Here is a 72,089-nt window from a genome sequence, read left to right as displayed (position 1 = left end):
TGGCTATGAGTTGGTAATTATGTGGGTAATAAGTCCTTAAAAGGGCACCCTCTGATTTCCACTCTAACTTGGTCAATTGTCGGGTCAAACTTAATATTAAAAAGTCAACAGAAGCTATTTTTGCAAATAAATTCATAATTAGTAATGTAGAAGCTAGAAAACCTGTTTTAACACTAAAATAACTTGGTAAATAATGTAAGAACATGTCTAAGCATGTTCAACCCGACACTTCTGAGTTTAGGCTCGGTTCGGAACCGAAAGTCGCAAAAGAAGACTTTTACTTTGACTTTCAGTTCTGAATAGATTTAGCTTGTTTTAGATATGCCTTAAGGTTTCTTTAGGACCATATTATAAGTTAGTAAAACCCTCTGAGGTTATAGTACATGGTTCCTTAATTATCCGATTCATTTGCATGTTTCCGTTAATTGCTTAAATATTGACCGTTATGCCCTTTTGACCTTAAAATGAGATTTTTGAAAATGTGAGAGGACAAAAACCTTTATTACTGATTTATAAACTTGTCCTAAAAAAGTTGACATCAGTTTGAGGTCTAAATTAGGAGTTATGCTTAATATCGTAATTTGAAAGCTTTTTATTAATTAAACGGCATATTTAGCATAAAGCCTATTTAAACCCGAATTTTGACACCAAACCTTTTACCCACTGATGTAATATAATATTTTGAGATTTTTGAAGATTTTTATTAATTTTTAAACTGATCATATCATGGGGTTCTTGTTTTGATTCTGTAATTGTCGGTTATACCCTTTTTGCTAATAAAATGAGTTTTACATAACATTTTGATACCAAACATTTGCTACTGATTTTACATGTTAAATAAAATATTTTAAGCCTTGGACTGATAAAAATCTCAGCTTTCCTTATATAACCTGAAAATCGCCTAAAACCGACTTTTTACGCGTTTTAAACGCATAGTATGGGTTAAAACTATTTTTAACACAAAAGACTTATTACCTACTGATGTTTTTAGTAAATTTTTATACATTAATAGTAAGTAAAAGTTTTGAACTCAGATTTCCAGATTTGACCTTTAAAGCTTATGTGAAATGACCAAAATGACCCTACGGCGCATAGTTTGGTTCTAAATAATAAATTTCACATTTATGCAATACCCTACTGATATGACCTGCAAAATAAATATTTTTACTGATCATTTAAGACCAGAACCTTAGATTAATATTTAGTCTCTTTTATAACCTTTAAAATGACCAAAATACCCCTACGGGGCTTAAATTGAGTTTAAATTCGTTTTGGGCATAATGGAAGGTATCCTACTGATATCACAACATATTTAAGGCATATTAACTTGTGAAACCTATAGATGACTCATTTGGTTACCCGTTATGCATTTTTCGCGTTCGGTGCGGTTTATGTGACTAGTTTGCATAAATTGACCGAAACGGGTCAAACCTTACCATTTTTACCTCAAAATCCAGAATGTGTTTAGTTTACCCATATTATACAAGTCTTCAAACTTGTCGGGTCTAAATCACATCCTAATCCGGTCTTCGCATAATCTTGCGTTTTGAACCATATGTCTTCCTTTGAAACTAACCGGTCTAAGTTTAAACTTAAGTAAGACCCGTTAGGAATCTAATAGGATATTAAAACCTTTGTTCCAGATTTAGGAGCCCAGTAAAAGATATTTGCACTTGCTGATTGTATACGGCTGGGATAAATTTGTATAATTTGCTCAGATAAATACTTTTAACTTATTTTCCCTTATACGGGCTTGGGGTACGGTATATAAAATACCTGTGACAATCCGGACTTTCAAGATTTGCATTACTCGATTCCTTGACCATTAGCTCGTATAATTACGTCTCATTTTTTTTCATTACATGTTCTAACCAAAAGTACACTACGCTAATCATGGGTTAATCATATAAGAATTTTATTTACTTGTATAACATAGGTTATTATATGATAAATAATGGTCCTATAAACTCTGTCGTACACCCCCATCGAGTCGCACACAGCTTAAAGAAACGCACACCCTTCTTCCTAGTGAGTGGTCCTCGGCCCAGCTTCCTTGAGTCAAAATGAAGCCCAAACAGGCCCGGATCGCATCACTTGAAAGGCCTCGCTTACATCAGTTGAGCCCAAACACATACATGAGGTTGGGAACGGTTTTATGGTTTTAAAAGGATGAGATAACAAGAACCCTAACACCCTTTCCTCTCCTCTTGATGTCGACGGCTTCCTCATTTAATTTGGCAATTACTTTACACTTGTTCGGTTAGTATACTCATCTCCGATTTGATTTACATTCTGTGTTTTATGTGATGTAGTAGTACGGTTAGAATAGGTGAGAACTGGCAATGGTTTAGGGTTATATGATAGTAGAAACCTTTATGAATATTTATGGAAACAAACTGTTATGGTAGATTTAAAAGTGTATTGATTAGTCATGCATGAATCATCGATGGAATTGACTTAAGGTTGTTATTGCTTGAAGGAATACGTGGAACTAGGGTTTAATATTGATGTAACGAATAGTATGAATTACAAGATTGAATAATGGTGGTGTTTCGTCACGGACGGTCTCGACGAAAGTAGTTAGTCGTCGCTTGGTATTTCGTCGCGGGAATAAACAGGCGGGCCCAGTAAACAGTGGGGTCTTGAATAGTTCAGGACTCACAAAAGGTAATTGGACCACACAATCCTTTTACTCTTAATTGGGACACAAAACCGACCGACACTAGTGATATGATCTGACCTCAAAACACTTTATGTTTTATTGTGCCATGCATACTTTTGTCAACACAAAATCTCTAGTCATATTAAGATATATCGAACTTTATTATAATGATTATCTTCACATGCAATCTGACTTAACCACATAAAACTGTCTTTCAATTGGACCTCAAAACCAACATCATGTGATGACCCTGTCAAGTTATCGAAATATAAGAATTCAAAGTGCAATCAAAATGCATATGAAGTGACAATTGATGATCTGATCATGTGATCATCTTAGTGGGTGGCGCACATGTTATGTAGGGTCCCCACATGCTTTCTTTTATACAGCCACATAGTAAGTCTATTATATGCATGAAACAAGTCTATTATATGCTTTCTGTTATACAAAGGTTTGGTGTGGCATATTTACTTGGGCTGTAAATGATAACTGGGCCGTATATGGGTAGGATCAATGGAATGGGTTGTGAAATTGTTATTGACATATTGACCAATGTTAGGAATAGTGTGTGGCTCAGACGTTTACTATGTGTTACATGATCTTTTGTTGCAACTTGCATATTGGTATGTGTATTACGGGTACTCTACATGTGTAACGTGCTTAAAGACTATGTGATTACATGTTTACAAGCTAATTATTTTTGGTAACCACGGTAGGGCTTGGTTGGCCAACTTGGAACGGGTAAATTAACATAACATACCGAGCAAACCAAAGGTGAGTTCATCTATTGAGCATGCGTACCGGTGGTTGGGACAGTTAGTGGGTATCCCGGGGAGGGATACGTCTTTTTTGGGTAAAACTGGGACGTTGGATAATATTCTCACCCTATCATTCTTAAGTCCCATATTTTGTTACCGGGGAGGTAGCGGGGTATTAGTTGGTAGTGCTACTTAGGTTTGGCACCCTCACACCGTACCGGGGAGGACGGTTGTGAACTAATGACCCAGTCATGCCCAGTGTTTTGATAGGAGCACTAGGGAACGGGCAAAACATACATCAGGAGCCGTCTTGTTCAGTAACGAGATATTATCAACATTAATTTCGAAATTAAATTCAATGGATTAACTAAACACTTGGTAACCAACGTTTTCGTAAAACGATGAACTCACCAGTGTTGTCTGATACACTTGTTGCACGCTCGCAGGTCATTAGATTATATGGATTTGGAACTTGTTGTCTGAAGTAGCTGGAGTGGTCATGGGTCGTGCTAATTGGATATGAATGATGGACTTATTGATTACATACCTTTGATTTGAAACAGTTAAACTATGATTTCTTCTATTTGCTTCCGCTGAACATGTTGGTTTTCATTTAAACTTATTGATGGAACTTTTCATTAATAGTTGATGATTTTATTTAACAACTTGTGATTGGTTCAATATGATTAGTGGCTCGTTATTAGTTTGTCACACGCCTAGCAGGGTTTTCCGTGGGTGGTATTTTTGGGGGTGTGACAATACCGCTTGGTCGGGTATTGAATTTTTAATCATATGAAGGTTAAATCATTGAGATAACTCGTTTAATCTGTTTTGTTTGTTTTAAGCCTTTAGGGGGTTAATGACCATGTCCTGGATATCCTCGGCTCATTCATTGAAATGGCCACGACTTAAGCACGGGGTGTAGGCATACACCTTCCGGTGCGTATGTAAAATAATATACCCGCTTGTTCGAGAATAACTCTCCATGGGTTTATTTATGTGGTGTGTCTATTAATCTTTAACCCGGTATTCAGGCTGGGCTACTGAACGTATAACAAACATATAATTTTTTTACAAGATTATTTTAAAATAATTATCCCAAGTTATAAAAGATTATTTGTGCCTTGTGCATTTAAATCAATTTTCTTAAAACATTTTCAAAAGTGTCAGTGTAAACTGACGTATTTTCCAAAAGGTTAAGTGCAGGTACTAGGCGGAATAGGCTGGTTTCTCCTGATTGACTTAAATAAAGAATTATGCAAGCTTTATCACTTGAAAATCTGTTGAACATTATCTCTTTTGTTTTGATCCGCCTGTGGATCTTATACATTCCGTTTGTAATACTTTGTTACTTTCAATTCGGTCTGTAATATTTTACTTTTAGACTTCCGGTGTGCATTAAACTGTGATTATTGACTATGATGATATTAACTACGTCACGATACTCCCCACCGGGCCCACCAGTAATACGTGGAAATATCGGGGTGTGACAGGGTGGGTTTGAAGTTAAATGTTTCAGCAAGTTTTTTGACTTTCCGCCTATGGCGACCCGAATCATCCGGGTCCATAGCGCATAGTTTTGACTCGAAAGTTTCAGGTTGATTTGTAAATTATCGGATAGTTTCGGGCTTTTTGGTTGGGAATTTTTTAGCAGATTTGCAAGTTGTAAGGTGAGGTCATTAGCCGAGTTAACTTTGTCCGTCATGGCGACTCGGTTATGACTGATTGTGATGTGGGTAGATGATGAGCAGATTAAAAACCATGCTCTGATACCATCTTATCAAGAGAGAATTAAGAACAAGGAAATTGTATTGAAAGGAAATTGTATTGCTCGATGATTTTACAAGAGAATAATAGCCTCTATTTATACTATTGTACAATGGATCAAAAAAGGAAAACAAGCTGTCAGTTGACTGTAGTTATCGATCAAAAGGAAACCATATATTTGGGCCTTTAAACTTAGGATATGATGAGACAAGAGATAATCTTGCTGATCCCTTGATTGTAAAATATTTTTATTTCTTTATTTCAACACTAACCAGATGCTGAAGGAATAGTGACTCATTTTTTATGAGTAATTTGTAAGGTTTTAAGAGCATTCACATCCACATCTGGGAATCAAAATTTGTGTGTGGGTTTTTTAAAATATAAATAGTATAAAAAGTGGTTGTGAATGGAGGAGAGAGAAAATGTTACTGTTCATCTGTATATTTGGGGGGACATTGTTCACCCACTATAATTTTTTAATATATATTGAAAGTGGTTGTGAGTGAAAGAGAGAGAAAAATGTAATGTTAAAGGTATAAAAATATTATTTAATTGAAAATGAGAGAGAAAAAATATTTATTTTTAGTGTAAATATATTGATATAGGAGTTGTTTTTTAGTGGAATGTATGTATATTTTTAGTGAGCTGGATGTGAATGCTCTAAGTTTGGCCTTTTGGTTTGTTCAGGATACGTGTGCTTCATCACTGAATCGGCTTCTTCACTTAATCTTGTGTATATGCACTTAAACTTTTTGGGTTGTTTGACAAATGTGGCGCGGGCTAAAATTTAGTTTTGTTTAATTTCTAGTTTAATGACCTAAGTTTGATATTTAGAAGAAAAAAAATCAAAATCACTACATTGAGTAAAATGTCAAATTGTCCCTGAGTTTAGATCATTTTTACCATATCAGTTCAAAAATAAAAGTTTTTGTATCGGGTCCCAGAATTTTTGCTGTCATTTCCATATAAAGGGCAAGCTGGGTTATAAATTTATGTTAACCTCTTCTCTATTTATCATTTTCCCCATTTAAATGAAGGGTATATTGGTCATTTTAACTCAGATTTTATTTTAATTAAAAACCCCAAAAAAACAAAATCAAATTTATTAAAAACTCAAAAACTTTGTGAAAGATATAAACATAATAGTTAATTGCAAAAATTAGCAACTAATTTTGTTTTAATTTTTAAGTTTGATATTTAGAAAAAAAAAATCAAAATCACTTCTTTAAATATATTACCATGAAAAACTTGATTAAACGTCTAAGTATTTTTCCTTAACAAATTTATAATTTCTGAGGACCAAATTATAATATCTATACTATATAATAAAAGAAACCATGGGACACTTGTCATCATATTAGGTCATCTCTTACAGATAATTATTCTTTTAATTTAATATTTTCTAATTAATTATAAATAACTCTCCTACTAAATATTATTTAATTTAATATCTTATATTATAGATAACTCTCCTACTAAATATTATTAGTCTAATATCTTATGGATAATTATTATTTAGTTTAATCTCCTTCTCATTTATAATATCATTTATTTGAATTAATTATATTTGAATGTTTTTTTTAGTTTGGTATCAAATAAATTTTACGAAACTTAAAATAAAATTAACTAATATTATTTATCATTTATACATTTACGGAGTTTTAAATAAAGGGTTAAATTTATTGATAATTCGTTAATAAATTTTGCAACAACAGAATAATATATTTTTATCACGAAAACCCAAACTTTGTATTAATATATTAATTATTTTTATTTTCACTATACAAACTACATTTACTCGACCCATGTAACACATGAGGTTTTTTAAGATATAACTTTTTATTATTTGATATATAAAATTAGATTTATTCAATTCGTCCAATACACGGGGTTTTTTAAGGATATATATTTTTTTATTATTTAGTACAGAAAATTACATTTATTCAAACCGTGTAATGCGCATATTTTTAAAGATGTAATTTTTTTTTATTGTTTGGTATATATAATTACATTCAACTCGTGTAATAAATGAGGTTTTTTAAAGATGTATTATTTTATTATTTGGTAAACAATATTACATTTATTCAACCCATGTAATACACGTGGTTTTAAAGATATAACTTTTTTATTTGGTATATAAAATTACATTTATTCAATATGTACAATATGGTTCTTATAGATATAACTTTTTATTATTTAATATATAAAATTATATTTATTCAATCCGTACAATAAAATGGGGGTTTAAAGATATATTGTTTTATTATTTAGTATATAAAATTTATTTATTCAACCCCGTGTAATACACGGGGTTATAACCTAGTAAAAAAATATTCTAAAGATATTAGGTTACTTTAAAAAAAATGCTTTAATAATATTGTATCGTAGAAGGAAAGAAGAAAAGAAAAAGGGTGAAATGTGTGGTATGTACACATCCATGAGAATGCTTAGAGACAAAGCTCCAACCAACCAATTATTTTTCTCACCTTCGTGATCAAATAAGAGGTCCCCTCTATCAATCCTTAGATTTTTAGATGGTTTTTATAAAACCAGTAAACTTTAAGAATATGATGATACATTTTTTTTTATTTCTCCCACTACATAAATTATCTTTCATAACATACGTGCAAGTGTTCCGTAGTGATCTTATATTTTGATACCACACTAAACACGTCCATGATACATGTGTTTTAAATGTGATACATTGAAACATTTTTTTTTCTCTCTTTCTCACTACACATGATTATCTATGACCTTCCATGTCATGTTGGTTTTTGATGTGTGTCGAGTCTTTATGGTCATTCAACATTGGAACCACGATATCGGCGGTGTTGATGTTGGTCTTTTGATTCCACATGCCATAGTCGGTTTTGAGTGGTGGTTTCACGATGGCACATCGGATCGACAATGAGATAATTGTTAAAATTTGATCTTTTGCTTGTTACGTTGAATTATTTGGCAATTAACTTTTATCTTTAGATTTTTAAAATCATAAAATAAATGTATAATAGACATGTTACCAAAGATTACTTTTGCATAGTTATAACGATGACAAATATAAGTGGCATTTAACCTTTGTAATATTCAACTCTTGTTTAACATTTCAAAATTAAATTTGCAATAATTGATATGATGTAGGGAAGTACAATAAATCAAGAACAATAGTACTCATATTGGGACCTATATCATACGATACATTTGTATACATTATCTTTGGATCTATCAGGTAAACTTTGAAAAATGGCTAGACCTTTTAGAATTATATGATTTTGGATTTCTTAGTTATCTATAAAATTGTCTAAAGAGTTGTTAAGTTTAATAAATAAAATAAATATATACATTATACATGAATGGTGATGCTGATAAAGATATAAAAGTGTTGCTTATGGGATGACATTTTAGTTCTTTATAAAAGCAAAAGTAAAGAGAAAAATGCCCGGATAGTCCCTGTGGTTTCGCCTTTTTTCACCTATAGTCCCCAACTTTCTAAAACTACCTGAATAGTCCCCAAGTTTTCATTTTTTGTTCCCGGATAGTCCCTGGGTCTAACTTCAGTTTGTTTTCTCTGTTAAGGATGGTGTGAAATGACAAAAATACCCTTTCCTTAAAAGGCCAAACCATAGGGACTATCCGGGCATCTTCTTCATATTTATTTATAACTTATGTGGGACCCACCACCCACCCTACCCACTTCATCTTCCTTAAAATGCCCGAATAGTCCCTGTGGTTTCGCCTTTTTATTTATAACTTACGAAGAACTCACATATCCATTAATCATACTTTTAAATTTTAAATATACACCCTAGAAGCCATTTGATGGACAAAAGATACACAAAAAATAAAAATAGACTACACAATTCATTAAAACAAAGCTATAATACAAAATTAAACTACTTATTATTACAATGGTTATAAGGTTATAATATATTAGTTGTATATAGTACTTAGTTTTAAATAAACCAATTAAAAATTATATATATATATATATAGGGTGGGGATCCTAAGAGAAGTCCACCCTATATGAGAAACTTGGGAAGCATTCTGGACCACACATTTTTCTAAGCCTTTCGTAATATACACATATGTATAGTTTAAAATTGACTATATACATATGTGTATAACTCAATATACATATATGTATATAGTCAATTTTAAACTATACATATATGTATATTACGAAAGGCTTAGAAAAATGTGTGGTCCAGAATGCTTCCCAAGTTTCTCATATAGGGTGGACTTCTCTTAGGATCCCCACCCTATATATATATATAAAATTTTTAATTGGTTTATTTAAAACTAAGTACTATATACAACTAATATATTATAACCTTATAACCATTGTAATAATAAGTAGTTTAATTTTGTATTATAGCTTTGTTTTAATGAATTGTGTAGTCTATTTTTATTTTTTGTGTATCTTTTGTCCATCAAATATTCTAGGGTGTATATTTAAAATTTAAAAGTATGATTAATGGATATGTGAGTTCTTCGTTCAAAAGAATGTATGTGTTGCATGCCCAGTATATTATTGATTTTTTGTATAAATAACTGAACTTTTTAAGAAATGTAATTAACAATTATATAAAGTACTTACAATTTTGTAATGATCTAAACTATAAACTTAACAAACAAATAGATAACTAAAATGATCAAATAAAGTTCACACAAGAATTATAATTCATCACCCCATAATCATAATCTAACAAAACTTCATTACAATGAAGAACGTAGAGAACTCAAACCATACATATAATGAATAATAATCACACGTGCCACAATCATGAAAAATAGAAATAAGAATGCCATACAAAAAATTCTATCTCTACCTCACTCTATACGTAAATAATATTAACAACAACCATGATCGAACACCTTTCATCAAAAACTAATTAAAAGATCAATGTGAAAACAAATGCCGATAGAGCTGTGACCGCGGTAGGGACGAAGAGGGTGGTTGCAGCTGACATAGGAGCCGGAGTAGGAGGATCCGCGGCAGAGTGATATGTACCAATCAGTTGATAGATAATCCGTTGAGTGGATCAAACTCAAGAAATTAGCAAGAAGTAGACTTTGAGATAAACTCTTTTAATTTTTCATTGATTACTTAAACAATAACAATACTTGCCCTTTTATAGGCTTAACCATGAAAAGGAATACATAACCCACTAAAACCACTAATCTACTAAACTAACTCCACGAAACTAATTGAGGAAACAAAAGACAATTAACACATGTGCAGAAGTAAACAACGTGGGTATCAACAAATACTTCATTAAATAAAAACATGGGTGAAGCATGATTTCCTCTTGGTACGGCAACGTGGGTGGTCATGGACCCAAAGATTGGCACATAACAGTCTCACCCCCTCGAAACATCCTTGTCCTCAAGGATGAACCCGGATGGAACTTCGTGTTGCGCCATGGCGGCCGCCACTCGACGCGTCCAATGGTATTCGGAGATGTTGGAACGGAGTGCCATGGTGGACGCCACTCGCGCCTCACGGTTGCATGTATGAAGGTTGTCGTTTTCTTTTTAGTCTTCGTTGAAATCACGTCTGTCTTCAACATGGTTGCCATTGTGATTGGAGTAGTGGCCTTGACTGTGGCTCTTCCTGTCATCACTAGGGATGGTGGTGAGATGGGTGATGGTGTCCGTTTGAATGGTGGTGCAACACGGGTTAAGGACTCGGTGTTGTGTGTTGATGATTTGGTGTTGGTGGGGATTGATGCCGATGGTTTAGGGTCCGGGTTGGGTTGTAAGGTAACGATTTTGGCAGCGGGTTCGGGTTGGTGTTCCGGTGTGGATTGTATGTTAACAATGGTGGAGGTGGAGATGCTTGCGGCCATTTTTGGTGGTGGTGAGTCGGTAGCGGGTGACAGTAGCGGCGTAGAAAAAATGGGTGAAGTTGCCCATCTCCGGGATTCGTTTTTGAGAAGATCGATCATCTCAGCAATCGTTGATATGATTCGATCCAACGACTCGTTCCATTCGTGAGCGTCCATGAGGGGATCAAGACCGCTCTGATACCAATTGATATGTACCAATCAGTTGATAGATAATCCGTTGAGTGGATCAAACTCAAGAAATTAGCAAGAAGTAGACTTTGAGATAAACTCTTTTAATTTTTCATTGATTACTTAAACAATAACAATACTTGCCCTTTTATAGGCTTAACCATGAAAAGGAATACATAACCCACTAAAACCACTAATCTACTAAACTAACTCCACGAAACTAATTGAGGAAACAAAAGACAATTAACACATGTGCAGAAGTAAACAACGTGGGTATCAACAAATACTTCATTAAATAAAAACATGGGTGAAGCATGATTTCCTCTTGGTACGGCAACGTGGGTGGTCATGGACCCAAAGATTGGCACATAACACAGAGACGGATGAAACGGCCACCATCATGACCACGGTTATGGCGAAAAGCTTCATCGTCATCTTCATTGACTCCATGATTAATGGTTTGGGATTGCTTTGAGTTTGAAGATGGTGGAGTGAAGTAGTGTTTAGGGTTGTATGGATTTTATAGAAGAGAATATTATGTGTGTGATTAATAACGGGCAGTGGTGGGAAAAGATTGTGACTGCCCGTTGCCCGTAATGTGGAAAATCCTTTTTGAGGGTGTGGTGTCGGTATTACACAGCTGTCGTTAGGTGGGTGGGGTGTTTTAGAGTTAATTGTCATTTTATTCTCTTTGCTTTGTATAAATACGTTAGTTGAGTCCAAATTTCAAATTTCTATTATTTTCATCCTTCACATTCTTGAAAGATTACAATTCCGTCCAAAAAAACATGAGTTAGTTGTCATTTTCGTCTGTGTATTTTGTCCAATTATTCGATTCAACCTTAATTTTTTGGACGAAACTGGCATGTTTCAAGAATGTCAGGGACGAATATTGTACAAATTTGAAATTTGGACTCAAGTGGCAAAAGTGGGCAAACTATAGGGACGAAAACGACACTTAACTCTTTTTTTATATTTAGAACTGTTTTATACGAATTATTATGTTTTATCAAGTTTTTTTATCTTTAGAACTTTTTTATACGAATTATTATGTTTTATCAAATTTTATTATTGTAACACACCAACACCCTAAACAAATTTTATATTGCACGTATACAAGAGTAATACAAGAGTAATGTTGTGTTAAATGTTCATAATAATTTTTCCACTAAAATATTATCGATGTGTTTTGGATGTATTCATTGTGTATGAGAGGAGACCTCTGTTGATGCTTAATTGAGAGCATAGAGTGACATTTTGAAAACCTCGGGGGGAAAAAGTTAATGCGTAATCTTCATTAGTCATTTAGTTGACATGTGGAGTGAAATATCAAGTATGTTTTTTTTTTTGTCGTCTCTGAAGAAACACGGACTTACCAGAGGAGGGGTTTGAACCGTTTTCTACAAGAGGCCGAGAGTCATACTTTTATTCTTCCTCTCAAACCTAAATTTGTAATGAAGAAGAGAGAAAAAGTGGGGATGTAGAAACGGCCAGTACTGAAAGAATTCCCTTTTTCCAGCTAACAAAGTGTGTTTGCCCCATATCTTTTCATCTAATAATGAGGTAAAGACCTTCTTATACAGGAGATATAGGCAACCCCAACTTCAATAGACCAGGCTAGGGGTGCAAACGAGTCGAGCGGCTCACGAGCTACTCGAGAAAAAGCTCGAAACGAGCCGAGCCTTATCGAGCCCGGGCCGAGCTTGAGCCTAAAACAAAGCTCGTTTGTTTATCGAGCCCGAGCTCAGCCTCGCATGTGAAGCTCGTTAGGCTTGTCAAACCTTATCGAGCCTTAGTGTAAACGAGCCGAGTCGAGCTGAACTTATTTAAACTTGTTTACAAGTCGACCTTGAACCTAAAAATAAGCTTATTTAGTAAACGAGTCCGAGCTTCACTTATTGAGCTCGCGAACCTAAAAAGTCTATTATTTATATTATTTTTATTTAATATACTAACTAATAGATAATAAACGAGCCGAGCTCGAGCTTGAGAAAATACAAACGAGCCGAGCTCGAGCTTTGAAAGCAAAGCTCGAATCGAGCCAAGCTCGAGCCCGAGCTCTCATAAGTTAATCGAGCTCAAGCTCGAGCCTGGTCGAGCTCGGGCTTGGCTCGTTTGCACCCCTAGGCTAGGCCCAATTAGGGGCTGTCTCTACAAGCCCACAACCTAGTGTAGTGTAAACTACAACGCGGATTAGTATGCAATAATAAATAACATAATAAAATGCGATAATGGAAATGACCGATCGTTTAAGTCGGGTCCAATACAATACCTCTAGAGTCTCTACGACTCAAGTTCAGAAATATCTTGAATATAAAATTTTCAATTGTTCAACGTACGAAAGATGTGTTAAAGAACAAAATTCAAATTTATGCTAACTAAAATATTTAGTAAAGGGTACTTTTCGACATTTATTAGTCTTATTATTCGATTAGTCATTTTATTATATTTATAATGAAGCAAAAAGATCACTAGTTTTATTATAATTACAATGGTGTATAACCATGGGCGAAGCTTTTAAAGGGCGGGAGGGGGCGGCCGACCCCCCGAATTTTTCGCTCAGTAGTGGAGAGTACGTAGTTTTTGTATAAAAATTTTTGGGTATATACGTTTTCGACCCCCCGGTTTTATAGAAAATTTTAGGTCCGGTTACTTCCGCCCCCTCGATCGGAAATCTCAAGCTTCGCCACAGTAATAACGAATTGAAGTGTGTATAAAAAATATAAGGATGAGGTGGGTTAACACAAGAGAAATTTATAAAACATGATTTCAAGTTTAAGAATATTAAAGTTTTTGGGTGTGTGTTAAGGTTGTCTAGTAGTTAATCTGGAATTTTAAAATAGTGTTTTGATTTATATTATGTTTGTTTTCACGATTAAATGAAGTTTTTAATTCTTTATTTGAACTATAAAACTTATATTATGCTATACCAACTTGTACATTAATTGCTGTTATATCCATCCTGAGAGTTACCTACCAATATTAACTTTTAGTCTTTTGCTATTTTTTTTTAAATTTAATAATATTTTGTCTTCACAGTCTTTTGCTATATTTTTTAATAATATTTTTTACTTCACAGTCTTCTGCTATAATTTTTTAATTTTGCTATAATTTTTTAATAATATTTTTACTTCACAGTCTTTTGCTATAATTTTTTAATAAAGAGAGTTACCTACCAATATTAATTTTAATAATATTTTTACTTCACAGTCTTTTGCTATAATTTTTTTAAAAAAGAGAGTTACCTACCAATATTAACTTTTAGTCTTTTGCTATATTTTTTTAATAATATTTTTACTTCACAGTCTTTTGCTATAATTTTTTAATAAATTTTTTACTTCACAATTTGGGTTAGTCGGGCCTTTTAAAAGGCTGTTACTTGTTGGTTTGTTTCGGTTAGAAATGATAATAAATTAATAATACCTACAAAAAGGCTCTTACTTGTTGGTTTGTTTCGGTTAGAAATGATAATAAATTAATAATACCTACAAACATGCGCCATACAAATGGGTTAGGACAGATGACCTACTCCGGCCCATTACTGGCCCATTACAGTACGGGCTACCTTTGGGTAACAACTAACTAACCCATATTAGCTATCATTTAGAATCATATGCAAGGACCAAACAACCAACGGAACAAACGAGTGGTTAAGTACTGATGACTCCCGGTTACTGATCATCTATGTCCTCTTTGCGGCTTGGAATCGGAAACTGTGAATCACATTTTCATTGCGTGCTACCTGGCCACGGTCCTTTGGCAGAAGATAAGTTTGTGGTGCAATCAGTGGCGGACCCAGGAATTTTTCCATGGGGGTGCGGACCATTTTTAAAAATTTTAGGCCCCAAGGTATAAGTAAAAAATCGGTTCGTATCGGGTCGGGTCGGGTCATGTAAAACAAAAGAACATCGAACTAAATTTATATAATCATCAAAAATATGTCAAAGTCAAAGTCAAACCATGTTACAAACATAATTAAAACGTCACCTTACGGGTTTTTATTTTTTGAAATCTATCCAAAACATGGCTCCATAACATATTACATAATATATCAACTATTCAAGCCCTAGAAATCATAATGTAAATAACCCTAAAAATCATCTAAACAACATATACACCATAAAAAGAAAAAGCCAAACATTCTTCTCTAACAAATATAACCCACCAGATCTACTGTATGGTGTATGCGGCTATAAAAAAAGGCAAAATATCATCACTAACAAAATATAACCCACCATATAACATAATGAAAAACAAAACGAAGCACGTGTCTACTGTCATGGTTAGTATGCGGCTAATATCAACCAAAAAATCAACCAAAATTCATCAAAAATAACAAAGAAATTTACCCGTATTCGATCGTCGGTGGTATGGTGGCTGATTACGGTGGTATAGAGAGAGCGGGAGAGAATATGTAAGGGTTTTGGGCTTGTTTATTTTATTTTAGTTTGAAATATTGTTGATTTGTTGGGTTTGTTTATTGGGCTAGGACTTAGTGGTGGGCTAGTTAAAGGTATTGAGTATTTGGGTTTAGTTATTTAGGTATTAAAAGTCATATAATTTAGGTAGCATTTAAAAAAAAATAAAGAGTTTACTAAAAAAAATTAAAATATAAATTGATAACACTTTTTACCTAAGGGGTGCAGACGAAAAATTCCAAGTGGTGCGGACGGAAAATTCCAAGGGGTGCGGACGGGATTTTCGACGTAACTTAACACTAAATTTTTTTTTTCCCGGGGGTGCGCCCGCCCACCCTACCTTTGTCTTAAGTCCGCCCTTGGGTGCAATACCCCGTTTCCTTATGCCTTCTCGTTTCATGACATATTGGAGGTCTACAACCATTGCGGCTTGAAAGGATGCTTACCACGGCATAGTCATTATTGCTTGTTGGAGGTTATGGAAAGCTAGGAATGAGTTGGTTTTCTCGGGCAAGGCCATGAAGATTGAGGACATTTTTAGCGATGTTAAGGTTGTCAGTTTTCTTTGGTTAAAAAATAGATCGAAACACAAAGTAGTGTCTTGAGAAGAATGGTGCAAATTTGTATTTATGTAGTTGTTTGGCCGCCCGGTTTTTGGGTTGGTGTCGTTAATGACGTTCACCTTTAAAAAAAAGTAGTGACAATTCCATATGGGACATGGTTACTTAAACATTTTCTTCTCACAAATACGGATTTAAATACATGTGATACATGATTACAACTCACCTGTCAACTTTTCACTTGCATATCGTAATCAAACGTATGTGTATTTGGATGTTTGTGTCCTGTAACCTCCTTTTAAGACTTAAAAATTGCATGTACTTCATGACTTATCATATGGCTACAACATAAACGGTGTAACTCTTGGCTACAACAATAATCTTAAGCTGCGCCTAACAAAATATACTCAATCAACACAGTGGTGGATTGATATGTACAAAATGCAACATATAAATTATATCAAATAAGGTATAAAATCAACTATTTTTAGTACTAATGTTGGAAAAGTGTGTTTCTTTATATAATTTTGATTTTCAGGATGAAAAGAGCTTAAATATACAAAAGTAACAAATTAAAGGCAAACACCAGCATAAATACAAAAGAAGGAAAGTTGATACATCATACCGACCCTCCGAGCTTCACCCCAAGACCAAAAACAATGAATCAGAAGACAAGCACGGGGTCATGCCACCAAGGCATGAGTCCGTGCCCCACTCAAGATTCCAGAAAGAAAAGGACAAACATAAGCAAACAAGAGATACGGGGTCGTGTCCCATGGACACGGACCGTGGTCAACTCCCAGATTTGCAAATCTTGGATAGTACAACAAGTACAATGGCCACGGGGCCGTGCCGTTGACACACGGGGTCGTGCAAGCATACGGACTGACACAACTCGTTAAATAAAGACAGAGAAGAAGATGGCAAGGGGACGTGTAAACTGTCTGTTTCCAACTATAAATAGGGGTGCTTGGTTCAATTGCAATCCATCCATTGACAAATCACTTCTCTCACACCTGCTACCACAATACCACCACCATCCACCAGTTTCATCCATCATCCATCTTTAGAGTGTGTAGTAGTCTCGGGATTTAAGATTCATCGTAAGAGTTTTTGTCAAACAAAGGTCATGCTTGGCTAATCTCTTACATCACCTGGTGAAGACAGGTCATTTATGTATTACTTTTGATTTTCAAGCTTTGGTTAACTTTTTAATTGGGTTTGTATTAATGACTTTAGTATCTAGTTTTTTATATTGAAAGTGAACTTTATTCTATCATTTCTTCATGTTTTGTTGATTCACTCATTCGTGTCTTTACGGTCTATATAAAGCGCGTTAACTGCCTAGAAGGGGGTTAGAATGGTGATTTGGGTAAAGTTCTTGGCTCGTTCAGTGTATAAATCCTGTGAAGACTTGATTCAAGCTTATTAGAACTTCCTTTAAGGCAGATAGCATCAAATCAAGGGAAGTAAGAACGGCTTGAATCCCTTATAAATAAACTACTATTAAAACTTTAAATCGGCCTTGCGGGACTGTATCCCTGATGACTCAGACCAATATGGCTGAGGGTAGCATTGCCTCCAAAAGGGGGACATGCCACATTTTGCATTAATAACTTACTTAATTATCTTTCAATATTCCGGACTTGTGGGACTGTATCCCTGCTGACTCATACCAATATGGTTGAGGGTAGCGTTGCCTCCAAAAGAGGGACATGCCACTATAACTAAGATAATGTCTTAAAAAAACCCATAGTGCGGAAATCATCAAAGGATATAGAAAAGATGAGTGGGAACCAAGTGATTTTATCTTGTCTATCTGTTTCTTTTATTTATTTTACTTTTGTATAAATATTTTCTCAAAATTCGGTTAGATTAGACGTTGACGATATTCCGGTATTAAAAGTTCTTGTGTCCTTGGACGACTTTGGTATCTTACCATCACTATGTTACCCAACGATAGGTGCACTTGCCCTAAGCGGGTTGTAGAGAGTGATATTGTTATATCGCGTTTTATAAATTTAAAGCTTGATAAATGAGTAAAAAGCATGTAAAAATATATTAAAAATATACACACCCTCGCTCACGTCATGGATCCATGAACTTTTTTCAAGGGGTTACTTTTTGGTATTTTCACTAATTCTTATTTTCCAAATCATACAAGATTTTCACTAATTTTGTTCCCTTTTTTTCCAAACCCAGGGGGTTCCTGGGACAACCCCCCCCCCCCCCCACACACACACACACACACTTGGTGAAACAGGTCATTTATGTATTACTTTTGATTTTCAAGCTTTAGTTAACTTTTTAATTGGGTTTGTATTAATGACTTTAGTATCTAGTTTTTTTATATTGAAAGCGAACTTTATTCTATCATTTCTTCATGTTTTGTTGATTCACTCATTCGTGTCTTTATGGTTTATATAAAGCGCGTTAACTGCCTAGAAGGGGGTTAGAAGGGTGGTTTGGGTAAAGCTCTTGATTCGTTCAGTGTATAAATCCTGCGAAGACTTGATTCAAGCTTATTAGAACTTCCTTTGAGGCAGATAGCATCAAATCAATGGAAGTAAGAACGGCTTGAATCCCTTATAAATAAACTACTATTAAAACTTTAAGTCGGCCTTGCGGGACTGTATCCCTGATGACTCAGACTGATATGGTCGAGGGTAGTGTTGCCTCCAAAAGGGGGACATGTCACATTTTGCATTAATAACTTACTTAATTATCTTTCAATATTTCGGACTCTCGGGATTGTATCCTTGCTGACTCAGACCAATATGACTGAGGGTATCGTTGCCTCCAAAAGAGGGACATGCCACTATAACTAAGATAATGTCTTAAAAAACACATAGTGCGGAAATCCTCAAAGGATATATAAAAGATGAATGGGAACCAAGTGATTTTATCTTGTATATTTGTTTCTTTTATTTATTTAGTTTATTCTTTATTTTACTTTTTCATAAATATTTTCTCAAAATTTGGTTAGATTAGACGTTGACGATATTCCGGTATTAAAAGTTCTTGTGTCCTTGGACGAACTCGGTATCTTACCATCACTATGCTACACCAACGATAGGTGGACTTGCCCTAAGCGTGTTGTAGAGAGTGATAGTGTTATATCATGTTTTATAAATTTAAAGCTTGATAAACGAGTAAAAAGCACGTAAAAATATATTAAAAATATACACACCTGTCACACCCCAACCGATGGCGGAAACATCGGGGTACGAGCACTAAGTGTTCAGATTGCTCATAAGAATTCCATAACACTATTGTTTCAATAAAAGTTAATTGATTTCATGCAATAATCTAAACAACGTCATCACAAATATCACATTACAAACCAAATCATAAATTGTTCAAATTGCTCAAAAGACTAAATTAACTAGGCGACGTTTCTAAGCATCTCCTAGCTTGATTCCCATGTTCCATCGCAACCTATCAGCCTGCAACATGTATTAAAATATCAATACAAAAGTATTGGCGAGTATACAAGTTTGAATACTAGAATAATAGATTAAAACAACTCATATCCACAATGTAAGTATAAAAATAGTTTCAGTCGTGCTAGTGTCGCAGTCCACGCAGTGATAGCCCAAGTATCCCGATGCTTTAGTGTTTACCCAAAACTCAAGGTAAACTAGAATCCTCCTAACAATACCCCCCCCCCCCCCCCGAGAATAATGGGAGAGGTGCATCTTCTATAGCGCTACTATTGTTAAGGCGGAACTACACACTCTGGATTAAACGTCACATAGCATAAAGAATTAAGAATCAAGAATCACAAGTTTCACGTACACATAGGATAGAGTTTAAGTTTCAAAGATTCAAGTTTAAGTTTCATAGAATACATGTTGCACCCCAAAAGTTTAAAGTAAAAAAGGGATCGAGTATACTCACAGTGATTGCTTAATAGTCGCAACTGTTATTGGATCAAAGGGAGCTCTTTTTAGAATTGGCCTGATTATATTAAAATAGGATAAGAGTCGGGCAGAGTAACGAGATGCACAAAGTGTCAGAACAGTCACTAGATCGGATGGCTGTCCGATCGGATGGCTATCCGATCGGATTGCCAGTCGATCGGTGACCTGGGTGTGAGAGACGAGTGGTTGTCTGATCGGATGGCCATCCGATCGGATTGCCTCTTGTTTCAAAATCCACAAGGTGATGGGGATAGGGTGGCTGCCCGATCGGTTTGCTGTCCGATCGGTTTGCCACTCGACCCAAGTGCTAAGTCTTCTGGTTCCTCTGATCGGGTGGCTGCTCGATCGGATTGCTGTCCGATCGGGTTGCCGTTCGATCAAGGTTCCAAGTTTGAAGTTTCAAGTTTCAAGTGCCTTGGTTATCTCAATCAGATGGCTGCTCGGTCGGGCGGCTGTCCGATCGAGTTGCCACTAGATCAAGGTTCCCAAAGTTTACATGTTTCAGAAAAAGATTCTAAGTGTTGAAAAGTTTCAGGGGTCAAGGCTAAAGGGCAGGTGTCACCTGATAGGGTGGCTGTCCGATCGGACGGTTGTCCGATCGGGTTGCCGCTCGATCGGGCAACCCCTGTTCTTGTTTACCACTTTGCAAGATTTCCAAGTATCTAGCTTAATGGTGACGGCACGACACGTAGGGGTGTTCAAAACCGGATATCCGAAAATTCGGATATTCAAATTTCGGATATCCGAAATTTTCGGATACCACATTTCACTATCCGAATCCGTATCCGAAATTTCGGATATCCGAAATTCGTATATCCGAAATTTCGGATACGGATTCGGATAGTGAATCGGATATCCGAAAATCCTTCTTTTTATTTAATTTTTATTTTTTTATTATTTTTTCATATTCGGAAACGGATATTTTGTATAATTTCGGATATCCGAATATAAGTTTTCGGATATTTTTAGGATATTTTGGATATTTCAGATATTTTTCGGAGGGTGGGGTTCGGCTACAAAGTCCATTTTCCCTACAAAGTGTACAAAGTCGTAAAACACCACAATTTCAGCCATATAACACACTCAAAACCCACAAATAACATAGTGAAGGTCACTGAAACACAATATCCAAACCCTAAGAGTCCTTAAAAACTTCAAACACACCATCGTACAACTATGAATATAAAACACAACATGATAATCAACATAAAACACATTAATATTAGTCATTCGATAATCAAAGCCTTACCATCCAAAACACTACGCAAAACCCACAAATATGGTGTTTTAGTAATCTTCACTATGTTATTTGTGGGTTTTGAGTGTGTTTTATGGCTGAAATTGTGGTGTTTTATGGCTTTGTACACTTTGTAGGAAAAATGAACTTTGTAGCCAACTCCCACCCATTTTTCGGATATTTTTCGGATATTTCGGATATTTTCGGATACTTCGGATATCCGAAAAAAATGAAAATTAATATTTTGGATATTTCGGATATCCGAAAATTTTTAAAATCACTATCCGAATCCGAATCAAAAAAATTCGGATATCCGAATTTCAGATATCCGAAATTTTGGATCTCCGATTTTACGGATATTTCGGATATCGGATATTTCGGATCGGATTTTCGGATACGGATAGTTTTGAACACCCCTAACGACACGTATTGAGACAACGGTAAACTTTTCGGCACACTGGCATTCTGATCGGGTGGGAATCACCCCTGTCCGATCAGTCGCCTGTCTCTCACGAGTTTATGTCGGAATCTGTTCCATGCTCGTCTTCACCGGTAATAACTCAGATCCAAGCCGACCTTTAGACTACTTATCAAGTCTACATTCCATTTAGACCTGGTTTCCACCAAATAAAGTAAAAGTTTTGGAGGAAAGAATAAGATAACTCAAATTTTATATGAAAAAGTCTAGATTTAGCTTAGATTTAGTGTGAATACGCATGAAATACCTTAGATCCGAGCTAGATCTTGCCGGAAATGACATCACATAGTAGTTTGTACAAACCACCATGATGACATCACCCTCAAGAACTCAGATTTGAGAGATTTCATGGTGAAAAGTGTGATTTCAAGGGTGAATCATGTAGAGGATGAAGTGTAGATCAAGAAAGTACAAGAATTTAGCTTGAAACGTATCGAAATCGCCAAGAAAATGGAGAAAATGTAGTGTGCGTGCATCTGGTCGAACAGGGCTGTCACATCAGGGAATAAAGTGATGTGACAGGCCTATTTATAGTGTGGAAGGGACTTGAGGCGGTTTGGCTTGGATAGGGTGGTGGCCCGATCGGGTGGTCATCCGATCGGGTGGTCATCCGATCGGGTGGTCATCCGGTCGGGTGACAATCCGATCGGGTGGTAATCCGATCGGGTGGCAATCCGATCAGATTGCCACTCTGGCCAATCCAATCCTCCCGCGTTCCCGTCTTTGATTCATTTTGCGAGTTAGATTAAGCATTGCGTATTTTAGAATAACTAGATTACATTTACATCATAAACATCAAAAGTTCCATAGATTCCGCCAGTGACAAGACTCCAGTCTCTCGCTTAACCAAGGATCAAGTTTCACGAGTCTCAAGAGTCAGGCACCAAATAAGTTTCAAGAGTCAAGAATCATAGTTTCTCAAGTATCAAGAATCAAGAGTCTAATTCTCCAAGTATCAAGTATCAAGAATCAACATAAAGGATCTAGCTTTCATAGTAATAAGAATCAAGTATCTAGAATAAAGAATCAAGCATCACAGTGTTAAGCATCAAGTATTGATAAGATTCAAACCAAAACTGCCAAAGTATCAACATCACATAACAAAAGGGACCAAAACTGGCAATAGTCTAATCTTCAGGGACTAATCTTGACAAGATCCTAAAGTTTAGGGACGCTGGGCGTTACAACACCCTCGCTCACGTCATGGATCCATGAACTTTTTTCAAGGGGTTACTTTTTGGTATTTTCACTAATTCTTATTTTCCAAATCATACAAGGTTTTCACTAATTTTGTTTCTTTTTGTTCCAAACACAGGGAGTTCCTAGGACAACCCCAACCCCCCCCCCCACACACACACAAATTGAGCCAACATAATAATTAGTGATCGACGTTATCTTCATTTAACTGATTGTGTGTAGAAAATATGACTAAAGTAGTAACCAATGATCGATTATCTTTATTTAACGTTGGTTGTATACGTTATATTATTTTAGGGTAAATTACACTTTTCTTGATTGTGTGTAGAAAATATGACTAAAGTAGTAACCGATGATCGATTATCTTTATTTAACTTTGGTTGTATACGTTATACTATTTTAGGGTAAATTACACTTTTCTTCCTTTATGTTTGTACCGGATTGCAACGGATAGCATTTAACTTTGATAATTATAGTCACAATCCTTTATTTGCAAAACCCGGTACACTATACGTCCTTTAGCACTAATCAAATTAAAATTTTTAGTTAAGTTTATTCACTTAAGGGTATTCTGGTCAATTCATATTTTTTTACTTAAATGTTTAATAAATAAAACCAAAAAAAATTGCGTATAGACTTCATCTTCCCAATTTCCTAACCCTAACCACAAGGGGCGAAGCTATGAAGGGGGCGGGGAGGCGCCTGACCCCCCGAACTTTTTCCTCAGTAGCGTTATGTATGTACGTTTCGTATAGAATTTTCAAGGTATATACGTTTTCGACCCCCCGGTTTTATAAAAAAAAAATTAGGTATATACTTTTAGGTCCGGTGACTTCCGACCCCCCGGTAGAAATTTTCAAGCTTCGCCACTGCTAACCACTACATCATGCCACCACCAACTCATCCTGCCGCCACCACCACCACTCCGGCCAAATATTAATTTTTCAAGCACTGCAATCCTTGTCTTTTGTAAGCTTTAACCTTTTCTCTAATCTTTTTTTCTTCACCTGCTCGCAATGCAGATTCATTACATGTTGTCGATGTTACTGCACTACAACTAGGGTATAAAAAGTTTATTGCTTCAACTGATTATTTATAAAGCAAGTTTCAAGATTTGGATCGCCATTACTATAACTTCTTCTTAATTAGAAATTTTTGCAATATGTGGTGGTGACGACAGGATGTAGTAGTGGCGGTAGGATGAGGTGGTGGTTAAGATGTATAACACAACCCAAACAAAATTTCATACGTATTTTATTTAGCGGACCATAATATTGTATTGGCTATTGGTTAAGATGTATAACACAATAGATGATTGAACATTCATTTGTAGTAGTATAGATATACTAGATGCTTCATAGAGCCACGTTAGATAGAGAGGCTAGGTACAAAGGCCATTAGTTGCGGAGTAGTGGGTAATAGAAACGGAAGATACATTGAATTTGCGTCTTCAATTGATGAATTTCCAAAACAATTGGTAGAGGGGATTTGGCCGTAATTGAATTTCGATCAGAATGCAAGTAAACATACCTACGATTATTGCTGGAATAACGAGAAGAGATAAGTCACATAAGCTTGAAGTCCGATGGTGAATCTAACGAATGCACATAACGATCCAGAGGTATATTGAGAGTGAGTATGAGTGAAAAGGTTTCCAAAGATGATTCTTCGATGTCAGTTTATATAGTCCCCAATAGAAACGACTTTTGGCAATGATTTGAGTTAAACTAATTTAAGAGCTTTCAATCCGATCAGATTTATGGTATTGAAGCATAGGGCTTTTGGTGTTCTTCTACTGAAATGTATTGTAGATGTATTGAAAGTGTGGCTTTTGTTGTACTCATTTTGGTATTGAAATGGTACTAACTTTAATGTATATATGTGTGCGCGTTCGGGGGGCAAAAGTGAAATGGTACTAACTTTAACGTTATTTTACTAATTTCGTGAAAATAACGTTAAAAGCGGCGGATGGTTAATCATGCATCATGTGGTGACGTTGATAGCTGAAAGACACGGAGTACATGCACCAATCAGTCTTTGTCCCGATTTTTTGAGTGTTATGTGTCTTAGGTCTAGGGCTTGATACAAAACTACAATCGAGCCAGGGGTCTCACTGGAAGCAGCCTCTCTATTCCTACGGGGTAGAGGTAAGGCTGTCTACATCTACCCTCCTCACACCCCACCTTAGCTTTGCTATTGGTGGGATTTACTGAGTATGATGATGATGATGATTTTGGTATTGAAAGACCGTAAATAGATAAGCAGGGGTATGTTAGGAATTAATTCAGGGTATAGAGAAATTTGTGAATGAAATCTTTCACATATCATCTTAAAATATGTTAAAGTTACTTTTGTGTCCATCATTTCTCCTTAATAATGTATTATAGATAAGTTGTACGTGAGTTTATAAGTTAATAGAGAGTTGTGGTCGTGTCTTTCATACTTTTATCATAAATTACACATTTTATGAGGATACACGAGTGAAAAGCTAATACTTGAATTACGATTACATATCATATCCGTTTAACTTAATACTTATATAAAAAATTTAGATATGCATAAAAATAAGTGCATTCTATGAAGTCACTCAACATACATGGATGGAAACAAAACAACTCATTATGTTTTTTTAACAACTTTATATTAACCAACTTTCCCAAAGTATCATATTATGTTATTTTCTAAAACACAAGTATCAAAATAAATTTCATTACATCTTAACCTTCTTAAAGAAGAGAAGCACTTAAGACTCTAGAGCATATGAAATGAGCCAAGGAGGATCATCAACTCAAAAGCTATGCTTTACGGGTTAACTAAAAAGTGTTAGTTAAAATGTCACGTCATTACCACATAGGCATTGATGCTTTAACTAACCCATCATTTAACAAGCATATTATGGTTTTACTAACCCATGATTTTTTTAAAGAGCTCCAACGGCCCTTTCTTTCTCAATTCAGACACCCACCAACATCTTTCTCGCTCTCATGCTCGTTAATGGGCTAACGCTCCTCCCTCTGGTGTCGTCCTTTCGCCATGGCATTTTGATGTTTGGCGCCAAAGTTGGGTGAGGTGGCATAAAACGTCACCCCACAATGACCAGCCTAAAGACGATGTGTAGGAGAGAGGAAGGAAGATCATAAATTATATGGTCACAAATTGTCGACGAGAAACACTTACCACTTTCCACTTATGTAAGTGGGAGATATAAAAGAATAAAGGGTGTAGTTAGTGGGGCATTTCTAAGTAGGGATGTATAACCAACCATCCATTTTACATCCGATGGTCAACGCTCCGCATAGATTTACCCAATCTACTAACTAATATTTTGAATTTTTTTTACAAAACCTTTTTTTAACGGCAAATTTGGATCACTAACGGACCACTGTAATATCATTGTGCCACCAGCGGAACCACCCGATCATATCCATCTCCACTAGACACCAATTCAGAGGTAAACCCAATAAATAAGTGGAAAACCCCTAGTGGTAATCGAACCCAGTACCTAATGGTGCTAAAATTTATCTCACTCTAAAGATGCCACTAGGGCCGTAATGCAAAGAGATATTTTTTTTTTTTTTTTTTTTTTTACAAAAGTAAAAATAGTTACTAAAGAAACAAAACTACCAATAGGAGGAAAAATATGTTACAAAAAAATCACAAGCCCCGAATCTCCTCTTTGTTTTGTGTCAACACAACTCACAAACAAACAAGAACACAAAACTGGCCTAGCAAAACTCCCATTTTTCCCACAAGTTAAATTAAATTACCCATTTGGATAATTCATATCCTTGAAACCCTAATTTAAACCCATCATCTTCACCATTTTTCTGCTCTACTCACACAGCTTTGCACCTGTAATCCCTGCCTCATCTTTATCTTCTGTTAAGTTCATTGAATATAGACGGTTTGTTGCATATATTATCAAGTGGGTATTCTTTATATTGTCTGTAATGTTTATTAAGAAATTGGGTTTTCAAGAACAATTATAAATCTTGATTATTAAAGATAAAGATTGTAACTTTATTATCTTTGTAATTGTTTTCCATCTGGGATAAAGATTGTAACTTTGTTGTTCTTGTAATCTTTTATTCTTTGCAACTGTTTTTCATCTGGGATTTTGTTTAATTTCTCATTTCTTGAATGGTTTTGAAATGCAGGCTGATTTGAAAGATTTAATGCTGGTATCTGAATAGATCTTCATGTGGGTATTCTTTATATGCTTGTAATTTTTGTTAAAAGTATTGGGTTTTCAAGAACCGATAAAAATCTTGATTTTTTAGAGATAAAGATTATAAATTTGTTGTTCTTGTATCTTCTATATTTTGTAATTAATTTTCATCTGGGATTTTGTTTGATTTCTCATGTTCTTGAATGGTTTTTGACTTTTGAAAAATGCAGGCTGATTTGAAAGATTTGATGCTGGTTTCTGCATAGATCTTCATGTGGGTATTTTTTAAATATATTATTTTTTTTTGGGTATTATTATTTCTTAGAGTTAATAGCTAAAATGGGTGTTTCAGTTTCTTTTTAAAGATAAAGTTTAAAGATTCAGTTTATCATGTTCTTGAAATATTATGAAATTCATGGTGATTTGAAGCATAGATCTTCATGTGGGCATTCTTAATTTTTTTTTTTTTTTTGTATTACTTTTTTGCTTTTGGGTATCATTATTTCTTAGTGTTCATAGCTACAATGGTTGCTTCAGTTTCGATTTATAGATTCAGTTTTTCATGTTCTTGAATAATTACGAAATGCAGGGTGATTTGAACTTTTGAAGCATTTGATGCTGGTTTTAGCACCGATCTTTATGTGGGTATTCGTTATTTTACATTTTTGTATATTTGTTGGTTTTGGGTGGGTGTTGTTTTTTAGGGTTCTTGACTAAATTAGGGGTTTTACTTGTTTTTCAGATATAAAGATTGAAGCATTGGTGTATTATTATTATATTTATGGATAAGTTACAGTGGGGAAATAGAAAGAGGCTGAGATGTGTAAAAGTGAAAGAATCAGATGGAAATGGAATTGTTGTGCAGAAAAAAATCACTTCTCAACGTGTTGATCGGAGGGTTGTAAATGAACAAGATTCTCATCATCATTCTCTTCATTCTTCATCTTCTCAAAGTCTCAACAGGTAAAAGTTTCTAATTTATTTCAACTTTAATATCTATATCATAGTTTTAAAAAACGGCTGAGGCGTGCGCCTCGAGGCGAAACGCCCAAAAAACGATTCTGTGGTGCGCCTCAGGGGGTTTATGTTGTACGTGCGTCTCAGAGGGGCTGAGGTGCTAAAAAGGCTGCGCCTCAGGGGTTTTTGATACTTGTTTTTGATGTTTTTGAATTTTTGTGTCAATTTCAAGCAATTTATGTCTTTTTTATGTGTGTTTTTTATCATTTTGATGAATTTGATGATGAATTTAGTTAGTATTATTATTTTTATAAGATATATAATTTTTATATTTATTTTTCCATTCCGCCTCGAGGCTTACGCCTCGTGAGGCGAAGGGAAAACACCTCAAAACTCGTTTCCGTTCTTTTAAACCTTGATCTATATGTATATTTGTAAATCTATATAAACCCTCATATGTAGCTTAACTTTCGGTTACTTTTGTGTTTTCTTGAAGAAAAAATCTAGGTCTATAGCCCTTTGCCTATTTTCAGCTAGAAGATGATGTATTAATGTTTGTTTTTATTTTATGTTTTTGGCTATGTTACTGATTAACAAGTGAAAAAGAACATGGGTTTTGATAAAAAAGAATCAATCTTTATATGCAAATCTTCATTGGTTTCTTCAAATTCATAAAGAACTAGAATTTCGACCCGTGTCGTGTGCTGCGGCGGCAACGTCGTGTTTGTGACTTTGTTCACACGTTATGTTCGTGACATTAACGTCATTAGACATAGATAAAAAAAAGTATGATGTCTAGGACGTTGTTGTGTAATGTTGTAAGAGTAATTTAGATAGTGGTGTAAAGTCGTAAAAGTAATTTAGACATAAACGTGGTTAGACATAGATAGAAAAAAGTATAATGATGTGTCGCACGTTACAGTGTAAAGTCGTAAAAGTAATTTAAATAAAATGAGGTGTCAAGTAATTAAGTAAAAAAAGTTGGCGGGTCAAATTTGTCAATTACCAAAAGTTAGAAAAGAATGTATGATGATGGTTAATAGTGTTTCATGTCATACGTTTGAAAGGTATTATTTATTCTTTTTACAAAAAAGTTAACGAACAAAGGTTTAGTAAAAAAATAAAAAACGTATATTACATATAATACGGGGGTTAAGTTGAAATATTAGCATGTTGAGGGTTTAAGTTGAAAGATTTACGGGTTAAACTTGAAAGTTTACAAGTCGAGGGGTCAGGCTGAAAAGGACGCAGAAGATGAGGGGTGAAGTTGTAAACTACAAAGAAAGTTGAAAAGAAGAAAAGAAATAATTTTAAGTGTATATAGAATTTGATGATTTTTATGTTTTTAGTACCTCTTTGCAGCTTGAAGATTTTGCAGAGATGTATTCATAATTTTACTTTATTTTTTCATTTTTTTTGGTTATTTTATTGATTAAAAAGCGAAAAAAGAACATGGGTTTTGATAAAAGAATCAATCTTTGCATGCAAATCTACATGGTTTTTGACTTTTTTCAAATCCAATCAAGAATTTGATGTTTTTTATGTTTTTAACAAATCTTCACAGAAAAAGAAAGAAATATATGGATTCTGTGGGCCGTGTTCTTGCTTTCTAATCGATCTTACGGTTACCAACAGGAAGGCGATGTCAGCATTATCGTCACCCGAAAAGGAAGATCGATATTACACGACACGCGGATCAACCGGTGTCGGGTTTGACGAGAGTAGCAGCAGCAAGAAAGCGTTAACAATGGAGCCGAAGAAAGAGAGTAAAAAGACCGTTTGGCCCCGACTGTACACTACATTATCAAGCAAAGAGAAAGAAGAAGACTTTATGGCCATGAAAGGGTGTAAACTACCTCAAAGACCTAAAAAAAGAGCCAAAACCATTCAAAGAACCTTGCTTGTATAATTACCTAATTACCCTTTTCATATTTTTTGGTAGTTTCCAAAAGAGTAAATGTCATTTTCGACCCTGAGGTTTGGCTACTTTTGTGACTTTCGTCCAAAGGGTTGTTTTTCCGTGCATCAGGATCCAAAAGGTTTGTAATCTTGTCATTTTCATCCGACTCATTAACTCCATCCTTTTTTTTTAATGTTAAGTCAGGCGTATTTTTGTCTTTTTAGACTTTTTTTTTTCTTGTGATGATTAAAGGGTTTGGGCGGGGAGAAAGTCGACAGAGGTGGATCTTTATTTTTATAGTGTTTTTTATTTTAATAAAAATGTCTAGAAATACGGAAATGCCCCTCATTTAACGGAAAACGGATGGAGTTAACGAGTCGGATGAAAATGACAAGATTTAAACCTTTTGGTTCTAGATGCGGAAAAACAAACATTTAGACAAAAGTGCCGAGGGACGAAAATGGCATTTTATTCTTTCCAAAATTTCGTGTTTTGATTTGAATTTTTATGTTTTGAATTGCAGTTGGTAAGTCCAGGTGCATGGTTATCTGATCTATGTCAAGAAAGATATGAAGTTAGAGAGAAGAAGACTTCAAAGAAGGTTGGTCAACCCTTTTGGTCAAATCTTGCTACAATGACTTGTACATTTTGTATTAAAAGTTATACATAGCTTAAGGTGGAAATATAAGGTCAAATTAAGAGCAATATCATGCTAGAATATCTTGCAGTATGCTTGTTAAAAGTGTTGTGCATGTTCTTTAGATTTGGTACCATTTTGGTCAAATTTGATATAGTGGTGTTTTAATGTCTTATTACATTAAATGTACTGTTCTGTATTAAAAGTTAATACATTGATTTTTTTTTTTCAGAGGCCCAGAGGATTAAAGGCAATGGGAAGCATTGAAAGTGATTCAGAATGAGATTTGGGATAAAAGATATTGAATTTGATTGGTTTTTTTAAGGGGTTGGTAAAAGTTTGAATGAGAAAACTCTAATCTTTGAGTTTTGGATAAATTTGTTTGGTTATTTTAATATTGTGTTAATTTAATATTCGCTTTAATAAATTGTAATTAATATTTTGATTTTTTTTGGACGGCTAGATCATCCTAACGATCACCTAGGTCACGAGTAGGAATCCCCTGGGTGGTATATTATTGCCAGTTTAAACCAGTGCCACATACCCCCCCCCCCCCTTCTCACGCAAGATTTGACCCTGAGACATTCCGGGCATGAACCCTCACCTCCCCTCAAACCAATTGGTCCATATTAAGTAAAAAGTTATACAAATGGTCCATATTGTATCCCTAGATTTTTAGTTTGATCATAAAAGGTTACACATTTAGTTTCAATGATATAGGATTTTGTTTTTTATTTTTGTTTTTTTATATTTTTAGAACGATTAGCTTGTACACTTTCTAAGGGTGGTGGGAGCGCCCTACTCGGCCACCCCTCCAAGTAGTTTGTGTTGGTTCAGGCCCTTTCAAACACGCACTCAAAGCACTATATGCAGAAAATGTAAAGATGAAGAAAGCTTGAAATATATTATCGAATGAAAATGGGGTACATCACTAAATAAACAAATACTAAAAGGCATGAAATACACGTGTTTGACGGTTCGAAGAGGGGTGTGTAAAATGAGCAGAATTGATAGATTTTTTGTTTGTGACAACGTGTTTAATAAATGGCCGAATGTTTGTGTTAGAGCATTGAAAAAAGACCGTTCGGATCATTCCCCGTTAGTTTTTACAGTTGTGGATTCCAACTTTGGAGCGAAACCATTTCGGTGGTTTGATTCTTGGTTGGAGAAACCGGAGTGTTTAGATATTATCACAAAGGTTTTTTCGGAATGGATAGATCAAGGCCCTTCTGATGTGAATTTATTGAATAAATTAAAAAGGTTGCGTGGGGTTTTAGGCCAATGGCAAAAAAAAAGGAGCCTAATCGAGAAAGAATCCGAAAGTGAACTTCTCAAGGACAGGGCCGACTTAGAGTTATTAATGGAGCAAAGAGATTTGAATGAGGAAGAGCTTTGGGTTTGGTCTGAATGTTCTAAAAACTTGGAAGAAATTCGGTGGCAAAAGGCTCGAGACTTGAGACAGAAATCTCGAGTCAAGTGGGCTACTTTGGGGGATGAAAATTCCAATTTTTTTCATAGCATTGTAAACGGGAGGAAAGCCACAAATGGGATTACGGGTTTGGTTATTAACGGGGAATGGGTTTCTAAGCCTTCGTTGGTTAAAAGAGAGACGTTGAGGTTTTTTAGAAACCATTTCAAAGAAGATATTACATGTCGGCCTGATTTAATTTGTCCGGAGGGAAACGTATTGGGTGATTCGGATGGCGAACAGTTAATTGCTCCTTTTTCTAGACAAGAAATCAAAGAGGCGGCTTTTGAGTGTGGTTCTAACAAAGCTCCGGGCCCCGATGGGTTCAATTTCTTTTTTGTGAAGCGGTTTTGGGATTTTTTGGAGGAGGATTTTGTTCGCATTCTTAATGAGTTTCATCAGAGTGGTTTTATTCATCCGGATTGCGCGTCATCCTTTATTACTTTGATTCCCAAGGTGCGTACTCCTTTGGGTCTCAAAGACTATAGACCTATCACTCTTGTTGGTATGGTTAGCAAGATTATTTCTAAAATTCTTGCTAATCGTATTAAAAGAGTTATGGGGAAGGTTATTTCAGATTCGCAGTCGGCTTTCTTGTCTGATCGCTTTATTCTCGATGGGCCGTTAGTGATAAATGAATTGATTGATTGGCTTAAAAGAAGACGCAGAAAGGTTTTTCTCTTGAAGATAGACTTCGAAAAGGCGTATGATAATGTAAACTGGAATTTCTTGTTGTCTATTATGCTCCAATTGGGTTTTCCTCCTAAGTGGTGCGATTGGATAAAGGGTATTCTTATGTCGTCTAGAGCCGCGGTGCTAGTTAATGGTTCCCCGACTTTTGATTTCAAGTGTGAGAAGGGGCTTCGGCAAGGCGATCCAATTTCCCCTTTTCTCTTCTTGGTGGTTATGGAAGCCCTCTCGCGCATCATAAAGAAGGCCAGAGAGAATAACGATTTTAAGGGTATTCGTTTTGCGGAGGGAGAGGAGGATGTTACCCACCTTTTTTACGCCGACGATGCTCTTATTTTGGGTGAATGGTCAAGAGAAAATCTTCAAGGCACGGCGAGAATTCTTCGCATCTTTCACATTGTCTCGGGTCTTCGTATCAATATAGCCAAATCAAACCTTTTTGGGGTGGGTACTAGTGATCAAGAGGTGGACAACATGATGGAAGTTTTGGGTTGTCGTAGAGGTGCCTTCCCGTTTGTCTACCTTGGCATTCTAGTCGGCGCCAACATGAATCGGGTTAGAAATTGGAACCCGGTTATTGAGGTCATAAAAAACAGGCTCTCTTCTTGGAAAGCTAGATGCTTATCCATAGGCGGTCGCCTTATTCTCATTAAGTCGGTTCTCGAGAGTTTGCCTCTTTATTATTTATCTTTGTACAAAGCTCCAAAAGCGGTGGTTGATAATATAGAAGCCATTATGAGGCGTTTTCTTTGGTCGGGAGCTAGCCCCGATAGAAAAATCCCTTGGATAGCGTGGGATATTATTACTTCTTCTAAAAAGGATGGGGGCCTAGGGGTTTCGAAAATCCAGGTGGTAAACGAAGCGCTTCTTCTAAAGTGGACTTGGCGTTTCAAAAACGACGGAAGTAACTTGTGGAAACGGATAATTCGGGGCTGTCACGAAAACTCCAGGGCTTGGTTACACCTTCCGTGCTTGTCTTCCGCAAGTGGGGCTTGGAAGTCGATAGTAAAGATTGGAGAGAAAAGATTATCCAACGGAAGTTCCCTGCAGAGTTACTTCTTTAGCTCTGTTGGGAATGGAGAAGCGGTTTCTTTTTGGTGCGATGTTTGGCTCAGAGATATCCCTCTTCGGTTGGTCTATCCTAACCTTTTCAGTTTGGAATCAAACAAGTGGGCTTCTGTTCTTGATAGGGTAAAGATAGATAATGGCTCGAAAGTGATTCGCTGGGAATGGAGACAAGAACCGTCCTCGAGTGAAGCCATTTCAGAACTGTTTTCGCTGCTGGAAGATATCTTTGAGTTCAATTTCAGAGAAGGTAGGGACAGGTGGACATGGAAAGCGGATAAAGATGGCGTTTTCTCGGTCAAATCTGCAAAACAGCTTCTTTATGATGAATTTCCGCGGCGTTCTGGCCATAGCGTCGATTGGAAGAATTGGACTCCCCTAAAGTGCAAGATAATGGTTTGGAGAGCAGTTCTGGACCGTCTTCCCACTCGCGTTGAGCTGTCAAAAAGGGGTATGCATCTGCAGTGTTCGGAATGTATTTTCTGCCATTCGGATGTCGAATCAGCGCTTCACGTGTTTACCGGATGCCCGTTTGCTCTGGAGGTCTGGAACAGAATAGCAGGTTGGTGCAAATTAAGTCCGTTCTTCGCGTTTGATGTGCAAGATGTGTTGCGGTATGTCGAGGCTCAAAGGTTGGTGAAACAGAAGACTCGTATCCTTAAAGGGATTGTTTTTACGGCTATGTGGTCTATATGGCTGGAACGGAACGCTCGTATGTTCAACAACACAAGTCGAAGACCGGTGGAGCTCATAGAAAATATTAAGTCGATTTCGTTTTTTTGGTTCCGGCATCGAACTAGATTAAAAAATGTAGATTGGTGTTTATGGTGTAATAACCCGCTAGACTCGATGTAATCGTTTTTTGTTGCCCGTGGGTCCCTGTTTTAGGGGCGCTCGTGGTGTTTTGAATGAATTTTTCTTACAAAAAAAAAATAAACAAATACTATCCTATTTATACGACGAAAACAAGTAAACAACATAAATAAACAAAACTCAGTCCACGTCCTCCTTTTAATCAGCAAAAAACAAAATCCATGTTTCGCCAAGATGGTCAACACCTCGACGACCATTTTAAGTCCAATGGATGCGGTCAACTTCTGACCAGACCAAGTCTTTTAGCGTGCAAACTATTGATGGCACGTGACATGTTACCCGTGACCTGTGATCCGTTAACCCGTGAATAAACCCGATTAACCCAACAGTTCGAGTACCGTGAATAATTATTCTTATATTTCATTACCCTTGAGTGCATGGGCGGATCTTAGAAGAGCTCTGGCAAGGCCACGGCCCGGGCAAGTTTTTCGGCCGTAGTGCTAATTTTCCGCATTTCGATCGAAATTTTTTATATATACTATGTTTGGCCCGGGCTTGCCCGGACTTTTTTTAGTGCCCGTGTTTTTCGGCCCTGGCACGTTCAACGGGCAAGATCTGCCACTGCTTGAGTGGTGTATAAATCCCGTTTCATTTGAAAAAAAAAAGTTGGGTTATAAATCAAACAAGGTTGGTCAACAAAAAATAAAAATCGGCTTGTAAAAAGCTAGTTCAGGTTATAAACCGGTTTAGGAGGGAAAATGTTTGAACCTATTAAATAGATTGGGGTCAAGTTTAAATCAGTTAAAAAAACCCGTTTTTTATATGTTTTTTTTTCAAATCAGGTCCGGTCAAACCTGTTTCAGAGAATAAGATTACGAATTGACGGGTTAAATGGTGTCCAAATTGGTTTAGGTCAAACTGACTTTTTAGTGAAACGGATTGGGTTATAAACTGGTTTGAAAGGCCCATAACGGCTTTCCTTTTACACCTTTAGAAATTAGTCTGAATGGAAATCGGTGTAAGTTGTTGATTGATTTAACACTTGTATAAAACGTGGGAGTAATTATTGGTTTGACTTCATATTCTATTGGTACTCGATTTGATAAACTTTGTGCTATGAGGGCAGTCATTTTTAATAGGTTATTGGATTTTGGGTATGGTCCGCAAAAGTAGTTGGTGGCTAGAGACTGGTGGTTGGTAGCTGTAGTTTTTTAGATATATTTAGATGTTTGGTAAAGTAGTTGGAGCTTTTAATAAAATGTTTAAAATGATCAAAATGGACATAACTAAAAACACATAACTAAAAACTTCATTAATTTAAGCGGTTAAAATAGTCATTTTTTCCTAAAAGCTTGTAGCTCTTTCTAAACGCTACTAGTAGGAGCGATCAACCAAAAGTTTCAAGTTCCTAACCTAAAAGCTTCAAGCTCCTTCAACCAAACAAGACTTTTTATTGAGTATGAGCTTTTTCTTAAAAACTTAAGCTCCTAACAGCTCCATGCCAAACATACCCTTTATCATTTCTAGCTATGAGTATTGGCCGCTGTCACTTTTAACTATCACTTTGACTCCCACCACTCTCAGCAGTCAAAATTATAATTTTGCCCTCAATTCAAATTTATAGTCTTGCCATCGTTGTAGCTTTTGATAAATTACAATTTTCCTCCGGTTCAAAATTACATTGTTGTCATCGTTTTAGTTTTTTTAGCAAACATATGGTAGTGTTTTGTTTTAATTGGTTAACTCGATGTAATTTATTTCTTTTAGTATTTCATCTTTTAGCCTTTTTTCCTTTGCTACCATGACGAACCAACATGGGGGAATGGTGCCCGTTTGCTTTTAGTGGACAAACGTTGCTACTCCTGGATTTTAATAAAATTACTCTACAATTCCTAAACTTAGTTAAAAATAAATTCTTTGACGACCATATTTTTATCTTGTCTCGATTTAATTTTATTGAGATTGTGTTATGAGTAGTATGTACAAGTATCCAAAATATATGCGTACATGTTATAAAATTGAGAAATATTTCACAGCCCCAAAACGCGAGCAGGGTATAAAGCTAGTTAACATAATAGCATAAGGGTACACGGTATGGTTTGTTTGAGTTACTTCGGTGACTCCTTTCACCGATCGGGGAAGTCACCGATTGTTTGAATGTTTTCGGTGTATAGTTACCGATGGGGGAAGAGGAGGGAAGGAGGAGGGAGAGAGGTTTAATGGTGGGTCCCAACCCCTTTCAACCAATCATAATTTTTTTTAAATTATTTACCACTATCTAGGTGTTTGAACCATACCCTCTGATTGAGTGCAAAATGAGGAGTGGAATGGGGACTTGATATGGCATGCTATTATTGGGTAGAGAATAATACAAACAACCTAAAGTGATTAAACCATACCCTCCACCCTAATAGATTGTCAAGAATAATAGATGGTTCCTTCCTTTTAATAAACTTTTGTCGTTAAAAAAACGTAATACCATCAAACACCCTTCTTGAGTTACGTTTCAAAATGAAAATTTAGTGAATCACGATACTCATACTGACCGTAAATTTTACCCTCTCTCTTTCAAGAATATAATCATGTTATCTATGTTGAGTTGTTGACCATAAATGTGTTGTCTTCGTCAATAAGCAAGAGACTAATATTTATATTTATAGTGGAATAAATATAAACATCTACATCACGGACATTCCAAATTTGCCTCTTGTATATTACAATTTTATAGTTAGGGTGTAAGGCTGGAGGGTGTGGGAGGGGCTTTATCAACGATATGTCAACGTCATGTCACACAGAGGCTTTAAGACTCCTCTCCTTAACTTGCAGGGTGTGAGATAAAGCCCCTTCACACTATAGCGCCCCCTCCTTTAACCAATCCCTCCTCGTTCTTCGCGATTGAAGCTCGTTAACATGGTGGAGCCTTTCCTATAGCGCCCCAAGTTGAATTGCTGGGTGTGGGACGATGGCGCCAGGTGGCGCTATAGGGGCTGAGGTGGCCCTGGTGGCGCCTCCACACCCTCCAGCCTAAGGGGTGCATGCCTAAGAGAATTAGGTAGAGTTTTCCTTCACCCAATCACGTTGTGCCATGTAATTTGACACTCATTTTTGCCTGTTGCCCAAAAAACATAAGAGGTGCATGCCTAAAATAAGATTAGGCAAACCATTTAAAAAACAAAAACAAAAACATGTGATTGGTTGATTTGGGTATGGGCTCCACCACTTCTAACTCTCCTTCTCTTTGCCGCATGCGACAAGTGCTCGCCGAAATCACATCTTCATCATCATTGTCGATCGGCACAAAGGGGTGGTGGTGAAACATGCCTCTCGGCATGTGGGTTGCCGATGGGTTTGCCTAAACCCACCCTGTACACCCTTATAATTCACTATTTTTTCAACACCAAAAACTTATTCAATAATAATAGAGCATTGATGTAGGTATTTCTTTTTATGTTTCTTTATGTGTTTGGTATAAATTTCGTTAAAAACAAATTTGCTTTGGGAGTGTGAGATAGGTGGACGGGGAGTACGCAACCGAACAACCGCAGGGGCTTCCAGTCCTTTATGGATTTCAAGTCGGGAATAGGAATTGCAATAGTATTTTCTTTTATCGTATGGTATAGTGAGTGTCGATACCGTAACAAATTAAACTGATATCATCGAAACAATATCGATAGTATATTCGTTGTTATGATTTTCTTCCGATATAAAACACCTCCTCTAAGTCGAAACAATATCGATAGTATATTCGTTTTTATGATTTTCTTCCGATATAAAACACTTCCTCTTAGGTATATATCTTTCAATTGCGCATAACATATATTACATATGAAGATAATTAAAATTAAAAACAAAATTAAAAAAAAAGTATGTATTATTCAACATATACAAAGACAATGGCAAGGAATAGTGTTTCCCTGCCATTGGTCGAAATGGGTGGCCGCCCCTCCTCTATTGGACCAACCATTTTATTATTTTATATCCATTTTAAAATTACGGTTTTGCCCCCAGTTTAAAATTACGCTTTTCTCTCAACTAAAAAATATAATAACCCTTTTGCCAGCAGCTAAAATTACGATTTTGCCATCGATTCAAAAATTACGATTTTACCCCCAGCTTTTTGTTTTATACCCGCTTTAAAATTACGGTTTTGCCCCCAGTTTAAAATTACGTATTCGCCCCCAGTTCAAAATAAAATTATACTTTTGCCCCCAGCTCAAAATTACGAATTTTCCCTCGATTCAAAATTACGATTTCACCCTCAGTTTAAAATTACTTTTTTTGCCCCCAACTAAAAATAAAATTATGGTTTTCCCCTACCTCAAAATTACGATTTTACCCTTGGTTCAAAATTATGATTTTCACCAGTTCAAAATAAAAATATAACTTTAGAGCATTCACATCCAGCCCCCTAAAATTATACATTCATTACACTAAAAAACAACTCCTATATCAATATATTTCCACTAAAAACAAATATTTTTTCTCTCTCCTTTTCAATTAAATAATACTTTTGTACCTTTATTATTACATTTTTCTCTCTCCTACCCTCACAACCACTTTCAATATATATTAAAAAAATTATAGTGGGTGAACAGTGTCCCCCAAATATACAGATGAACAGTAACATTTTCTCTCTCCTCCACTCACAACCATTTTTTATACTCTTCATATTCTAAAAACTCCACACTCAATTTAGTTCTTTGGATGTGAATGCTATTACACCCAGCTAAATCGAAAATACGATTTCGCCCTCAGGAAAAAAAAATTACGATTTTACCCTCAGCCAAAATTACGTTTTCGCCCCAGTTCAAAATAAAATTTTGTTTTTCCCTGGCTCAAAATTACGATTTTACACCAGTTTATTATTTTATAACCACTTTAAAATTACGGTTTTTCCCCAATTTAAAATTACGTTTTTGCCCTCAGTTCAAAATAAAATTATGCTTTTGCCCCCAGCTAAGATTTACCATTTTCCACTCGGTTCAAAATTACGATATCACTCTCAATTCAAAATTACATTTTTTGTCCCCTAGTGCAAAATAAAAATATGGTTTTCCCCTAGTTAAAAATTAGGATTTTACTTTCGGGAAAAAAATTGATTTTTCCCCCAAGTAAAAATAAAAATATGACTTTGCCCTCAGGTAAAAATCGTGTTAAGGAGCTGTGTAACACTCTTTTTACTTTTTCTTTCTAGCAAAACTATGGTACTGTTTTTTTAATTGACTAAGAATTATTCGGCTATCGCCCCGCAACGCGAGCGGAGAAACACCTAGTTTTTTTTATAAGATGAAGCCATGAAGTTGCTCTTTATTTAATTAGACAGATTGGACATCACTTGGTAGCGGTTCGTGGTTGAACTAACATTTGATACTTAATACAATGACACGTGTGAACTCACAACCACGTGTCAACAACACAACATATTTTCATCGTCACCTAATTTTAGTTTAGAGTCCAGTATCTTGGGTTGCCTATTTTGACCCTTTTAACTTGACTTTTGCTCATTTTCATCCTCCAATATGCAATCCTAACAAACTTTGAAAAGGTTAAATTATATGTCAAATAAAATGATTGAAATACTCTCTGTTAAAATCATGTTATATTTTTCTAATTAAGAAATGCTCCATCCAAGATCCTAACTTGACTTTTGTATACTTTAAAGACTAAATTTTCAAAATCGTCTGTGAGTGTTGGGTATATTTGTCATTTTCATCCAAAACAACATTTTTGTACCATATAGTCCTCCACTTTTGGGATTTTTTTTGTTATTTTCATCCAAATATTTGATAGAAAAAATAAAGCAAATTCGATGTTTGGATTAAAATGGCAAAAAATCCCAAAAGTGAAGGACTATATTGTATAAAAAAAGTTGTTTTTGATGAAAATGACAAACATGCCCAAACCTCAGGGACAATTTTGGCAACTTACTCTACTTTAAAATATACTATACTAATATAGTCCCAAAGTGAAGGACTATAATACGTAATAATATATACGTATATCACATATTGGAGCAAGTTTGATAATAAGATTGTTTTAGGGGAACACCAATCGAAGGGGTGCCCTTGTAAAGATCCTTGATGAACATCGCGTCAAGGTGTTTGCTATCTGATTTGGGAAATAACATTATTTGAGTGTTATTATTCTCGTACTTAGAGGCAAATCACATAGAAATTATAATAAAATCGCATCAAAATCTCATCATAAGTGTTTCTTATAAACTCTATGTTAATTGAAGAGTAATTGTGGTTGATAATATGTGTATCCATTGAGATTTAACTAGATAGCATATAACAATTATAAAATTTAATCGCTTATCAATATAAGCATCAAGATCTGATCACGAGAAAAGGTTTTAAACCAATCAGAAACACATATAATTGTACAAGAATGGAATAACTTAACATCAAGGGCATTTCTAACTATATCCAATTGGTAATATAGCTCATATGAACATACGAAGCTTATCCGAATAAGTAAACCATCTGGGTTGTGATTAAAAGGAAATTATTTCGATTAAGCAAGAGAAATATGCTTAATCTGGTAACTAGAATACAAAGCTATATGAAATCTGATACAAATAAACAAGCATTCAACATCGTGAACCTGACAATGAAGAATACTTAACGTTCTCTATAGACGAACAACACGATCCAAACGTAGGACACCATCCGCTCTAATTCAATAAACAAAAGAAACACATACTCTAATCTCATCCAACCCTCTTCACAACCAAAACAATAACAGACTCTTTGATCTTACAACAACATATAATCCTTTCAAAATATCATCAGTGATGACACTTCCAATGTTCAATGGTGGTTCCGACCAGTTCCATGGCGCCGGTTATACCATCGTTCATAATCAATGAAATTAAAAGGAAATTATTTCGATTAAGCAAGAGAAATATGCTTAATCTGGTAACTAGAATACGAAGCTATATGAAATTTGATTCAAATAAACAAGCATTCAACATCAGGAGCATGAAAATAAAAAACACTTAACGTTCTCTAAAGACGAACAACACAATCCAAACGTAGGACACCATTCGCTCTAATTCAAAAAACAAAAGAAACACATACCCTAATCCCATCCAACCCTCTTCACAACCCAACCCAACCCAACCAAAACAATAGCAGACTCTTCGATCCTACAACAACATATAATCCTTTCAAACGATCACCAGCGATGACACTTTCAATGTTAATGTTCAACGGTGGTTCCAGCCAATTCCATGGCGCTGGTTATACCATCGTTCACAACCAAATCCAAATCGACCAGTTCCAACAACTAGGGTTTTCACAACCATCTCCATCAACCCCAAATATCTGACCAGCGACAGTTAAAGTTGAAACGACAACGACAATCGTTGATAGCAAAGGGGTCAAATTATCTATTTTTCTATACCACAAGGACTTGAAGAGTTGAAGAACACCACCCCACATGCATATATATGTATCTATCTCTTCTTCCCGATCTATCCTCGTGATCCACGCATCCTCAACCCTATGTTACCTGCAACTCCTCTGACTTCTTCTTCAATCTCAACCGTTCATTTTCGCACCGATTTCTAGGTCGATTTCCCCCAAATTTATCAATCATTTCATCATCAATCACCATCATTCATTAATCATCAGAAATTTCATTGAAATTTTAACCTAATCACCTTCAATTGTTTGATGCTTGCAGGCTTTCTGACTTCTGATTGGATCGAAAATTCGCAATTGATTCGTTTCGCTGACTGTTTATCGATTTTGAGATCCTAGGGTTTCGGTACCGGATTATTTGTTTATGTAAGTTCGTCAAATCGAGGTGAATTATTGACCTAATTTACCTAATTAACCTAATTTTGGATTAGGTTTTCGAGATTGAGATACAATCATTTCATCATTTATCATAATCATTGATTAATCATATTCAATCTCGTTGAATTTAACCTAATTAGCTTTAATTGATTCGTTCTGAATTCGAGACTGTATATGAGATCGTAGGGTTTCGGTAATCAGATTGCCGGTTTTCATACGTCAAGTTGATGTGAATCTGTAACCTAATTTTGAGATTAGGTTTTTGAGATTTGAGATCGAGATTTGATTAAACTTATCAATCAAGTTATCGTCAATCACGATCAGTGATTAAATTTTCTTCAGTTTCATTGAAATTAACCTGATTAGCTTCGGTTGTTAATACTTGCAGCCTGCAGGCATTCTGATTTGATCGGAATTGTTTCGTTTCGTTTCGTTCTGAATTCGAGACTGTTAACGATTTTGAGATCGTAGGGTTTCTGTAACAGATTGCTGGTTTATATACGTCAAATTGAGGTGAATTGTTGACCTAATTTTGATTAGATATTCGAGATTTTAAGATCGAGATATAATCTTCAATTTTGTTGAATTTTTAACCTGATTAACGTCAATTGTTTGATGCTTGCAGGCGTTCTGATTTGATCAAAATTGATTCGTTTCGTTCTGAATTCGAGACTGTTCTACAGTTTTGAGTTCGTAGGGTTTCGGTTTATGTAAATCCGTTTGATCGAGGTGAATTATTGACCTAATCTTGGATTAGGTATTCAACATTTTGAAAATCGAGAGGAATATGAGATTGCCGATGGTTGATTGTCGTAGTTTGATTGAATTTTGCCGCGCCTTTGAACAACACAAGAACATGACAGTAACAACGAATAACAACAATCATTCACGCAGCAACCGGAAGAGCAGAAACGGTTCGAATTCGATTAATCCGTTATCGCATCCGTTTTGTGACCGATCTCCGTTTGCAGCGCTGGATATTCTGATGCTGATTCTGGTGCTTGGAGCACTTGGATTTCTAATTATACCCTATATTAATATTATCTACCGTGAATCTGTTGAGATTCTGCCTTTAGTTATTGAAATTGTTCAAGAAGTGATCGCTGATGCTCCGATCGCGTATGTTATTGGAATAGTGGCTGCGTTTAGCGGGGTGATTGCCACAATTGCTGCTTGGGAAATACTTGAAGTGAAATCGAGGAAATGTGGGAAACCTAAATGTAAAGGGCTGCGTAAAGCGGTTGAGTTTGATATCCAGCTTGAGTCGGAAGAGTGTGTTAAGTATCTTTCAACAGGAGTAATGGCGGATAATGATGTGAAGCCGTTGGAATTAGGACAAGATCACAAGGAGCTGGAGGTTGAGTTGAAGAAGATGGCACCTGTTAACGGCCGGACTGTTCTTATTTTCCGAGCACCGTGTGGATGCCCTGCTGGTAGATTGGAGGTATGGGGGTCTAAGCGAATTCGTAGGATTAAGAAATAAGTTTATCAAATTTCCCTTTTAGATAGAATAAAGATTTGCTGATATATATTACAATAAGTGAATCCCATATGTTTTACCAACTGTTATAACTTATATCATGTTTAGATCAAATGAAAGAAACATCTTATGATTATCTGAATCTTTAACATCAATTACATATACTTGAAGTTTATACCATTTGTTATGTTCTTGATGATTCGTTTATGATTGCATCAATCGAATGTTAGTAGTTAATTCGTTTATGATTGCCCTCTATATTGAGGCATCTTATGTGCATAGGTATTTATGTTGATCAATGTAAGGTGCCTGCATATATAGAGGGCGATTGATTCAATCTTTGTGCTGTTTCGTTTCTTGCTTTTGTTCTGGGTTTGCGAATCAATCTCATTGCCCTCCTTGCGTATGGATTAATTTCACAGTATGCGCCGATTACTAGAAAGAGATGAACATTGTCATTGATGGTCATAGACTACTCATAGATATATAATCATAGTGTGTTGCGATTAAATCCTTATCATCCGATTCGATATATGAAGTACTATAAAATTACATTAGTAAATTGGTTATCGAATCTTGCATGGCGGATTGATTGATATTATAGGACTTCATGCACTCTACACGTGATTTCTTACTCTATTAACGTTGTCTTAATTATGGATTTAAGGTCGAGTTTGACTTTTGATTTGACCGTATCACATAACGAACGACGTGCATTAATCTGGTATATTTTAGTTGATATGTCTTTTTGATGCTTACCTGTTTTCTCTATACATACTATAAAACTTTCTATATGAAGTTGAGCATATGCTAGAACAAATATGGTAATTAACAACTCGGTTCGAACAGTGATATGGAGGGTCCATGGTAGTTTGTTTGTTTTGTTCACGTTAAATAGTGACGGATGCTATGGTAACAAACTCAGCGTAAATAATGATCGGAGACTTATGGTAAGGGATATGGGATCTATGGTATTAAGTTTTAAGTAATGATGATCTCCATGGTAACAATTAGAGTATATGTGATATGGATTTACTCAGTTTATGTGATCTTGTAGAATGGTTTGCGAAGCAGGAACCTGTAGACGTAAGTCTCGCAACATGGGTGGTCAGTTCATGTAATAGGTTAAAATGAGTTCAGGCAAAAATTAGTTCAGGTCAAAATGGGGCGTTTTTAAAGAAGTATTAGTTTGGTTCTGGTTAAAATGAGTTAGGAATAGAAAGGTATCAAACTGTGTTCATATGTTGTATTTGCTTTTATGGCGGCTGGCAGCAATGGTGGAGGTGTCTGCATTAACAGTGGATTCAATAGTGGCGGCAAAGGCTGTGGAGATGGCGGTGACGGTTGTGGAAATGAAGGCGACAGCAGCGGTTGATAATACTCAGTTTTCTAATAGTGACAAAGAATCTTAGGAAATAATAATCATAATAATCTGATATCAACATGAATGGAAAAAAAAAAGCAAAGTTCGAAACACGCAAACACTCTTTTGTCCGTTCTATAGAAACATTTGATGCATTACATATGATTAACAAAACAATATGTTACCATAATATATAATCTACTTCACTTCTTAAAGAGAGGATATGTGTATGCATGTAGATACACTTCCCGTCGATACCAATGCTATTAGATCTTCATCGGCGATAATCTGTTACATATAGGAAGTGAATAGTGAATGCTGTACACTTGGTACCGCGGAATGAAGAATATTTACTACCTTTTTCGTTTCAGCCATGGATTTAAAGCGCAAAAATAGATCATTAAGTTCCGTTTTATCGATTTTGTAACCAAGCTGAAGTAAAAATGGACTCATATTTAATGCACAGCACAACAACGGAGCCATATACTTCATATACAAACGGATAAGTTCGACATGCGCATTTTACCTCAGAAAGTTTGGATTTCAAAGCATGGCGTCCGCTATGCAACAAATAATAGATGACATTCATTAGACCAGACCAAGTATTAGATAGAATATACTAGTTTCGGTTAGATAAACTATATAGTTAGGATCTGTATAATTAAGAATTATGATTAGATTATGTTATTTTTGTAGTCATCATTATCGTACTCCTATAAATGGTTGATCCAACAATACATGATATCAGACCTTTAGGGTTCTCGTCATACCTAAGTTTTCCAAGTATAATTCCAGATTCATTAGACCGGTGAAGTCCAATATCTTCAGGTGACATGATTTCATATGTGCTTTTGTTCTTTAGGATTCCGTCTTGGTGTATTCCACTTTGATGTGAAAAAGCATTCGCGCCAACGATGGCTTTGTGTGGTTGCACCTTCATTCCACTATACTCTTCCACCTAAATAACATAGGTGCTAAGTCAATCACGAGCTAAGTTCTGAAGTAGATTAATGAATAATACCATCTTGCTAGCCATGACAATATGTCTTGTATCGACACCGGTGTATAGACCACCCAACAGTTCCTCTTTGCATTTGATAGCCATTACAACCTGTGCTCAATGAAAAGAACTTTCAACTCCCTTGATTGATTTGGTTAAATTGTCGACTAGAAACAAGAAATAGCTCACCTCTTCCAAAGAAGCATTGCCAGCTCTCTCTCCAATTCCATTTATCGTCACTTCTACTTGTCTTGCACCCGCGTAAGCCCCCTGGCATCCGCATGCGTTAGCATAGAAGCGAAGACAATTTTTTTTGTGTTTCTAGGTGTTTTAGAAAAATAATAAGTGAATCTAGGAGGTTTCTGTCATTTGGCAAGCGAACTCCTCAAATACGCTGAGATGGCAAAATTCATAAAAAAAAAAAAAAAATAGTCTGCTCCTTTGACTAACGGACTCCCAAGAAACCAAATAAAGTTCAAAAGCCTCCTATAAACGCTTATGATTTTTCTAAACCGCCTAAAAAGTAATAAAATCTACAAGCGAAACAAATACATTAACAATGAACATAAGAAGAAAACAAGTGTGTATATCTTTCTTTACCTTTAATGTATTGGCAGTAGCAAGTCCTAGATCATTATGGCAGTGAGTTGAAACAATAACATCCTCAATGCCAGGGGTGTTGGCTTTTGTCTGTAATGAGTTGCCCGAACTCGCCAGGATAGTTATAGCCAACAGTATCAGCAATATTAACTGTCGTTGCGCCTGCTTTAATAACTTCGCCTAGGAACGTGTATAGGAATTCCTTCTCCGACCTATTATATAACCCTACAAAAAGCAACTTGGGTTACCTCTCTAAAATGAAAAGTTGCGACTTTTCAAAAAACCACACATACATACCCCTTTGTTTAATATTAACGGTCACCACTCAAACTTAATTAACGGATGCGTCTCCTACCACATTTATTGCCACCTTTTCGCCACCTTAAACAACTATATATATTTAATAATTGAAAAAAAATATGCATATCACAAAAAAACGATCCATTGCGGTGGTAGCCATGCATCTTCAATACACAACCAATGCCGGTTCGATTCCTATGCATACCGTTATGCTTCCTTTTAAAGTTTTCCTCCCAAATATTAAATGCCGCATCACATTTTCAGATTACACGAAACGATGCAGATTCCCGAATCTGCATGTTCTTTCATAATTTCAAATCCCTTTCTTAACCCCTGCCTCAGACTCCATTCATGAATCCAAAAACAACCCACCAACCATTTCCATTCATATTTCCAAATCCCTTTCTGCCCCCTTCATTTTTCTGTATCAGAACCATTGAACCATTTGTTGATCGTCCCACACTCCTCCAGCACCGTTGTCACCATCGCTGCAATCGTCCGGCAACAAACGTTTTATGATTCTCTCATGGCCCGAGTCTCTTTCTCTTTCGTTTTTCCAGTGTATCTAATCGTCCCTCACTCCTGTTTTTCCCAGATTTAACACCGTTCTTTTAATTATTCCATCCGAAGTTTCGATTCTGGTATGTATTCACTCCCAATGTTTTTTTTTCCATAGTAGTAATCATGGCCGGCCCTGAGGGTGGGCGGGGAGGACCACCGGCCAGGGCCCGATTTTTCGAAGGGCACGTTATTTAAAAAATGATATGTATATCTAAAAAAATAAATTAATAGGGTATACCCATACAAACACCAACATAGGCTCACTTACAAAACTATTTTTTAAAGTTTAGATTAGTTATTAGCCCATTGTCATTAGGTTTAGACCTTCCAATACCCAATCTCGTTAAGGCCTAAGGACACGTTTTTCCGAGCTCGAACAGGGTACATGAATTCTCAGGGCCGGCCCTGGTAGTAATCCAAAAAATGTTAATACCAGTGCGCAATTATATGGTATAAAAAACACATGTTCTTTCATATTGTTTGTTGATTTTTTTGTTGCAATTGTTATTAACAGTGCACTTTTGCGGTTTCTTTGTTTCCTTTTGCTTTACTACATTCCTTATTTGTATTGTATAAGCCATTTTTACAATTCCTTACGGATTTTTTCTGTTGCAATTGTCGTTAAGAGTGCGCTTATTCCTTTCTATTTTATTTGTGGAATCTGAATAATACAATTGCATATTCACGTTAATCTAAAGTATGTTTATGGTCTTTGTTTGTACAATATTTGCAACACAGGTTATAATTAGGGTTTAAAATTTTGGGTGATGTCAAATTGTCTCAGATTTGGTTAACGTTTTCCTTTTCTTATCGGTAATCTCCTAAGACCGGAAGGTATGGGGGCCGGCTGATGCCCGGCTAGGCCCGGCGCCGGACCCCCACACCGCCCCCTGGGGCTCGGCTCGTCTAACCCGGCACCCCACAGCCGGGGTTGCCGCTCCATTCCTTTGAAAACTAGCCGTTATCAAACGGCATTTTTAATAAAAAAAAATCTTTTTCATTTTAAATAAATACCACAATCTAATCCATTTTTATACCATTCTCTCTCATTCTACTCTCATTCTTCTCCAATTCTCTTCCTTTTTTATAAAAACACTCCATAATTTTTATATCATTCTCTCCCAATCATGAATCCATTCAACCCAAACAACCCCAACCCAAACAACCCCAACCCGAATAATCCCAATCCGAACCAACCTAATTTTTTTTCGAGTCCCGCTTACACTCCGACTATGGATCCTTCGTGGGGGGCTTCGCAATTTCCGTTTTCGGGTTTCCAACAAACACCCAACGCCTTCTCACAAATGTCTCAACTTCAACAAGTTCAACAATACCAAGCGCTCCAACAAATCATGCAACGCAACACGTTTGAACAACTCCAATCGCAATCGCAACCCCCGGTTCAACTTGAAGATGATGATGAAGAAGTCGTCCCCGAATCACCACCGCAAGAGCTCACGCGCAAAAAAAACAAGGGGAAGGGAAAGAAGGTTGAACCCGAAACCGCGCCAAAACCGAGAGCAAAGGGGAGACCTTGGACGAAAGTAGAAGAGGAGGCGCTAGCAATGGCGTTTGTTAAAGCCTCTACTTGCCCGACAGTCGGTATGAACCAAACTTTTAATTTAAATTTAATTTTTTTTTACTAATGCAATATTTTTTAAAATTTAGGAAACAACCAATCGGGTAGTAGTTTTTGGAAGAAGACAACGGATAGATTTAACGCGATTATGGAGCATGGAGCCGGCTCGTGATGTCGAATCCGTCTCGGGCAAGTGGCGTAAAATGATCAAGGTCGTCAACGCCTTTAACCAAATTTATAACCAAATTTACCTTTCTCCTCCTAGCGGGAGTAACGACGAGGACATTCTTAACCTTGCTATCGCCAAGTGGGACTCTCAAAATCCAACGCCTTTCCCGCACTTCCGAGCATGGAACGTTGTAAGGAAAGAACAAAAATGGAAGCCGGTTCCAAATGAGGTCGCAACGGCCAAACGCACTAAAACTTCCGAGTCCGGAAGTTATAGTGCGGGAGGCTCCACCGCTCGATGTCAAATCGACATAAACGACGACCCGGAAGATGACGAGGATGTGTTGCCCGTTCACGAGTCAGAACGTCCCACCGGGAGGGACAAAGCAAAAAAAGAAGCGGCCGGAAAGCGAAAAGTGGCCGGCTCGAGTGGAGGTGGCGGCTCGAGTGGAGGTAGGGGCGAGAAGGCATCGTCAAAAATGGACGACTTGATAAACGAATTCCGTTCGTTCAAAGAGTTCGCGGCCGAAAAGTATACTCACAAGAAAACCGTTTCGTCCGACTATGCTCGAGCGGAAGATTTTAGGATTATGAGGTTGGATCTCGACTCGGTTCCGGAGAATGAACGCGAGGTTTATCGGAGGATGAAGGAAGAGGTGAAAAAAAAATGGACGTCGTAATTTTTTTTTAATTTTTATTTTCGGTATCTTTTTTTTTAGGAAACGTAATTTTTTTATTTTTATTTTCGGTATTTCTTTTTTTTAGGAAATGTAATTTTTTTTATGTTATGAAATGAAATTATTTATGTTGTTTTATGTTGTGTTTTTTAAATTTTATAAAGTTTTTATTAACTTGGGTTATTAAATTAAACCATAGGAAATTATAAAATAATGAGGTGGGGCCCCATCCTCCATCCCCCTCCATCCTTCATTTGGCTCATCCCCCACGAGCCGCCTACGTGGCGCCTACGTGGAGGCTTATCCCCGTGGGGATGAGCCGAACAATACCCTTTAGTCTAATATCTTTGCGATCGCATAAGCATGGAACATGGTTCTCAAACAAATTAAGGTGGTTTTTTTTCAAAACTGACCATGTTAACCATTTTGTCATCACAAATGTGGATTAAAATGCAATAAAAACATAATTTATAAAAGCGTATGTGTCTATATTGGGGAAGGTTCTATGCAGAACACTAAATATCGCGATAACATGCAGAACTATATTAATATATATGACAAATGTGACAATACGAACAGTTGAGTAATGGTTAAAAATGTATTTCGATTAAATCTATTAATTTATTGAGATGATTTCCTTTTCGAAAAGAATGTTTTGCATTAACTTAAGAACGCTTGCATCTCATGAACCGACATTAACGACATTTATAATCAACATCCCGCCGCAACGCGCGGGTTATCGTCAACTCGTTAACGAACATAACACAGATTATAGTTTATGAGTTTTGAGGATCATTTTAATATATAATCAAGTAAGAGTTGTAAACTTTTGAGAACTGAAGACGGGCCAATGGGAAGCCCCATTTGCCCGCTTTGGGTTATCATCATACGGGCCCAACAGGAGAAGCCCAACAAGAGTTTACCTTGCCCACTAAGGTTACCGTTATGAGCGGGAAAAAGGACCAGAGAAGACAGGCAGCATTTAATGCTTTATTAACAGAGGATATCTCGCTGGAACTGTACCTCTTCGCCGGAAACATTAAATGAGGCTATGATCTCACCGTTGGGGGCCAGACACGTGGCTGAGCCCCCCGAAGACCATCAGGACCCATTGGATTGCCTCGTAAAAATATCTCACGTGAAGGATGAGGCTTGGTGGTTATATAAGGATGCAAGAGGAATGATTAGAAGAGAGCCAGGTATCTCATTTACTACCCTTGCATTTACTACTCTCACATTAAATTCCGACCATTATTCTCACATATTTACTACAAGTATCGCATTTATTAGATTCACACCTTAGAGGAAGCATCCCGGTGACCATACTCATCGGGGTAAGCTCCTCAACCCTTCCGGCAAGTTTACTTACTCTCACGCCGGAGCTTGGTCACGGATCCCCCCTCCGGGGTCCTCCGTGGCGAGGCTAACGGTTTGTTCTTTTGTAGTAGCTAAGGTGAAGGCTCTTGACGTTAACGAAGATCCATCTAACGTCAGCCGGGATTTGGGTATTCGACATTGGGGCCATCCGTGGGACATCAGCCTGTCCGGTGTTCCCACATTAAACTCCGACGTTAAGAGTAGCTTATCTCACCAACAGCAACATGACAACCCCACCCAACTCACGTGTTACCCAAACAGCACAGAATGATCTGGATAGGGCTACTGTAGAAGACATAACCCATGAAGAGGGTAACGAGAACCAGGTGGAAAACCCAGAAAGAACGGAGCATATCACTCCGGATTTTGTGGCCATGCACAGAGAAAAGTTAACAAAGTGTCTTGAAGATTTAAAGAGGCAAGAAAAGCTTGACAGCCTCAGGGCTAGGCTTTCTTTCGAGACACCCTCCAATCAAGAAGAAACAGGCCTCCAAGACAAGAATAACAACGGTGATCCGCTGGAAACCTTCATGACTGCTCTCAGACAAATGTCCTCAGAAGAAAGGGAGGACCTCATCACAGGAAAGAAGCCGAAGGAAAAAGGGAAGGAAAGGGATAATCAAAGTGATGATGGCCTGGATCAACCCTATCTACCACGGGACTTAGCCGAGGTCTCAAAGTTCACACGAAGGATTGCAGAAGCACCAATGCCCCCCAAAACAAAGTTACCCCCAAACTTTGACCGTTATGACGGGACAAAAGATCCTGAAGATCATCTTCATGCCTTCAGGGGAGCGAGGCAACTTGGACGATGGTCCATGCCTGTATGGTGCCACATGTTTGTACAAACTCTGACGGAGGGAGCCCGGCTCTGGTTTGACAGCCTCCCTCCAGGGGGAATTGGTAGTTATGAAGAATTAAGCGAGAAGTTCCTCAGGAACTTTGGTCAGCAGAGAAAGGTGGTCAAGAATCCAAATGAGATCCTCCACATAAGGCAGAGGGACAATGAACGAATAGATCAGTATATGGAGAGGTTCGTCAAGGAAAGCATGAACATCAAAGACGTCCCGGAGGTCATAAAGATCAGCAGTTTCATAAACGGATTGAAGCATGCACAGCTGTGTGAGAAACTGGGGGAGGAGTTCCCCCACTCATTCGACAACCTTATGGACAGGGTTAGGGCCTTTGTCAGAGGGAAAGACACAGTCAGCAAAGCTAAGGAGACGGATGTCGCACCTCGGAGGATCACCCTAGCTACAAAGCCCCCTGACAAAGGTACACCTTACTCCCGAAAGCCTGCTTTTGATAGAATGTTGCATGACCGAGCGAGACCATCGTACTCCCCGTACAGACCCCGAGGGAGGGGTCCCCCTCTTTACTCCGATAATTTCACCCCCCTCACCAAGACCCCAAGTGAGATACTAGCTACGGAGAGGGTAAAGAACTCCTTCCCAAGGCCACCACCCATAAAACCCGGGCCAAAGGCACAACCAAACGAGTACTGTGATTTTCACAAAGGCTTTGGGCACAAAACTGATGACTGTATGTATCTGAAAAGAGAGATAGAAGCCGCAGTAAAAACAGGAAGGCTGGCCCACTTGGTTAAGGAAATTAAGGAGGGGGGAGGGGATCGCAAGGGAAGAGATGCAAGGGAGCCTGGGAGGGCAGATGTTGATATGGTCAGAAGGAGGAATGAGTTTGATACCACCCGGAGTGTAAAGGCCAGAATCCTGGGCTCCCCGGACTGCATGAAAGCTCCCATCCTCATGCCGCACCTGGAAGAAAATGAAGTGCAACGACTACCCCTAAACATTTCAGCTGTAATGGCTGGCCACAAGGTATCTCGAATACATGTGGACGGAGGGTCCGGTGTCAAAGTAATATACGAGCATTGTTTCCTTAGATTCGACAGAGATGTAAGAGATTGGCTTGAAGAAGACTCTATCCCCTTAGTGGGATTCAACAACAGTGTATCACACCCCCTGGGAAAAATCAGACTCCCATTCACAGTTGGGGTAGGGGATCGGGTCCGAACGATAGACCTGACCTTCACAGTGGTCCGGGCACCCTCGAAGTACAATGCGATCTTGGGAAGACCTGGAATTGGGGACTTACAAGCACAGGCATCCACCCCCACGGAGCATTAGTGTTTCAGACACCGAAGGGTTTAGCCTGGGTTAAATCCGCTTATGAGGTAGTCTCTTCCGTATCCAAAGAGGAAGCACCTGAGAAGCCCCAGAAAGCGGGAGTAGAGGAGTGGGTCCTTTCCGACAGGTTCCCAGAACAAACGATCAAAGTGGGAAGTCACTTAAGTGACAAATGCAAGAGTGCCCTGAAGGAGTTGCTTCTCCACAACATAGATGTGTTTGCATTTCAACATGGAGACATGACGGGAGTCCCCAGAAGCTTAACTGAACACCGGCTCAACACTTACACATGGGCGAAGCCGGTAAGACAGAAAAAGCGAAGCATGGGACCCAACAAAAGAAGAGCTGCTTGTGAAGAAACTAGAAAACTGCTCAGGGCAGGAATAGTCAGAGAAGTAAAGTATCCGTCTTGGATCGCCAATCCGGTAATGGTTCAAAAGAAAGACGGGGGATGGAGGATGTGCATTGACTTCCAAGATCTGAACAAAGCGTGTCCTAAAGACTGTTATCCCCTCCCATAAATAGACGTCCAGGTAGACTCTTTGTCTCAGTACCCCCTGAAGTGCTTCCTGGATGCCTACAAGGGATACCATCAAATCCAGATGTCAATAAAGGACGAAGAAAAAACTGTCTTCATCACAGACGAAGGGACATTCTGCTATACCAAGATGCCCTTCAGCCTTAAAAACGTTGGGGCCACATATCAGAGGTTCATGAACGCTCTGTTCAGGGAACAACGGGGAAGGAACCTAGAAGTGTACGTCGATGACATTGTTATCAAAAGCTTGACGGAGATGGCCATGATAGACGATATAGCCGAGACTCTCAACACTATGCAAGATGTGAACATGAAGTTAAACCCTGGGAAGTGCTGTTTTGGAGTAGAGGAGGGGAGTTTCCTGGGAGTAGTAGTCACTAAAGGAGGAATCAAAGCAAACCCGGAGAAAACCCAAGCTGTGGCTGAGATGCGATCTCCCAGGTCCCTGAAGGACATTCAACAACTAAACGGGAGATTAATAGCATTGAACCGTTTCTTATCAAAGGTAGCTGACAGGACCCTCCCCTTCATGAAAGTGTTGAAGAACTGCCTCCAAACAAACAAGTTCAAGTGGACCCCAGAAGCTGAGGCTGCCTTCTAAGAAATGAAAACTTACATCTGCAAGCTCCCAACATTGGCCACCCCCGTGCCTGGGGAACCCTGATGTGTGTAAAATGCAACATATAAATTACATCAAATAAGGCATAAAACTAACCCTTTTTGAGTACTAATGTTGGAAAAAGAGTGTTTTTGTCTTCCTTTTGTAATTTCAGGATGAAATGAGCTCAAATTCACAAAAGAAGCAAAAAGACAGCTAATTCTAACATAAATACAAGAAAAGGAACAAAAGTGGATTGCTCGAACCCTCAACGGCATCCTCCCAAGCAGAGAAGAGAAAACAGAAGACTGAACACGCCCCGTGCTCAGCCAGCACGGGGCCGTGCCCAAGAAGCAACAGAAAAGACAAACCTATAGAAGCTTCTATTGCCCACCACGGGGCCGTGTCCAGTGAGCACGGGGGCGTGGCGAAAGTACAGCAGGCGCATTAATTGTAATTGCGAATTACAATTAATGAAGAGAGAGAGTGTCAGACGGGCACGGGGGCGTGTCCAGCGGACACGGGGCCGTGCCCAGCCTTCTGTTCAGCCTATAAATAGGAGTGCTTGGTTTCATTTCAACTCATTCCTTGGCACACCACCTCTCTCACACTTCATCCACCACCCACCACCACCATAACACCATCATCCACCACCGTCATCCATTGTCCATCGTAGAGTGTGTGAGTCGTCTCGGGATCCAAGATTGATAGTAAGAGTTCTTGACAATCAAGGCCATGTTTGCCTAAGTCTCTTACATCACTTGGTGAAGACAAGTGTTTAGTATAATACTTTTTATTTTTTAATCTTTTGCACTTTTTATTTGGTTTTGTATTAATGACTTTAATAACTAGTTGCTTATGTTGAAGGTGATCTTTCCTTATCGTTTGTCCGTGGTGTCTTGGCATTATTTTACTGTCTATATAAAATAAAAGATTTTCACCATTCATATCTCCACGGTCTATATGGAGGTATGTTGGCTACCTGGTCGGGGGTTAAGGGAACGGTTTGGTAAGGGTCTTGCCCTTGTTCAGCGTTTAGAGGTCCTGCAAGGGACCTGGGTCAAATTTAGTAGGATCTCCTTCAATGCCCATAGGTATTGGATGGCGGGGATCCAAACTCTTTGACCCCCTCATAAGTTAACTACTATTAATATTATAACCCGGCTATTTAGGACTGTATCCCTGCTGACTCAGACTACTTAGCCGAGGGTAACGTCACCGCCAAAAGCGGGGCCTACCACAATTTGCATTAATAACTTAATTAATTATCTTCCAATAATCCAACTCTTTAGGATTGTATCCTTGCTGACTCAAACTACTGGGTTGAGGGTAACGTCGCCTTCAAAAGAGGGGCCTACTACAATAACTAAGATAATCTCTTAAACAAGTGCAAAAGTGCGAAAATAATCAAAGGTTATACTAATACACGAGTCGGATTCAAGTGATTCATCTTGTCTATCTGTTTTTATTTTATTTTTATTTTTCAGCATTTAGTTAGTTTTTATTTTCTTAGTTTAAAAATCTTTTCTAACTTTTTGATTTGATTAGACGTTGAGGATAAACCGGTACTAAAAGCTCTTGTGTCCTTGGACGACCTCGGTATCTTACCAACACTATACTACGTCCACGATGGGTGCACTTACCCATATGTGTGTTTAGTGTTAGTGAATATCGTGTTTTATAAATTTAAAACTTGGCTAAAAGTGTAAAAAGGGCTTAATTATACATTAAAAATATATAATTGCTCACCGACGGAGCCTCCAGTGAAGAAGGGAGCGGGGCAGGTATCACACTGATAAGCTCCGAAGGTATTGAGCTGACATACGCCATAAGACTGGATTTCGAAAACACCAATAACACTGCCGAGTATGAAGCCCTCTTAGCGGGAATGAGGCTGGCACAAAAGATGAAAGTAGGGCATGTGGAAGCTAGCACCGACTCACAACTGGTGGTTAAACAATACCAAGGAGAGTATGAGGCTAAAGACAACACCATGGCTCAGTACGTGGCAAAAGTAAAAGAAACGGGTAAGGCATTCAAAACTTTCAAACTAGAGTACATCCCCCGAGGAAGAAACAGAAAATCTGATGCCCTCAGTAAGCTGGCCTCGGTGGCATTCGATCACCTTGCAAGAGAAGTTAAAGTGGAGGTCCTGACATCCCCTTCCCTTAACACGAAGGAGGTAGCCGTAGTTGAGAGTACCCAGGAAACATGGATGACGCCGATTATCAAGTTCCTCAGAGATGGAATCTTACCCGAGGGGGAATGGGCAGCCAAAAAGGTAAGGGTTAAAGCCCTGCAATATGAACTGATCGATGGGGAGTTGTATCGAAGATCATACCTGGGTCCATCCCTGAAATGTGTTGATATGGAAGAAGCTGAGTATGTGATTAGGGAGATGCACGAAGAGATTTGCGGAATGCATTCGGGCCCAAGGACGATAGTAACAAAGGCAATGAATGCGGGGTTCTACTGGCCACGAATGTATGAAACAGCATCCGAGGAAATCAAGAAGTGTGAAAACTGCCAGGTGCATGCACCAATGACCCACCGACACAAACACCCCATGATACTGGTTTCAACATCCTGGCCATTCCGAAAATGGGCTATCGACATAATTGGGCCATTCCTGGAGGGCCCAGGAGGGGTCAAGTATGTGGTGGTGGCCATCGATTATTTCACCAAGTGGATCGAAGCGAAGCCCTTGGCAAAACTCACTGGAGGGCCCAGGAGGGGTCAAGTATGTGGTGGTGGCCATCGATTATTTCACCAAGTGGATCGAAGCGAAGCCCTTGGCAAAACTCACTGGGGAACAGATGAGGCGGTTCGTATTAGACAACATCATCTGCAGGTATGGGGTCCCAAAAGAGCTGGTGAGCGACAATGGCGTCCAATTTACTGGAAGACCCTTCAAGCCATGGTGCGAGCAAATGCACATTCATCAAGTGTTCACATCCGTCACCCACGCCCAAAGTAACGGATTGGTAGAAAGAGCTAACCAAAGCGTCATCAAAGGAATGAAGGGAAGACTCGGGAGAAAACAAAAAGGATGGTTGGAAGAGCTTCCGTTCGTGTTATGGGCATACAGGACCACCCCTAAAGGTTGCAATGGGGAGACTCCTTTCAGCCTAACCTACGGAACAGAAGCTGTCATCCCGGCTGAGATAGGATCCCCAACCGCCCGAATGAGGCACTGGGAGGAGGAAAATGGGCAAGATCTCAGAGTGAACTTGAATCTCTTGGAAGAAAGAAGAGAAATAGCAGCAGTCAGGGAGGCCAGATACAAGGGGTAACTGGAAAGTTATTACAACGCCAGGATGAAAAAGCTCAACCTTGTCCCCGAGGACCTAGTCCTAAGGGCAAATGAAGCCAGCCTGCAGGAGAGCACCGGAAAGCTAGGCCCCAACTGGGAGGGACCCTACCGGGTCATATGGGCAAACGGAAAAGGAAGTTGCAAATTGGAAACACTCGAAGGCAAAGAGGTCCCCAGGACCTGGAATCTCATGCAGCTTAGGAAATATTACATGTGAGGGGTCTACCCCCAAAGAAAAGGGCCAAGGGCCACTTTTGTAGCATTTAACTATTAATCTGGGGTTTCCCCAAAGATAGATCTTTTGTAATAATTTATGCTGGGAAGTATGAATCCCCAATAAGTGAATGAAAAACGGACAGTCAACATGTCCTCTTTTGAGAAAGTAATGGGCATTACACCTAGGCAGACGTGCCCAAGGACACCATTGAACCTAACTAATACGCAAACACACGTGTATAGGGCATCCCAAACATGCCAAAAGCCCGGCCGTGGGGCTAATAAGGGTCTAGCTAACCCAAAGAAAACGGACAAAAAGCAGATAATAAACATAATCTTACATTATAAACTTGTCCAATGATTGGCCTCGAACAGACAATCCACGTTTATTAAACAAACCACAAACACAATATATCTTTGTAAAACCAAGCTACAAATAGAAATCGTGTTTCATTCATTTACAGAACAAATGTACAAAGAAAAGCCTCAATAAATCTGGCCAAAATACAAAACAACAAAACACAACAAGTTCAGCCAAAAGAACTAAAGCTCAACTCCTGGAAAAATAGCCCAAAGGTCCTCAGGAAAGACACCGTCTTGATCCCAAGCAAAAGTTCCTGCAAAGCAACAAACATGGCAAATAGCATGCAAATAACAGGGCAACAACACAAAAGGCATAAACTATATGATTAGCAACCAAAGGGGGGGGGGGGACACACAAAGGCCCCCGAAACACCAAAAGTTTAAAAGTATCCTAGGACGAGTAGTTAAGTTACAACCATATCGAAAAGAAGTAAATGTTCAGAAATTACTGGGGTGCACCCCCAGACAAAGAGGGCGGAGAGGAAGGACCAGCAGAGGAAAACAGGGCTTTCAACTCATCAATCGATATTAAGGGATGCTCCAGGATCTTCTTCAGGATGGTGGGGGTCTTGCGTCCGAACTCCTCATCTAACTTGGACAATTTCTTCTTGGCTTTGGAGTTGTACAGCGGAGTCTCTTTCCTGCCCAGACCCTGAGCTGAGTAAGCATAACCATCCTTCAGACCGGCCTGATAGCCAACATCCCGGGAAGCCCTATAGATCTCCTCCAAGCCCCTCTTGAAATCCTCCGACTGGGCAACAGCAGTTAGAAAAGCTCCAAAACCCTCAGTAATTAGCCAATGCTTTTTCCTTCGCCAACCGCTGATTGTCATCGGAAGTTACCCCATAGTCCGCGTACATGGTATTAAGTTGCTCCTGGGAAACAGAGCCAACTTCCTTCAGATACTTCAATTCAGCAGCCAACTCCTCCTTCTCCCCCGTCAACACCGCCATCTCCTGCTCCCAAGCTCGCTCTTTCTTTTCAAACATGGCTCCAGCCCCCTGAACAAAAAAGACCAGTGTATAAAAAGGGGGGGAAGGAAGGACTATATACCTTCTCCTCCTGCAGCTTCCTCTCAGCTTCAACCACCTGACACCTAAGTCTAGCAGCAACAGACTGGGAAGCCTTAAGCCCTTCATTTGCCCTCCTCAAATCATCAATCCTCTGCAACATACCAGCCCCCCTAGAAAATCTCTCACATAGGGACATGCTGTACTGATCCTCGAAGAGATCATCCCTCAAAGCGGAATTCACAAACTTATGGGAAGGAGGAACAGCATGACTCAAGAAGTCTCTAGCAGACTCAGGAGTCCCTATCACCGAGGAACTGGTCACCTTCCATTTGGGGACATAAGTAAGTGGGATAGCATCAGCAAACAGATGAGCAAGAGGGGATCGATGAGTAGGACCCTCAAGGAGAGTGGGTTTGCTAGTCCCAGTAGCATGAGAGGGCGAAAGCTCAAAATCTAAGGAAAAACGGGCTATGCCCACCTCAGAGGCCTTATCCCGAACACGGGAAGAAGAGGGACCAGTAGGAATCTCTATGGGCTCCCGAGAGCTCCCCTGTGAAATAAGAGAAAGGATATCAGAGACAAGGCAAGAATAGGAAAAATGGAACGAATGGAAGACAAGACTCACCAGCAAAGGAGCACTCACTAGGCTCGAAGACCTCAGATGTTTAGATAAAGAACCTTTGATACCAGCGGGGGGAAGATCAGAGACAGCTTTCGATGAAGGAGGGGGGTTTTGACCACTGGCACTCCGAAGTCTTTGACGGATATTACGGGGAGCAGGGGCTGGCTGAGGACTGGCAGATCTTCTCTTACGAACTAACTGAATTTCCACATCTTCATCATCACTTTGGCCAGAGTGATGAACAGGAGGAAAGTCAGGGGAACTTTCCTCCTCATCAGAAGGGTTCTCCTCATCACCACCCACGGCAGTGGAACCCCCAGCCTGGGCGGATCCCCCAGTAACCTGCACCTCCGCATTTAATCCGAGATCGATCTCGTTGTCAACCACAAACTTGACATCTTTGGAATCACCCTGAAGTAGTCTCCACAAAGTTATCTCTGCACGAAGAAGAAACACTAAAGATGACTGCACAATCTTTAAAACATGAAAAAGGGCAACCATAAGTAACAGATAAAGAGTAAGGAAATACCCTTTTTGCCAAAAAAGGCCCTGGGGCGGACCGGATAGGAGGGGCTCAATCCTCCCATGGCAAGCATCCCCTCGGAAAAAGTGAACGCCCTCGTCGGATTCTCGCACATCCGCTTCCACTGAACGGTTTCGGTGGCAGACAGGGTAGGAACAACACCTTCAATCGCAGCATCAAGATCCTTTGGCAATGAGGACTCCGGCAGCATAGCAACAGAGACAAAGATGAATCTGCTTTTCCAATCATTCGGATAAGTAGAGGTGGGCATGAAACTATAACAAGGCTTCAAGACATTGTTTTGCCGTTTTGCAAAGGTAAACCAATCCCCATCAGAAACTAGCTTATAAAACATGCAGAACAGAGGAATAGAAGGCTCCCCTGAAATGGCTGCACAGGATAACTCGAAATGGACCACCCTCATAAACCCTAAAGGGTGAATCTGAGAAAAGTGAACACCAAAATGACGAAGTAAAGCAACTTTGAAAAGGGAAAGAGGGTACCAAACCCCACAGGAGGAAAAAGCTAATGTGTAAATGGGGATTATGTCTGGTGTGCACTCCGCCGGTTCATTAGGACCCGGTAAGGAAGGAGAAAATTGTTCAGGGATCTTATACGTTTCAACAAAGAACTTCAAATCCTTTGCCGTCAGAACTGATCTTATCGATGAACGGCCGGAGCGACTCATTATCAGAGAAGGAACGATGATTAAGGGAAATTGTTACGAAGAAGAAAAGGAACCGAAAAATTTTAATAGGAAATCTGAAAGGGGTATAGGGTATTTAAAGAGGGATAACTGACATGCAGGTAACTGTCACGTCATTAGTCTCTTCAAAATTCAAAAAAAGGGCACGTGTTGCTAAGGGGTTAACTCCCGCTATAGGTATCCGGCGGTATGATGGCTAGTGGGGACGGTTAACTATAACTGACCAGGAGTGGGCCCACAGGAAGGAAAAAGCTCTCTTCGAACAGTTGTGATTCAGCCCCGGATCATGAGCCTCGGGTCTCAGAATCAGGGGCTAAAGATGACTTGACGACGGGCCAATGGGAAGCCCCATTTGCCCGCTTTGGGTTATCATCATACGGGCCCAACAGGAGAAGCCCAACAAGAGTTTACCTTGCCCACTAAGGTTACCGTTATGAGCGGTAAAAAGGACCAGAGAAGACAGGCAGCATTTAATGCTTGATTAACAGAGGATCTCTCGCTGGAACTGTACCTCTTCGCCGGAAACATTAAATGAGGCTATGATCTCACCGTTGGGGGCCAGACACGTGGCTGAGCCCCCCGAAGACCATCAGGACCCATTGGATTGCCTCGTAAAAATATCTCACGTGAAGGATGAGGCTTGGTGGTTATATAAGGATGCAAGAGGAATGATTAGAAGAGAGCCAGGTATCTTATTTACCACCCTTGCATTTACTACTCTCACATTAAATTCCGACCATTATTCTCACATATTTACTACAAGTATCGCATTTATTAGATTCACACCTTAGAGGAAGCATCCCGGTGACCATACTCATCGGGGTAAGCTCCTCAACCCTTCCGGCAAGTTTACTTACTCTCATGCCGGAGCTTGGTCACGGATCCCCCCTCCAGGGTCCTCCGTGCGAGGCTAACGGTTTGTTCTTTTGTAGTAGCTAAGGTGAAGGCTCTTGACGTCAACGAAGATCCATCTAACGTCAGCCGGGATTTGGGTATTTGACAAGAACCATTTTACTTTGAAAATGAATAATTATTCTCTTAAGTTTGAAAGAAAAGTTATGATTTGTTGGTAGATTAACAAGATTTGAATCTTCAAGGGAAAACAGAAATTGAACAACAAAAATTTCAGTTCGTTAAGATTATACGAGTTGAGCCAAGTTGACTCCTTTAACTTCAATCCCAAGCTCGAGTTGGGTCGTTTAACTTGGTGCACAAGCTCAAAATTAAGAAGGCTCAACTCGCTCGTTAAGCAACCCTAATTAACAATATATAATAGCCAGTGTTGGCCCTGAGCATGGGCTGAGTGGGCGACGACTCAGGGGGGCCGCAAAATTTTTAAATTATATATATATATATATATATATATATATATATATACATACATAGGGGAAGGTTCAAATGAAAACCATTAGTTATTGTGAAAACTCGAAAACTAATTAAAAAAGCCAAAAAAAAAACATACCAATTTTTTTTGCATACCAATTTTCGCCATTTTTAATATATAAAAAAATTAAAAAAATTGTACTACACATGTGTAACGCTATACATGTGTATTATTACACATGTGTAGTACAAATTTTTTTTTTTGAAAAAAAGTTTTTTTTATATAAAAAACCTGCGATTTTTATAAAAAAATTGAAAAAAAAAATTGGTGTGTTTTTAGGCTTTTTTTAGTTAGTTTTCGAGTTTTCACAATAAAAGTGGTTTTCATTTGAACATTTCCCTATATATATATATATATATATATATATATATATATATATATATATATATATATATATATATATATATATATATATATATATATAGGTAGAGGATCCTGTAAAAAGTGCTCAAAGTGTGAGAAGTGTATTATAACACTATATATAATACTATATAACACCATATAAACACCGTATAACAATATGTAACACCATATAATACCATATAACACTATGTAACACTATATATCATTATATAACAACTATAACACTATAGTTTGTCTGATAGCATGTTTATGATAGATGTATAGTGTTATGTTTGTTATATAATGTTATATAGTGTTACATAGTGTTATATGGTATTATATGGTGTTACATATTGTTATACGGTGTTTGGTGTTATATAGTATTATATATAGTGTTATAATACATTTCTCACACTTTCTCACGCTTTAGGTCCTTTTTACACTATCCTTACCCTATATATATATATATATATATAACCTCCGTGTTTACTATTAAGTGGGCCAATCTATTTTAATACTCAGAATTACAAAAAGACAAAAAATTTAAACCCAAACTAAATAATTAACGGTAAAATGGTCCACTCAATATTAAAAGGCCCAAATTTCAAACAATCAAGCCTATATTAAAAAAAAAACATCTACATACCTTTGTTTTATGTATTTTAAACAATTGTCATTGTATTACGAGCTTTTACTTTTTATATAAATGTGATTGATGACTTTATCTTATAGAGCGGTTAGGGCCCGTTTTTTTTTATCTCGTTGTGGGCCCAAATTTTTTTGAACATTCTCGGAGATAGGCCTAATAATAGCTTACCTTCCATCATCTTCCGGGCTGAATTCAATGTCATTACAACCCAAACTCCTAGAATACTCAATTGCGCTCCTTGCTTTCGCAATCACTTCTTCCTTAGACATCCTAAGCTTATATTTCAAATGAATCTCGCTCGTTGCTAAAACATGTGTATTCTAGGGAATTTAGCATCCTTCATGCACCCCCAAGCCTTATCAATATCCTCTTTGGTGCACCTTGCCAAGGTACAAATGACCATATCGCGACCATCATCATTAGTTGTATAATTCCCAAACTCATGTGCAATCAACTTAATAGTTTCTAGATCTGCTTTGTTGGATGCAGGAAACCCTACTTCAATTATGTCAACACCTAGTTTAGCAAGTTGGCGTGCAATGTTGAACTTTTGTGTCGCGGTCATGGTAGCGCCAGGAGATTGTTCACCATCTCGGAGAGTGGTATCTAAAACACGAACATAGTTAGGATGTTGAATATGGTTTGGGATGTACTCTTGATGGTAAGAGCACAAGATTGAGAAGGATTTTTGTGTTTGGGTTATCGGAGGTTTAAAATTAGAAAAGATAGTGACAGGACTGCTGGTAGTGATAGCGATAGTAGTAGTGATAGTCGGTGAAAAGAAACTAGCTAAGTGGGAGAGGGATGTGGCCATGGATATGAATTGAAGGAATTAGAACACTACAAAAATTTAATAAAATGAGACGAGGCTCACAATTTAAATAACATGCCAAGTTGATGCCCTAATTAGATGTCATTTAACATCTTTTGGTTATGTAACTAGACTTTCTATTCCTTTTAGATATTATTAGTAAAGATACTAAAAATATTAAACTACAATTAAACTTAAAACTTGACCAATAGACGAAAATATTGTTGATCATGGTCCGCATTAAAAAAAAGCGGACGTTTTAGGCCATGTTTGCCCAACCCCCAATTTTGTCTTGATATTAATTTTTGGTAGATATCAATAACTTGTTCAATGATGTTACCAAGTTGTATTCTACTTCCCCAAATTGTTTATTTTATGTCCTTCTCATTTTTATAAAAAGGATGGTCTTTAAGCAAAGATTCAAGTAGATGCTTTGAAAATTGAAAGTAAAAAACTGAATAATTTATATAATGAAGTAATCTAAATTTTAAAAATAAATAATCAATATAATATATAAGAATATGAAGATAACTTGACCTAAACACACACATAAAGTTAAAACATAGAAAATGCCCCAAATTTATGCTCGCTTTAGTCTTCCCAAAATATTGAGCATGAAGACATCGAAGTTTGGGTGGGGCCTCGGGTATGGTTAATCACTCTAGGGTGTTTGAGTGATTTTTCACTCCCCATTTTGCACTCAATCACTAGGTATGGTTCAATCACTCTAGGGTGTTTGAGTTATATATTTTTTATTTTCTAAAAATTATAAACTATGCATAAATAAATAAAACATATTTTAAACTAAATAATAGTACTTTTAATTAAAAAAAACACATTACATTTAAAACTAAAAAATTAAACCATAGTAAACCTAATATTTAGAAATTGCATGGCCAATTATATTTTTTTGCGATATCTCGTTTCCTCGCCAGAATAAACAGCAACATCTCGCGTGAAACATTGTCGTGTGGCTCAGTAAATGTCTTCAAATCCCGATCATACATAAGTTGTTTCACCGCCTCGCGTTGTTCCGCCACTAACGCTATGGTGTCTTCCTCGCGTTTCTTTCTTATATTCGTCAACTCTATCGCCCGTGCTTTTTCTTCTTTCATAAGAGTGTATTGCGCGAGCTTCTCGGTGAGGGCCTCTTTGCTATCGTTTGATGATGTTGCGGGCCTCTTTTCTTTCTTTTTTTGTCTTGTTGGTGAGGGGTCTACGTTTATGTCCGGTATATCGCTATTAAACTCAGTTCCCGGTGTACCCGTATTGTAGTTATCCGAATCGGACGACTTTCTTTTTTGTCCCGAACTTCCAATATCTTCACCCAACAATGGTACCGGTGCCCATTTGTCATGTTTACGAACGACCTTCCATGCCTCAATATGTTGAAAACCACTCGGATATTTGGGTTTGAAATCACTTAAAGCCTTATTCTTGACGTCGACGTCGCTACACCCACTGCCACAAATACGATCCTACATAGATAACAAATATAAAGTAAAAAAAATTAAACATAAACAATGTTATGGAAAATATTTTTTAAATGTTCAAATAAAATATTACCGCTTGATGCCAAAGACCGTTGAAGTGGTTTATCTTAGTCAACATAGGCATCCATTTTGAACGTACTTGAACTGTTCGAGTACTTCCGCCGACCGTTTCGTTGTAATGGTCGAGAACTTTTTTTCCAAAAACTGTCCCATTTTTGTTGGTTTCCTTGTTTCTTGTTTAAAGAACAATGAATCCATGCCTTGGCTAAGGCCTCTTCATGTTTTTTCGTCCAAGTTTGACGCTTCGCCTTGACTCCCCTTTGTTTCGGCTCACTTGCTTCACCAATATCATCGTCTTCATCCTCGTATTCTTCTTCGTCCTCGCCACTATCTACATCCAAATGTTGTGTTTCGGGGACAACCTCTAAATCTCCTCTAAATCTTGGTCTTCATCGTAGATAGAAAGTGGGCGCTCGACATTCTCTCTTGGTGATTGAATTGGCGGGGTCCTAAATGCAAAGGGATCGAACTCGGTTGTGAAGCTTGGGTGTGAAAATATTTGTGGTGGAAAATTAGGCTGGGTGCTAAAAAAAGTTGGTTGTGAAGTTTGGGGGTAAAAACATTGAGGTTGAGAGGTTGGTGAATATCCATAGGAGGTTTGAACCGGTGCACTCGGACCTCTAAAATCACATTGTCTCGTTTGCGAAACCTTTTTTCATGAATCCGATCCTCGGCTAGTGGAACCTTTTTTCTTGGGTTCACCTTTGTTTTGTTTATCCGTGGTGTTTGTGGGTGTAGAAAGAGAGATGTTTTGAAAGAGTTGTGTGTTTTAAATTGATTAAAAATTGTGGGTTTTATATAAAATATGCAACGGTCAAAAAAAGTTATGCAATGTACAATATGGCAACGGTCAAAAAAATATATGCAACGGTCGAAAATGGCACACCTTTCTCATCAATCAAATCGGTAACTATACACCGATATGGCTCACCGAAACACCACTCACCGATGGTCTTCATCACGATGGTGTGGTCACCAATCGATGACTCCACTTCCCCGAATGAGTCCCCACAACCATACCGCCTACCCTAATTACAAGGGGTGTAAACGAGCCGAGCCGAACCCGAGCCCGACTAGGCTCGAGCTCGGCTCGTTATGTTTTTATGAAGCTCGAGCTCGAGCTCGGCTCGTTTCGAGCCTACTTCTCTGAGCTCGAGCTCGGCTCGCCAGTAAAACCCAAAGCTCGAGCTCGGCTCGACTTGGCTCGAGCTATTTCGAGAACAACCTCAAATGAGTTAAAAGCTCGGCCCGAGCTCGGCTCACCAATGTTATCATCATCATTATTATATTATATATATAAAAACTAAAATTTAGTTTAGGCTCGTTTGGGCTCGCGAGCCTAAACGAGCTTTGTATTTCAGGCTCGAGCTCGGGCTCGATAACTAAACGAGCTCTATTTCAGGCTCGAGCTCGGGCTCGGGCTCGTTAAGGCTCGACTTGTTAGAGCTTTCAACCGAGCCGATCACGAGTAGCTCTTGAGCCTCTTGGCTTGTTTACTAACATAAATAACGATTGATATTTAGCGACGGATCACTCATGTATATATAAAAACGATTTTTTTTTCTTCCTAAATTACTAACATAAATATTTCCAAAAAGTAAATGTTAAAAGAGAGAGTAGTTTCTAACATAAATATTTCAATAAAGTAAATGTTAAAAAAGAGGGTAGTAAATGGCATTTTATGTCTAGAATCTCACTGTTAAAAAGTCGTATTATAAAAACCGATGGTTTGTTTGCAACAAAAATTTAGATGATGGTTTTAGAAGTCGGATAAATGTTCCATAAAATCTGTCAATCGAATATTAATAAAAGACTCCGATTATGCCGTATGACATTCTCTCATTCAGCCTAATAGTTTTACTTATTATTTTGTTTAATAATATTTTTTACTAGGTTATTTCCCGTGTGATACACGGGTGTAACAAATAAACTTGTATAAACTTTAAAGTTACAAAGCAACTGAGATTACACATTAATTTAAATAACCGACATACATATAATTTATTAGAATTAAGGCACAGACTCCGTAAGAATATAATGCTAATATCTTGTTATTGGTGTTCTATTTTGTAGATCATACATACCGGAGTTTGAGAAATTTAATGCTAATATCTTGTTATAGTTTGTTGTTTTAGGTATCATATATTGGACACAATTGTTACACTACATTGTTAAATGCTAAAATGTATAGGGACACAATTGTTACAAGATCATCTCCAGGTAGCCACATTGTACTGACGTAGAAGAGAGAGAGAGAAAAAAGAGAGGGTGAAATCTTTCTTCTCGTACAGTATTAGACGGTCACATGAGAGAGGACGTTTGTCTTTCCTTGCTAATTTTTTTATGTTCATTTGTTTACTAAAAACACTATACACCTTAACTTTTAAATATTTTTTACGCATAGTTCAATCCACACTGGTTTGTTTTGAGTCCAATCTCACTTTAACAAAAAGAAATTGAGCCTAAGGTGGTGTTTGTTTTTGGATAGAAGCACTTCTGGCCACTTATGTCTGCGTCGCGCAGACGCGCACAGACGTTTGATGTCTGCAGCTTGTTTGTTTTCTCGCAGACCTTTCATTAAAAAAGGTCTGCGAGACCTCTTCTTGGCACAGACATGGACCCAAGTCTTCTTAGCGCAGACGTTTACCTCTTCTTGGCACACCCCTGCTCCGCCACCACCTCTGCTCCGCCACCACCTCCACCTCCGACACCCCTGCTCCGACACCATCATCGTCATCACCTGTTATCATCATCGATGGCAAACAAAACCTCCAAATCGATCGGAAACAAAACCCCCCAAATCGATCACATCTGTTATCATCATCATCGATGGCAAACAAAACCCCCAAATCGATCGGAAACAAAACCCCCCAAATCGATCGGAAACAAAACCTCCTAATCGATCACATCTGTTACATCATCATCGATCTGTTACATCATCATCATCGATCGGTGTGGTGTATGGTGACGGTGGTGGCTGTGGTGTATGGTGACGGTGGTGGCGGTGGTGTAGTGGTGACAGTGGTGGCTGTGGTGTAGTGGTGACGGTGGTAGCTGTGGTGTAGTGGTGACGGTGGTGGCTGTGGTGTAGTGGTGACGGTGGTGGTGGTGGCGGTGGTGTAGTGGTGACGGTGGTGGCGGTGGTGTAGTGGTGGCGATGGTGGCGGTGGTGGCGGTGGTGAAAGCAGAGAGAGAATAGTCTGGTGTGTGTGTGTGTGTTGTGTGTGTAAAGAGGTTTATGTAGAAAAAAAAACAAACCCTCTTCTTCTTGCAGACTACAGACCTTTGGTCCACCTCTTCTCCTGCAGATGCCTGCAGATGTGGTCCGCAGACTGCAGACCTTTTCCTGCAGAAAAAACAAACAACACCTAACTGTTTTTATATATACATAGCCCAGTCCAACTTTAGGTTATCTGTTTTTAGTCCTCGATTTCTTGCTTATAGATCCATCACCGTTTATAAGAAAGACTTTTAGAAAAGAGCATTGAGTCTTTAGTGTGTCTTGAGCCCTTAAAAGATTGAGCTACCTTGATTACTAAGGGTGTTCAGAATTCGTTTCGAATTTGAAAAATTCAAAATTCGATTCGATTATCAAAAATTCGTTTCGATTATAAGAATTCGAATTCGATTCAATTCGAGTCAACTAAATCCAATACGAATATATAATTTCAAATTCGATTCGAAATTCGAAAAAAATTATACATTTTTATTTATTATTTTAATATATAATACATATATAACTTTTATTGGGCTATACTATCATTTTTTTTTCAAAATTTATTCCATGTATTAAAATTACCCATTACCAAACCCACTACATGACCCATAACTAAAACGTAAGCAACAAATCTATCAATAGTTTTCTAACCCTAAAAATATTAACATTTAATGTGGAATGGTTATTCGCGACTTCTCATTTTGAATTTTCGACTTATAATACTTTATTTGGAACTTTTTAATGTGATACTTTAAAACTTATGTTTCATTTTGATAGTTTTTTACATGTTTTAAAATAATCTGAATCAAATCTAATTTATTCGAATTCGATTTGAATTTGAATTTTTAATCAAATACGAATCAAATACGAATTGGGTTTTTTATTCGAATACGAATTCAAATCGGATTTGGTAGATTTTAATCGAACTTGAATCGAATACAAATTCAAGGGAACATAAAAATTATTTGAATAATTCGAAAATTCGAATTAATGAACACCCACTACTCTCAACGTCCAAAATTTCCATGATCATTCCGGATTTTTATTGAAACACTCCGGATTTGCTTAACTCTTTATCAAAGCAAATTAATGGGCCCATGTAAGATTAAATATATTATGTATTAATATTTAATCTATAGCCATTATAATCATTTACATAATATAGATCAAAATATATTATAACCTATTAAATAATTAGTTGGTAATTGTTGATGGACCATATTACCCTTATTAACTAATTAGGTTTCCTCCTGGGTGCTTATATAAGGAGAATTACGTGGAGGTTAAAGGGTTGCTCAATTACACAATTAGACACACCCCATTAGTCATAACATCACAATTCGACCTCCTCTCCTAACCGATACCCTTTTCGGTTTTTCTAAGTCCCCATCATCAGTCAGCACCCTAAGGAGGAACCAGACCACGATGACAAGCATGTCGAACTCCATTACTGGATTCTCCAACGCACTGTCTGCTGTAACAGGTATGTTTTAATGTTTTCCTTCATGAACAAACAGAACTGATTCAACATGTGGTATCAGAGCATATGTTGATTAGTCGGTTCTGTTTTGTATCCGTAAATCTGGATTAAAAAACTGGAAAACAAGATTTGAAAAAACCATAATAAAAAATTTGGTTTTTGTTCATCCGAGATGCCATCTCGGATCTGTTCTATACATCTCGGATCGTTTGTTTCATCTGTGATTACTATTCCGAAATCATAAATGTTCAAGAATTGATTAAATGAATGGAAAAATTTCCAGATTTCGGATATATGATTAAGTTAATTTTATTTAGGGTTCATCATGTTCTTAGTTAAAATTCGAATTTTCCTTTATGATTTGGAATATGATTTGAATTGTTAAATGTTTCCCTAATTTTGATCTAATTTTGTCGATTAAGTTTTTTCGAAATCTGTTAAAAGGATAAACAGATTATGATTTCAAAATTTTATGATAAAGTAAGATCAATGTTATAATTGGAAACTCTATCACAATTCTTAATTTTCGAATTTTCGGTTGTTATAACAATAAACAGCAACTGGATCGCACAAGATCAGATCACATAAGAGATGATCTGATCGCATAAGATAATCGCACAAGATCAGATCACATAAGAGATGATCTGATCGCACAAGACTGCATAATCGCACAAGACTTGTGGATCGCACAAGACTTGTGGATCGCACCAGACTTGTGGATCGCACAAGGCATTACTGATCGCACAAGTTTTTTGGGCCTTACTAATCGCACAAGTTTTGGGCTTTACTGATCGCACAAGTTTTGGGCCTTACTGATCGCACAAGTTCGATCCGCGCTAACGGGTAGTTTGCTATTAAATAGTTGGTTTTGTAATTACTTAGTTAATTAATCAGAATCAGATAATGTTTTACAAAACCGAAATAGCTTACTTGAATGATTTTTGATATATCATTTCTGGCCAAAGCTGACTTGATACATCTACTTATCGTTC

At 37.7% G+C, this 72,089-nt stretch overlaps 2 protein-coding genes and 1 pseudogene across 5 annotated transcripts; 2 read left to right on the top strand and 1 right to left on the bottom strand.

Annotated features, from left to right (window-relative positions):
• The first annotated feature begins 26,671 nt into the window (after window positions 1-26,671).
• LOC110922074 lies at window positions 26,672-31,121 on the top strand. 3 transcript variants are annotated; one of them, XM_022166401.2, is made up of 8 exons: window positions 26,672-26,868; window positions 27,172-27,215; window positions 27,413-27,456; window positions 27,772-27,823; window positions 27,925-28,145; window positions 29,775-30,042; window positions 30,563-30,640; window positions 30,909-31,121. In XM_022166401.2, the coding sequence occupies exons 5-8, from the start codon at window positions 27,964-27,966 to the stop codon at window positions 30,957-30,959; spliced, it is 579 nt and encodes a 192-aa protein (XP_022022093.1). In that variant the 5' UTR covers window positions 26,672-26,868; window positions 27,172-27,215; window positions 27,413-27,456; window positions 27,772-27,823; window positions 27,925-27,963; the 3' UTR covers window positions 30,960-31,121. The 3 variants fall into 3 exon arrangements, with proteins under 3 accessions (XP_022022093.1, XP_035835898.1, XP_022022091.1); XM_035980005.1 differs by having other exon boundaries at window positions 26,672-26,895; XM_022166399.2 differs by having other exon boundaries at window positions 26,672-26,939.
• Window positions 31,122-42,116: 10,995 nt separating this feature from the next.
• On the top strand, window positions 42,117-44,177 carry LOC110920946 (uncharacterized protein At5g19025). 2 transcript variants are annotated; one of them, XM_022165191.2, is made up of 4 exons: window positions 42,117-42,286; window positions 42,402-42,505; window positions 42,906-43,030; window positions 43,143-44,177. In XM_022165191.2, the coding sequence occupies exon 4, from the start codon at window positions 43,305-43,307 to the stop codon at window positions 43,998-44,000; it is 696 nt and encodes a 231-aa protein (XP_022020883.1). In that variant the 5' UTR covers window positions 42,117-42,286; window positions 42,402-42,505; window positions 42,906-43,030; window positions 43,143-43,304; the 3' UTR covers window positions 44,001-44,177. The 2 variants fall into 2 exon arrangements, with proteins under 2 accessions (XP_022020883.1, XP_022020884.1); XM_022165192.2 differs by having other exon boundaries at window positions 42,118-42,286; window positions 42,402-42,524.
• Window positions 43,789-64,616, bottom strand: LOC110924600 (annotated as a pseudogene).
• Window positions 64,617-72,089: the final 7,473 nt, after the last annotated feature.

The sequence above is a fragment of the Helianthus annuus genome, chromosome 11 (genome assembly GCF_002127325.2).
Source record: "Helianthus annuus cultivar XRQ/B chromosome 11, HanXRQr2.0-SUNRISE, whole genome shotgun sequence".
NCBI lineage: Eukaryota > Viridiplantae > Streptophyta > Magnoliopsida > Asterales > Asteraceae > Helianthus > Helianthus annuus.
This window is presented reverse-complemented; position numbering and strand designations above follow the sequence as displayed.

Bases quoted from the DNA above. Each gene is read 5' to 3' on its own strand.
- LOC110922074 (XM_022166401.2), top strand. From the start codon at position 27,964: ATGGATAAGTTACAGTGGGGAAATAGAAAGAGGCTGAGATGTGTAAAA. The intron at 30,043-30,562 runs GTATAATTACCT...TTTGAATTGCAG, and splicing joins CCATTCAAAGAACCTTGCTT to TTGGTAAGTCCAGGTGCATG. The intron at 30,641-30,908 runs GTTGGTCAACCC...TTTTTTTTTCAG, and splicing joins AGAAGAAGACTTCAAAGAAG to AGGCCCAGAGGATTAAAGGC.
- LOC110920946 (XM_022165191.2), top strand. From the start codon at position 43,305: ATGAGATTGCCGATGGTTGATTGTCGTAGTTTGATTGAATTTTGCCGC.